The 72,089-nt window shown below is 40.7% G+C and overlaps 2 protein-coding genes across 2 annotated transcripts; both read left to right on the top strand.

The window, feature by feature from the left end:
* Positions 1-18,662: 18,662 nt before the first annotated feature.
* On the top strand, positions 18,663-25,508 carry LOC136868322 (endocuticle structural glycoprotein SgAbd-2). The gene is made up of 3 exons (XM_067144767.2): positions 18,663-18,770; positions 23,413-23,684; positions 25,008-25,508. The coding sequence occupies exons 1-3, from the start codon at positions 18,759-18,761 to the stop codon at positions 25,273-25,275; spliced, it is 552 nt and encodes a 183-aa protein (XP_067000868.2). The 5' UTR covers positions 18,663-18,758; the 3' UTR covers positions 25,276-25,508.
* Positions 25,509-47,600: 22,092 nt separating this feature from the next.
* LOC136868306 (endocuticle structural glycoprotein SgAbd-2-like) lies at positions 47,601-56,590 on the top strand. Its single transcript, XM_067144766.2, has 3 exons — positions 47,601-47,644; positions 53,526-53,797; positions 56,098-56,590. Exons 1-3 carry the CDS (start codon positions 47,633-47,635, stop codon positions 56,363-56,365), a joined length of 552 nt encoding a protein of 183 aa, XP_067000867.1. The 5' UTR covers positions 47,601-47,632; the 3' UTR covers positions 56,366-56,590.
* The last annotated feature ends 15,499 nt before the right edge of the window (positions 56,591-72,089 follow it).

The raw sequence follows: 72,089 nt of genomic DNA, 5'->3' as shown, positions 1-72,089 counted from the left end.
GCACTTGTCATAGCCATTTCATAATAACACTGTCAGCGTAGAAGCAGACAACATGTAAAGCAACCGTCAGGGACAGCGCTATACGACTTGGCTCCTATGCGAAGAAGGCGTGAACACTGCACAAATTCATCAGCGCCTGGTGGCAGTCGGTGGAGAACATGCCCCGTCACGGAAAACATTTTACAACTGGGTGGAAGGTTGGAAAACAGGGCGCACATCGGTGGACAAGAGAACCAGTTCTGGAGGAATGTGACAGTATCAACACCAGCCAACATTGTCCGGTTGAACAGGCCATCCAAAGAAACAAATGCATCACATTTACGGAAACGGAGGCAGCCACGGGAATTAGCCGAATTAGCGGATCGAACACAGCCACTTGCAGTTAGAGAAGGTGTCATCCACGTGGCTGACTAGACTCGTGTCTGCAGACGAAAATCAGAGGCGTATGGAGGTGTGCATAGAACTTTTGCAACGCCATGATCAAGATCCAGCCGACTTCATTGCTAGGCTTGTGACTGGTGATGAGACATGTCTCCATTACCATCAGCCACAAACGAAACAACAGTCGATGCAATGGAAGCATAGAGGCAGTCCACCGCTAAAGAAATGTCGAACAGTGACATCAGTTGGCAAGCGAATGGCGACAGTGTTCTGGGACACAAAGGGTAACGTCCTCATTGACTGGCTGGAATTTGGGGCCACGATTAACAGTGCAGCATATGTGGCAACCCTTAAGCGCTTACGTCGTGCCATTCAAACTAAGCGGCCAGGAAAATGGGCTAAAGGTGCGCTTCTGCAACATGACAATGCCCGGTCCCACACAAGTCGAGAGACCACCGCTGCCACTGACCAAATGTGATTCACGGTGCTGCCACACAGATCATACTCTCCCGACTTGGCACCTGTTCGGGAACATGACGAAACCTCTGCGTGGTCGCCGTTTTGCGGATTTTTTAGAAGTGGACACAGCTGTCAATGCATGGGTACGCATCACTGCGAAATAATGGTTTCAGGAAGGTTTAGAGAGACTGACACATCGATGGCAAAAGTGCATACAGTTACAAGGAGATTATGTTGAGAAGGTCTTGAACAGTTTTATAGAACCAAGACAAACTGCAAAGAATACGGAGCAGTGTTAATGATAATAACGACAGTGTGGCTTCCTGCTTGTTAATTTCTACGTTCCACTTTTCAACCACGAGATAGCAGCGAAATCACAACTCAATTTGGGCGATCTATGGCTGAGTTTTAATTAATTAGATCGGATAAACATAAATTGTGTCACCTGTATTTTTCACATGATGATAAATTAAGACATGGCGTGTCAAAAAAGCTTTCTTCCATCCTTATAAAATCCTATTATCTCTGCTGAGTTTTAATCCGAACTGTTGTAATCCGGCGACCAGCACTCTACCACTGGTCCCCAGAGGGATCTAGGCACGAGTATTTATGTCATAGCGAACCATGCGAACCATGTGACCTTGCCGCGGTGGGGAGGCTTGCGTGTCCCAATGATGCAGATAGCCGAGCCGCAGGTGCAACCATATCGGATGGGTATCTGTTGAGAGACCAGACTAACGAATGGTTCATCGAAAGGGGGGTAGCAGCCTTTCGGTAGTTGCAAGGGCGGCAGTCTAGATGATTGACTGATACGGCCTTGTAATAATACTCAACATGGCTTAGCTGTGTTGATACTGCTACACGGCTGAAAGCAACGGCAAAATACAGCCGTAACCACCTCCCGAGGACATGCAGCTCTCTCTGTATGAATGATGGACTGATGATGGCTTCCTCCCGGGTAAAATATTCCGGAGGTAAACTAGTCCCCCATTCGGATCTCCGGGTGGGGAATACACGAGAGGGGGCGATCATCAGGAAGATGGATACTGACATTCTGCGAGTTGGAGCGTGGAATGTTGGAAGTTTGAATCGTTGTGGTAGGTTAGAGAATCTGAAAAGGGAGATGGATAGGCTAAAGTTAGATGTAGTTGGTATAAGTGAAGTACGTTGGCAGGAAGAACAGGAATTTTGGTCAGGCGGCTACCGAATTATCAACACGAAATCAAACAGGGGTAATGCAGGAGTTGGTTTAATAATGAATAAGAAAATAGGGCAGCGGATAAGCTACTACGACCAGCATAGTGAAAGAATAATTGTCGCCAAGATAGACACCAAACCAATGCCCACCGCAATAGTGCAGGTCTATATGCCTACTAGTTCAGCGGATGATGAAGAAATTGAAAGAATATATGAGGAGATAGAAGATTTAATACAATATGTCAAAGGTGACGAGAATCTAATTGTGATGGGAGACTGGAACGCAGTGGTAGGCCAAGGAAGAGAAGGTAGCACAGTAGGAGAATTTGGATTGGGACAAAGGAACGGAAGAGGAAGTCGGCTGGTTGAATTCTGCACTGACCATAATTTAGTCCTCGCCAATACTTGGTTCAAACACCACAAACGACGGCTGTATACGTGGACGAGACCTGGAGACACTGGAAGGTATCAAATAGACTTCATTATGATTAGGCAGAGATTCAGAAACCAGGTGTTGGATTGCAAAACTTTCCCAGGAGCAGACGTGGACTCTGACCACAACTTGTTGGTCATGAAATGCCGTCTGAAGTTGAAGAAATTGAAGAAAGGAAAGAATGCAAAAAGATGGGATCTAGACAAGTTGAAAGAAAAGAGTGTGATGGATTGTTTCAAGGAACATGTTGCACAAGGACTAAATGAAAAGGCCGAAGGAAACACAGTAGAGGAAGAGTGGAGAATCATGAAAAATGAAGTCAGTAGGGCTGCTGAAGAAATGTTAGGAAGGAAGAAAAGATCAACTAAGAATCAGTGGATAACTCAGGAGATACTAGACCTGATTGATGAACGACGAAATACAAGAATGCTAGAAATGAAGAGGGCAGAAAAGAATACAGGCGATTAAAGAATGAAGTGGATAGAAAGTGCAAGGTAGCTAAGGAAGAATGGCTGAAGGAGAAGTGCAAGGATGTCGAAGGCTGTATGGTCCTGGGAAAGGTAGATGCTGCATACAGGAAAATCAAGGAAACCTTTGGAGAAAGGAAATCTAGGTGCATGAATATTAAGAGCTCAGATGGAAAGCCACTTTTAGGGAAAGAAGAAAAAACAGGAAGATGGCAGGAGCATATCCAACAGTTGTATCAAGGCAACGATGTAGATAATTTCGTTCTGGAACAAGAAGAGGCTGTTGATGCTGATGAAATGGGAGACCCAATTTTGAGGTCAGAGTTTGACAGAGCTGTGAGTGACCTAAATAGGAACAAGGCACCTGGAATTGATGATATTCCCTTTGAATTACTGACTGCCTTAGGAGAAACCAGCATGGTAAGGTTATTTCATTTAGTGTGCAAGATGTATGAGACAGGAGAAGTCCCATCCGATTTTCGGCAGAATGTTGTTATACCTATTCCCAAGAAAGCCGCTGCTGACAGGTGTGAAAACTACCGCACTATTAGTTTATTATCTCATGCCTGCAACATTTTAACACATATTATTTACAGAAGAATGGAAAAACAAGTTGAAGCTGAGTTGGGGGAAGATCAATTTGGCTTCAGAAGAAATGTAGGAACACGTGAAGCAATCCTGACTTTACGTCTGATCTTAGAGGATCGAATCAAGAAGGACAAGCCCACGTACATGGTATTCGTAGATCTAGAAAAGGCATTCGATAATGTTGATTGGACCAGGCTATTTATGATTCTGAAGATGATAAGGATCAGATACCGTGAACGAAGAATTATCTACAACCTGTATAAAAATCAGTCTGCAGTGATAAGAATCGAGGGCTTTGAAAAAGAAACAGCAATCCAGAAAGGAGTGAGGCAAGGCTGCAGTTTGTCTCCTCTCCTTTTCAATGTTTACAAAGAACAGGCAGTAAAGGAAATCAAAGAGAAATTTGGAAAGGGAATCACAGTCCAAGGAGAGGAAATCAAAACCTTGAGATTTGCCGATGATATTGTTATTTTATCTGAGACTGCAGAAGATCTCGAGAAGTTGCTGAATGGTATGGATGAAGTCTTAGGAAAGGAGTACAAGATGAAAATAAATAAGTCCAAAACAAAAGTAATGGAGTGCAGTCGAACGAAGGCAGGTGATGTAGGAAATATTAGATTAGGAAACGAAGTCTTAAAGGAAGTAGATGAATACTGTTACTTGGGTAGTAAAATAACCAACGATGGCAGAAGTAAGGAGGACATAAAATGCAGACTAGCACAAGCAAGGAAGAGCTTTCTTAAGAAAAGAAATTTGCTCATTTCAAACATTGATATCGGAATTAGAAAGATGTTTTTGAAGACTTTTGTGTGGAGCGTGGCATTGTATGGAAGTGAAACATGGACGATAACTAGCTCAGAAAGAAAGAGAATAGAAGCTTTTGAAATGTGGTGTTACAGAAGAATGCTGAAGGTGAGATGGATAGATCGAATCACGAATGAAGAGATACTGATTCGAATCGGTGAGAGGAGATCGATTTGGCTAAATTTGACGAGAAGAAGAGATAGAATGATAGGACACATCTTAAGACACCCAGGACTTGTTCAGTTGGTTTTTGAAGGGAGTGTAGGTGGCAAGAACGGTAGGGGTAGACCAAGGTATGAATATGACAAACAGATTAGAGCAGATGTAGGATGCAATAGTTACGTAGAAATGAAAAGGTTAGCACAGGATAGGGTGGCATGGAGGGCTGCATCAAACCAGTCTATGGACTGATGACTCAAACAACAACAACACAACAGCAATTTGAATGTTGTCTGCTCAGAATGCAGGACGCTCAACTCTGACTGACCGCATGAATACAAGCAACTTACTAGACCATTCATGTGTACATAACCCTGAACTAGGACGTGAATATAGAACAACGTGTATCTTATTAAACCAGTCGGTTGTCCATGGTTAACACTCAGTCAGAAACAACGGCCGTTTTCACATGTCTACTAAAAATAATCCTTGCAGTCGCTTAAGTGCGGCCAGTATCCTGTAATCGGGAGATAGTGGGTTCGAGCCCCACTGTCGGCAGCCCTGAAGATGGTTTTCCGTGGTTTCCCATTTTCACACCAGGCAAATGCCGGGGCTGTAACTTAATTAAGGCCACGGCCGCTTCCCTAGACTTCCTAGGCCTTTCCTCTCCCATCGTCGCCATAAGACATATCTGTGTCGGTGCGACGTAAAACAAAATAGCAAAATAATAATAATACTACTAATAATAATAATAATCCTTATGGAGTTTTCAATTACAGAGGTGACTTTGTTTCATTGAGGACCTAAGATTCTTATTCTGAAGTTCAATTTTACCTACCACTTAAGAATTTACAAAGAATTCAGCAAAGAACCTTCTGAAAACAAACCAGCGAGTTTTCATAAGGAAAAGTGCGACGCTTACGAACCCACAGTTCCACACTATAGGGGGGGGGGGTGTATGAGGTAACAACAGTAGTGGATCTTAAGGTTTGAGAGGCAAAATATCAGCCAGATTTGCGCAGTCCCGCAAGTTGTTCAGATTGGATAAAACATTTATGAACGTGATGACTATAACAGGTTCAATATCACATCTGAGGAACAATTTGTATAACAGATATGAGTGACATACGGAAAAGGCACCGATTGAGTTGGCCGTACGCTTAGCGGAGCGTAGCTGTGAGCTTGCATTCGGGAGATAGTGAGTTCGGACCCGACTGTCAGCAGCCCTGAAACTGTTTCTCGGTGGTATCTCATTTTCACACCGGATAAACGCTGGGGCTGTACCTGATTTAAGGCCACGGCCAGTTCCTTCCCATAAAAATAATATTTGGTATAGGTTCTAGTGAACTGAATTATTAAGATATTTCAAAAGAGTATTTGTTATTGGTCTACCAATAAATTATTGAATTAATCTATGTAAAAACCATTAATTATAATTTGAATATTTAACACAATCTACAACTGTATAAATTAAATAATAATTAAATATATTGTTTTATTAACGTTCACTTAAAAAGCAGCAATTATAAATTAAAAACAAAAGCGACTAAATTCTGATTATTTGCACATTTACAAGAACTCATCATTTCTAACCGTGTCTCTCTCACCAATAAAATCTGAAATTACAGTATTTCTAACACCAAATCCTAGATTAATGGTGGAATCGGGTAAATTATTCCAGAGAAGAGCTTACGAGATATAATATCGAATCTAATGACAATGAGATATGAAATGCTAGAAAGTATTTATCTTTACTACTGTGACCAAAAAAGTTGAAATGAGTTCGTCTTGTTCTGGACGAGGCACGAAGATGATGTGGTCCAGTGCTCTTAAGAACTGTGGGTGACCTTTCGTGGACCAGACATGTAAAATGTCAAGCCCCTCTTCGTGACCTAGGGATAAGACTTTACATGTCATGCGATACCCACCGGTATTTATGGCCTACATGTCCTATGCATGTAAACTACAGGATGCATCAAAGCGTTGTGGAATACCACACCAACCGAAAACTAGTGAATATTAGAGTAAATGGATTTTGAGTGTTTCCAGTACTTTAAAGCGTTGTGTAAAGATTATATAGACCTGCAAGTAAAATTCTTATTTTTCAAAAATAAATGAGGTTTTGTATCACGTGAAACAATGTTAAGCGATCGTTTATTGTATGATACAACTCTGGACACATTGGTCAACAACTAACTAATCATCATGATGATAACGACCATCAAAAGCCTACATGAATGACAAAGCGTACAGAAAATAGCATACGGAATTAAAATTATCACGCTTATAGAAGGATATATTGTACTGCCACCAAAGACATATTAACAAACAGTATTCCAGAACAATGACGATTATATTGACTGTGATCACCATATGAATAATAGCGTAATATTTACTTAACTACTTCTCAGTTGTTACATTTTTATTAGTGGAGTTCAATTTTGCATTTCATATTATATGCCTCTTCAATGGATGAGTGAGTGTTTTCAAGTCTGTGCCATAAATGTTTGCCATAAGACGATCTGAGAAAATATAGAAATAAGCAGCTACAGTTGAACTAACTCATCACTTAAATCATGAATCATATTTTTTCACCGCACCTTTAGTGCTTTCGTTGTTTTGATGATATTTCTTCACCAAATCACTGCTCTTCTAAAACATTTTCCATTAATAGAATATAATTTACTCAGTCATATATACATATATATATATATATATATATATATATATATATATATATATATATATATATAAAGCAGAATGTCTGTCCGTCTATCTGTCTGTCGGACTGTCCGTTCCTTATACAAATCTATACCGCTCCACCAATCTTAACCGAATTGTGCATACTTACCTTTAAGGAACCTGCAGGTAACAATATCTACAAAATTTTTTAACTCATTAACGTAGGCTAATATAGGTGAAATATCGAATTTGTCGAACAAGGACGAGACACAGCTTATTTTAAGCCTCACTACATGAAAAACAACAATTCGGCAAATTCCTACGGGACCGAAAACCATGTTCTAAGGCCCTAAAACCAACCCTTATGGAGGTATTGCCATCACACTAACCCCACTGTAGGAATCGGATGAAGAAATGACCAGCAGGTAACCATGGCAAAGTCAGTCCAAAGAATCTGGTGTTCAAAGTAGGCACGAGCATGTGCGTAGGCAAGGTCAAGGAGAGGTTCTGGTTAAATATTTTAAATTCTTTTAAATTCTTAAATACTTAATGCTTTAAGGAATCACATTTCCATATTCTCATCAGAATAATTGTTGCATCACGGTAATGACTGTGAATAGTACTAAGTGCTTTCGCTATTTAAAAAAAGATACTGTTTTAATATTTTAAATTCATAAATCACTGTGGGGAAAAGCCACTTGGAGTACCCATAGGGGGTCGAGGTGCAGAGGGGTGAGGGTGACATACAATAATCGAAAATAGTGTCGAATCCGTAAATTTCGGGCTCGCTGGGTGATTCTCAGGATGCTCTTTAAGTTTATATTCTGCTCCCATTGGCATGGGAGGAGGGGGGGAAGGGGTGAAAAAAGCCAAAATGGCCGAGATTATGGATGTATGATTTTTATCCAGCATAGCTCTCAACCAAACTTGGTAAACATATGACTTACTGTCTGGAAAAAACCTGTGGGGATAAGACACCCACAGCACCCGTTTGGGCGCGGGTTGGAACAGGGTGTAACATAAGTATAACAGAAAGCGACCTATATTACCAAGGTGAATTGTAATTAATGTTATTTTCTTTACATCCCAATAACTACGTTTACGGTTTTCGGAGACTCCGAGGTGCCAGAATTTTGTCCCACAGGAGTTCTCTTTCGTGGCAGTAAAATCTTCCGACACGAGGCTGGCGTATTTGAGCACCTTCAAATACCACCGGACTGAGCCAGGATCGAACCTGCCAAGTTGGGCTCAGAAGGCCAGCGCCTCAACCATCTGAGCCACTCAGCCCGACAAGATGAACTGTGTCACTCTGGATGCCGTTTAAGTCCATGTTCAGCTTCCATCGGCATGGCGACTGGAAAGAGATGAAAACGTATCCTACTGTACGTCCAAAATGGCCGAGATTACGGATGTACTGTATGGTCCAGTACAGCTCTCAACCAAACTTGGTACACATATGACTTACTATATAGAAACGAAAAGTACTGTGGAGGTAAGACACCATTAGCACCCCTAGGGACGGGTATGGAATATACAAATAATAGAAAACAACCCGCATTTATGTAGAATCCATAGTTTTTGGGGTCGCTGAGCTGAATAGTGACTCCCCGGATGTCGTTTAAGGCCAAGTTCAACCCCCATAGGCATCGGGGGTGGGAAGAGGTGGAGGAAAATCATGTCCAGAACGGCCGAGAGGAGTGTTAATTCCATAGTTTCGGGGGCCGTAGGCTGATTTGTGACAGTCCCAATGAAAGTTGAAATCGTGTACATCATATCCATAGCGCAACGCGTATATATAAGTTATAACTTACTTTTATTATTTACTTGGAAGGATCAACTACTTCCCAGACAATCTGGCGTGCCACAGGGAAATAGTTTAATGCGAAACTAAAAATAATCTCAAATTAAAACTCATAATTATACACAGTACAATATTTCTAAATCCGCAAAAGTCTTCGTAAACTATCAATCAACGTCACAATAAATAAATCTAAAAAACACACTTCAAACAGGTAATGCAAATCCTAAAAGTAAGCATTAAAAAACGTACCTGGGCAGAGGCTGGCACTACAGTGAGTGTTATATAAAACAGACATTATCAGAGAACATGAAATCTTAAATGGTCTTACAAATACTCATAATAATATGTAACTTCAATATATTCAATTTATAACAAATTAATTTAAGAGCACGTATGTAGTGAATAAAACAATAAATGCATGAGTAACCACTTTTAAACTTACAGATAAGTATACTGAATGGCAGTTCTTTAAGAATTGATTGTAGGAGCCGATGACCTTAGATGTTAGGTCCCTTCAAACAACAAGCATCCTCATCACTAAGAATTAATTGCAATTTATTGAACATTTAATTCAACAATGAAATGGCTTGAACCTGTTATTCGTAGTCTACAATGAGGTGCATGGAATTGGTGAACATCTGAGTTTCATTTTATATGTTGCCCCATATTCCTGGAGAATTCACTGTAGGCTGTGTGTTCACAAGAATTATGAGAGTCTGCAGTGGGCAGTCATAGAGGCTTGTGTTAAAATGTGTTCGACTCGTTGGCTGAATAGTTAGCGTACTGACCTTCGGTTCAGAGGGTTCCGGGTTCGATTCCCGGCCGGGTCGGGGATTTTAACCTTATTTGGTTAATTCCACTGGCTCGGGGGCTGGGTGTGTGTGGCGTATTCAACATTAGAAATCATCCTAGGTAGGGCCCTCGTCTTCATCTTCACAGACATGCAGGTCTCCTAATAGGCCGTCTACTAGGAAAAGACCTGCACCAGGCCTCTCCGGAGGCCATACGTCATTAATTAATGTTAAAATGTAATATATGGAGAAGAAAATTTCTAGAAATACGGCAACACTATCCCCTCAACAATATGCCGTTTTGAACAATTCTATGTAAGAGTGATTTTGCATTAAATAGGATGTTGTATATGAGCATTCCGGCTCAGGTTTGGATCTATAATTTGTGTGAAATGGGAAGCTCTTCCGTTGTGGTCGTTTTCATGAGATAAAGATAGTTTGGCCTGGGGCAAGTGATATACAGCGCAGTGCAATTTTCCGCAGGGTGCAACGCACTGAGTAGGTGAAATAACGTGACAGCATAGTAGCAGCTTGGTTGGACAATTCTGAGTAGCCTCTTGAGGAAGAAACGCTTCCCAGTTGACCCAGGCTATAGATACATTCCTAGTTATTTTACTGGTTCATCATCGTGATTTAATGAATACATTTAATTTAAATATGATTGTCTGAATCCTTTTATCATTCACCAAGGGAACAATTCAACTACCTGAGCTCTTCGACTGAATTTGTCTCATTTAAATATGTAGAACCATCTATATACAAAATGGGAGAAGGTTTAGGCCCAACGTTATGAAGTACAACATTTATTTTTAAACAAAGTGTAAAATAACCTGAGACAGAGCTCCGTGGAATTCTAGCTTTGAGTATGAAGCTCGGCCGATCGATTTCTTGTCACTTCTATCGATTACTCAGGAAAAAATCTAGAATGTTAAGCTGTTCATACTTAACTACATACCTGAGGAGCAATTTTCTTATTTTGTAAAGATGAGGTTACTGGTCTAAGGTAGAATGTATTATAACAAAGCCTGTTTTAACTTCGCAATATTCAAATCACTTCTTGCATTTAAAGTCACATCAATCAAAACAAATTACTAGTTTATTAAGAAATTGTGACAAGGAAGGGCCCTGATATTTGTCGCTGAAGTTCATGCTTCAGGATTGAACTTGAGACTTCTGGCAAATTTTTGAGCTCTAATGGTTGTCGATTACGATTTTCGTCAGATATTATTACGATGATCCATCCAATACAATTTTCTGTACATTACATATGGTTTGTTAATATATTATGAAAATAACGTATGCCATATCAGATAGAGACTATTATTTCCATTTTCAACCTTTTTTTTTCAGTTCACGGCAGCAAGTATCGTACAATTGTTCTGTTTTGTTGTCTTGTCATGAATGATCACCGTCCCTTATTCCAAACACTCTTCGACTATTGATTCAAAAGTGAAATAGCAAAGAATGTTTCTGAGAAATTTATGATCAATCTAACTTGTTAAATGTACACAATATGTGAGGAATGTATGTGAAATCACATTTTTATTGCCGACTTGTGTGCGTCACTTACTCAGTAGATAAAAATGTTATAATTATCTGAACTACGGACTTTGTATTTCCACTAGTTTGATCAAATTCCATGTATTCTATTCCTAACCATTGTATTTTCATTTTAACTTGTATGTCCTGAATCTCTTTGAATACAACACATATTCCATTTGAAAGGACGGTACAATTCAATAAACCATCAACTCGGTCGGACCGTGTTGTTCGTCTATTTGCATTATGTATACGCTTAGCGGCGTTCCTAATGCAGTGTGATATTACTTGTACTTATCAAGGTGACCGATGTACAATTATACTCGTACTCAAACTGATTTTGAGATGACCAGACAACTCAGGAAACAGGTCTCGGATATGAAGTTTATCTTTTAAGATCGCCTGGTACTATATTTTTCTCTCATGTTCATACGAACCCCGTGGATGTCTTTGGAATATGTCTCTTGCCCAGCGGTGAGACGGGAATTTTCCGAGACTGTTCCCTTGTGGGTAAGATGGGTCCGGTATTGTGTCTGTGTTTTCTGTCTTGTATATTGGTAACCATCTGTGTAGTAGATTTTAATTGTTTGGGGATAAATACCACCTGGGAGAGTTCTTGTAGTTTTTTGGTATAAGAGACCCGACAACATATTTGTAAGGCATAGGGTTTCTTAATTTTCTCACTCTTTGTGGCCCTTCCCTTTCGTTTGCCGATACCCTCTTTCCTCAAAAGGTTAGAGCTCGTCAAACAAAATTACACACGAAAATAGGTCGATGATAATAATCATTAATTGTTTCCAGTTTAATTTCCTCTTAAATCTATGTCCATTCCTTCTAGTTCAATAGATCGTACACAACGTTAACTAGAAGGCACTATCAGTTTAAATTTTCCACAACTTACAGTGTGTTCTAATGCTCTGTGTTCATAACTCACCGTTCATGGACGTTCTGTAACCTCACTGTTGATCTTTCAACTGGGTTTAAGCGAGGGTGGTGAAAATTTGCACTATAATTCGAGGTACAGTCAACCTCTAAAAGGAGATACAGTACTAAACATAAAAGGAATTTGTCAACAAACAGTACTCCAGCACGTAAAATATAATCCGTAGAGGCAATGATTTTGATATCAAATTACCAAATGATAAAAATTTGCTTTCACTTAAATTCCATGCACATGGAGTGCTGTACTGAACTACAATATTATACTGTATGTAGGATTTTCGAGTGAAGAAATGCCTTTCTCGTTTAATCCTACTTGTCATACGCATTCCCTTATTACGTTATTGCCTTATTTCAATGCATTGACTCCACTCCTTAATTCACTTATTGTTTTCAGAAGTTTAAATGAAACAAGAGGTCCACCTCTGCCTTCCATATACGGAATACAAGCCATAAAACAGTTTATGATGGTAATAAAACCATTAAAGGAGAGACAGCTCCATGTTGCAATTTATGCCCACGGTAAAAATGTAAACTCCTGTCCTCATTCCGAGGTGGTGCAGCTCTTTTCAGGCACACCCCCAATGGATGTGAGCTGCATGTACCATTTAAACCACATACCAGCCCTTCTGCCATTCTTAAATTTCTGGCAGTATCGGGAATCGAACCCGGGCCCCCAAGGACGGAAGCTAATAACACTAAACGTTATGTTACGGAGGCGGACATGCCTACGGTTATTTCATATTTATTTATTTATTTATTTACTTTTTACTTGGTGACGACAAAAATGAATCCGCAAATTCACATTATTTTATTTGTTTCTCCTTATATATTCATCTATATCGCTCAGCAGGTCCGCCTCTGTGGTGTAGTGGTTGATGTGATTAGCTGCCACCCCCGCAGGCCCGGGTTCGATTCACCACTCTGCCACGAAATTTGAAAAGCGGTACGAGGGCTGGAACGGGGTCCACTCAGCCTCGGGAGGTCAACTGTGTAGAGGTGGGTTCTATTCCCACCTCAACCATCCTGGAAGGGGTTTTCTATGGTTTCCCACTCTTCCAGGCAAATGCTGGGATGATACCTAAATTAAGGCCACGGCCGATTCCTTCCCTCTTCCTTGTCTATCCATTCCACTCTTTCCATCCCCCCGCAACGCCCCCGTTCAGCATGGCAGGTGAGGCCGCCTGGGCGAGGTACTGGTCATCCTCTCCTGCTGTATCCCCCGACCCAGAGTCTGAAGCTCCAGGACACTGTCCTTGAGGCGGTAGAGGTGGGGTCCCTTGCTGAGTCCGAGGGATAAACCGACCCTGGAGGGTAAACAGATAAAGAAGAAAAAGGAGAAGAAGAAGATATAGCTCAGCAGACTAGACATTTGTCTCTATGTATTCAGTGTTCCACGACTGAATCTCAACTATAGCCTGTACTTAAATGTAAGAGATCGTGTGAGAACATTAGAAATTTCTTCAGTACCTCTCAGATATATCTGGAGCTATATGAGCTCATTTTGGCATTCAGTTGGGAGTACGGCCGGATACCCTTCCTGGCACCGGGGAATTTTCCAGCTAAAATTGGCACCATAGGATCCACAGAGATTTTAAACTCGGGCGTCTAGAGAAGAAGTTACGGAGCTAACCACACCACTGTATCAGGTCATTAAACCTAGATTTCATGGTGCGTTAAGAATACTTCTTCATGTATAAAAATTTTAATTAATTATGTTACGTCACTGAACATTCAGCGAAGGAGACGGCCTGCTCGAGACCCCCGTTCGATTCCTGGAGATGTCAAAATTTTAGCTGAGTAAATCCCTCTGACTCGGAGACTGGGTGTTCGTTGCCTTAATACACCTCACTTCACATACGCACAATATACTACGCTACGATCCAACACACAAACACGCAATAATGAATACATCCCTAACATAGAACTGGATCAGGAAGTGCAAGCGACTGTAAAACTGCGCCAAATCCGTATCAAGTACCGACCCCAATATATAGGGGAAGTTCCAGGAATAATAATAATAATAATAATGATAATAATAATAATAATTTTACGACGCAATAACACTTACAGCTCTTTAGCGATATATGCCGAGTTCGACAGTTGCAGTCGCTTAAGTGTGGACAGTTTCCAGTATTCGGAAGATAGTGGGTTCGAACCCCTCTGTCGGCAGCCCTGAAAATGGTTTTCCGTGGTTTCCAATTTTCACACCAGGCTGCACCTTAGTTAAGGCCACGGCCGCTTCCTTCCCACTTTTAGCCCTTTCCTGTCCAATCGTCTATATAAGACCTATCTGCATCGATGCGACGTAAAACAAATTGTAAACAAAAATTATCGACATAAGAAAAAGCAAGGACTGTGAAGGAAGCGGTCATTGGCTTAGTTCCGGTATATGCCATTCGGTTAAATGGTGTGAAAATAGATAAGCATGTAAGTCTAACTTCAGTGCTGCCGACGATAAGGTTCGAATCCACTACCTCCCGAAAGTAAACTCAGATCTGAATTATCTTTGAAGCGTGGCCAACCCACTTGATGTCAATTTTAGTATCCAGCTCTATGAAGACCATCAATAGCTGTGTGGACGTTAGAGAAACTCATGTTATTATTATTATTATTATTATTATTATTATTATTATTATTATTATTATTATTATTATTATTATTATTATTAATTTATTCAACGTAATATTTATCACCATCATTAGATTTATACAAGCTCCGACAAACCAATAAACCTCTAACATACATACATTTATGATATGCTGCTGGGTTTACGTCGCACTGAGTACTTCTATGATATTCGGAGACGCCGAGGTGCCGTAGTTTTGTCCCACAGAGGTTCTTTTACATGCTAGTAAATCTAACGATATGAATCTGACGTATTTGAGCAGCTTCAATTATCACCAGATCGAGCTGGGATCGAACTCGTAAACATAGCCATAGTAAGGCAGCACACTATCGCCTCAATCACTCGGCCCGACTATCTGTCTATCTGCGAATAATGAGTATATGATTTTTCGTTACATTTCTCTAACAATTCAAAAGAATATATTTAAAGAACGAACTGTATATTCACTAATCTTTTGGTAAGAAAGCCGTCCACCTATATATTGCGTCAAAAAACGCACAGAGCATGTTTAGTTGCTGTTTAATGTGCCAATGTCTGTCAATATGTACTAATAGATTTTACAAATTAGACTTTCCTTTAAAATTTGCTTTACGTGGCACGGACACAGAAACGTCTTATAGCGACGATGGAATAGTAAAAGGCTGGAAGTAGAAAGACATTTTCCGTGGCCTTGGTTTCCCTGATGTGAAAATGGGAAACTACGGAAAACCATCGTCAGGACTGCCGACAGTGGGGTCCGAACCCACTATCTCCCGAATGCAAGCTGACATATGCGCTCCCCTAATCGCTTGGCGAACTCGCTTGGTTTGACACATTTTGCTGTGTATGAAACTACGTAAGAATTTTTCATTTTATAGTAGGGATTATAAAGAGAAAGAAAAATTATGGTTGTAAAGTGATACAATTAATAAAAGATGAGGAATAACAAAGTAGTCTATATTCAAAGGTGGCAGGAAATCTTATCTGCTAACTCAGAAATCATGTAATTGTTATCATGTTGCTGACTCCGACTGTTTCAAATTAAGTATTCAGCGACGCTTTGACGTTTGTTGCAATAATCATTAACATCTTCATCACCATCATGATCATCATGGGAAAGGGCTACAATTGGGAAGGTAGCGGCCGTGGCCTTAATTAAGGGACAGCCCCGACATTTTCCTGGTATGTCAATTGAAAACCACCTTCAGGGCTGCTGACAGAGCGATTCAATCCTACCATCTCCCGAATGCAAGCACACAGCTAGGCCAACTCACTCTCGGATTGGGTAATCAAAAGTCGAAAGTAAATTTAGTTCACTTTTTGGTCAGTTTGTTTGTTTGTTCGTTTCTTACGTTTTCATGGGGAAACAGGTAAACAGAATTTCTCGAAACTTGGCATTTGAGTTACAGGAATATCCGTGTTGTACAGTAGACTATATAATATTTATTTGATTAGTCTACGGTCGCGTATTTATCCGGCTCCTTAGCTGAATTGTCAGCTTTTCGATCACAGGATTAAAGGACCCTTGGTCGTTTGCAGTCGGGTCAAGAATTTAATTCCTCCTATCTGGAGACTACTGTCCACTACTCATTTACATACAGCACAGCAAATATCAAACCACAACAGAAACACGCTAATGAGAGAACATCCGTCCACATACACTTGGTGTCAGGAAGGGCATCTGGTTGTAAAACTAGGCCATCTCCCTCATACGTAACGATCGCAATAAAATAGGAACAAGATCAGGAAGAAGAAGAAGACCGTATTGTATCAAGGGGGATAAAACAAAAAGGTAATGTAAGATTTCCCCGTCAATATTATCTGCATCGTGATTCTTTATATAATAAAAACTGTGCAAAATATAATTTCCGATATTTTACTGGATATATTGGCGATTATTACATACTCACAAACTAAAAGAAATATCTTAGGAAATATAAAAATATAAATAACAGATTATTATTATTATTATTATTATTATTATTATTATTATTATTATTATTATTATTATTATTATTATTATTATTATCGTCCCACACCTGCGAGGCCGCGGGTGCGAATTGTGCAGCACATGTGGATTCAGTCCTGGTTTACGGCTGGATGCCCTTCCTGACGCCAACACTACATGGAGGGAGGTAATCACCATTGCGTGTTTCTATGGTGGTTGGTGGTGTGGTGTGTTGTCTGAATACGAAGAGGAGCTTGTTGGGACAAACACAAACAGCCAGTCCCCAAGTCAAAAGAATTAATCAAAAGCGATTAGAATCACTGACCCGGCCGGAAATCGAACCCGGGAAACTTTGAATCGAAGGACTTAACCTGACCATTCAACCAAGGAATCGGACTAAAAATATAAATAATAACAATGTGAGAAAATCTAATTTATAATATTTTATGTCTGATAAATGTTTACCATAAAAACTGTAATAATAAAAGCATTCAGGAATTTAGATTATTATTTTGCATTAGTCTATCAATGGCGAACATCGATGACAAGAAAATATTGTTCAACCGTCATGGTAACGAACTGACCAATGATGGTTGTTACTAAAACCAAAACCAAACCCCATGGCACTACAGCCCTTGAAGGGCCTTGGCCTACCAAGCGACCGCTGCTCAGCCCGAAGGCCTGCAGATTACGAGGTGTGGTGTGGTCAGCACGACGAATCCCCTTGGCCGTTATTCTCGGCTTTCTAGACCGGGGATGGTTGTTACTACTAATGATAAAATGTTTTCATTCCTCCCCTGAATGGGGAGGCGAGCCTGGTGACGCCGTCTCTACGGCCGGGAGATTTGTACGGTGAAGATGTTCGGAGAAGGTGAGGGGTTTGGCGGCCGTGGCCTATAGTAGGAACTGTCCCGGTATTCGCCTTAGTGCAGGAGAATGGAAAACCATAGAAAACCATACTCAGGACAGCCGAGGTTTGGGGCCAGCCGTGAGGTCCAGCCCTATCCCGTCTCCCGAATGCAGAGTCGTAGAGACACGGTAAAGCCGTGGCCACGTAAGGGGCGAGACCCACTCTGCATTTACCGACCGATGGTTGTTGTGGGCGTTATGGTTTTCATAAGCTACATGAAGATAATGATGACTATCGCAATGAGAAGAAACGCGCGGAGGAACAGTGACTAGAGGGATGGTAGAAACAGAACCACAAACATGGAGAGTAGAAACGCCTGGAGATCGGATGTATTAATATTGCCGCGCTGGAAGAACACGGAATGTTGTGGCCTCCAAAGTCCCAAGCCTTTAAAACTGATTAATTAAAAAATTAATGTATTTGACTGATGCTGCTATTCCTACTAGCCCTCATTTCTGGTAGATAGCGTTTATGGTGAAATTCCAAAAAAACAAGCCTTTAACGACGACTACACAACAGGTAACTGCACTAAAAATGAAAGAATATTTCTTAAACTAAAGCTCCAGTTGCTACGTACTAATTCCACGATGATCTAATCCAGAATAAGTGAGTGCCACACTCTGGCATTCCTTGAGCATCTTCCCCCCCTCCACTCCGCGCGCATCAAAACATGTCATTTCAAAACAAATAAAAATCAAATGTTAAGGTGTGCGCGGATAGAATTCCCCCACCACTTACTTTTCAAGATCATAACCTTTCTTCCCATTTGCCAACTTGGAGTAACGTGGACAAAGATGATAACAGAAGAAGTGGAATGTCGTACGTACTAAATCATTCCCTCGTCCCTAATTTATTTGCATGCTATCGTTTAAAAAAAAAAAAGCAGCCGTAGATCCATAAACTGGTTGAGAGGTTAAGGTTACTGAGGGGAGGAGTGGTCATCGCGGAGGGTTGATCTGGGGGTATATATATAGCATCTTCTGCAAGGTCCAGACACACTCCAGTTCCACTTGCCTTCTGAGCGTTAGGACTAGTCTTCTCTTCGCTACATCATGAGGATTCTGGTAAGTAGTGGATCTTTGTTACAGATATCTATTGGAAATCAAAGTTTGAATATTAAACAAATGACGATTAACCTTAACGTGAATTACGTTGATATATTCAAAAGTCACTCCTGACGGGCAATAATAACGATCTTCAGGCAACCACGAAGATAGACACAACACAACAAAGTAATTAGTTCTAATAAATACCACTTTCTCCCTCGTGTTTTCCTTAATTTGTGTTAAAAATCAATACACTGTCATGAAAGAAATACATTTATAACTGTTCGAATAGTTAAATTCAAAATAATCTTTCTTTTATATTGAATATTTAGATTAGAACAGCACAGAAATGACAAGCCCTTCAAAATTAAATCGTGAGTCCTTAATGTTATTAACACTTTCCTCCCGCTGAATTTCCTTTACGATTTTAGGCGAGGCTGAGGTGCCGAAGTTTTGCCCCGCACGATTTCTTGTACCTATCTGAAAATCTTCCGACATGAAGCTCACGTATTTGACCACCTTTCCGGACTGAACCGTAATCGACCCCGCCAACTTGGTCTCAAGAGACCAGAGTTTTACCGGCTGAACTATTTATCCAGCGAAAGACTGTGTGCCATTCTCTTATCTACATTAATGTGCCCTCCAATGTAGCGAATTGTTAATCATAGGTCAAATAATATTTCACTGCCATTGAAGTAAATTGCTCAATATAATGACGGTAGATTCGTAATATGTTGTCTCAGAGTGGTTGGTACTGATAAACAATGTGGCGAGATATTTCTAAGGATGGTTTGAAGATTTTTACGAAAATATTTCGTTTTAATTTGTAAAGTTCCATTGCTTAAATAATTTACTATAATTTAGTTGTTATTACGTAGCCAAATTTACCATAAAGGCTACGACACTCTCATAAATACATAAACAGTGGCAAATTACTCGAATTTTTTTTGGCATCAAACTTTCTAAAAAAACATGTTATACAAATTTTATATTGCAATTTTTTACGAAGATACGATTCGATCGCCTTTTACTTCAGTTGTCGGGATTTCATATCACTTAACTGCTCAAACTTAAAACATTCTGTGTGATGGTGTGCTAACAAGAGGCGAATGGAGGAAGATGGTTTACGTAGAAAAACAAGGAACTCTGTCAAGGAGGGTAAGAAAAGGCGAGGGAGATGAAGACGACGATTGTTAGATAAGTGTTATAGACGCCATAGAGTTAGTTGCAAATAGAGGACTGTGTAGGCATGCAGTTGATTAACAGAGATTTGCAGATGAATGCTGAAAGACATGCCAGTCTATAATCAAAATACATAATTCGTCATGGGAATCTTATTCTTAACATACATAGGCCTACGACGAACAATTCTAACCAGATTCTTATTAGTCATAACATTTGAAAAGTTTACATAACAACGGTATTCTCTTTGTTTATATTAATATATTTTTCACCTGGTTTCCAATAACATGAGGCATTTTATTATATTAAATGGATATTGCCGCAAATTCCTTGATCTCCATCTCAGCCAAGAATCTAAAAGCCACCATTGCACTTACACCAGGGTAATAATTATAGGCCTATATATTTTACAGAAACATGCGCTTAAAAACTTATTGTACTATAATCTTTAATGAGGTAGAGAGATAAGGACACACATATTTTTATCTACTATAGGTCTACAGTTGAACGTCGAGCAATTTTAGAGTGGAGTGGGGGAAAACAGCCGACGAATCAACAACGGTGTTATGATATCACGCCTAAGTAGGCCTCACTCAGTAGCACATATTACCGTGATGATACGACATTTGCATGACATTTTTAGCAACCTGTACTCTGACGTATATAAATAGTCTATAAAATTCCCCTTTAAGTATCTTGAGTAATCTTTCAAATTATTCGTGTTAACATGTCACTAAAAGTACATAACTGGTGTATTCTTTCATATCTAAATTAACGCTGATTTCACAATCGATTACAGCTGGTGTCTCCATAAGTGTCTCTCTCTCTCTCTACATATTCCGGTGTCCTAAGGGTTTAGTGCTCAGTTGAAGAATTTGACGACCTTATCTTCATACACAAACGAAAAAAAATAATTAAGAAATGTGATTATGACTAGCAAGTTGGAGAGAATATACGTTGCAATAACATTTTTAAAGTTGTACAATTTACCTCGCACCGACACAGATAGATCTTATGGTGACGATGGGATAGGAAAGGACTACAAGTGGGAAAGAAGCGACCGTGGTCTTCATTAAGGTACAACACCAGCATTATTTGCCTAGCGTCAAAATGAGAAACCACGGAAAATCATCTTCAGGTTTGCCGACGATGGCATTCGAACCAACTCTATCCCGAATGCAAGCTCACAACTGCACGCCACCAACCGTTCGGCTAACTCGCTCGGTGCAAAAACAATTCATAATTTGTGTATCTCATTCTTGATTCAAATCATTTCCTATAATTACTAAAATACAACGAATGATTCCATAAAACTCCGATATTTCCGAAGTTAACACTTGTATTTTTTTGGCATGTATGTGGGAGTTTTGAAATTAGCCATGACCTTGTGGTTGTTATTCCACGTAATACTGAAGGTCCCTTGGCTATGACCACAATACAAAAAAAAAACACGTAAAACTACAAGCGTGCTTGGAATTGTAAAGAACTGTAAATCTGCTTATGCGCTGCCATTCAAAGCAACCTTCACACGTTTCTAAGATATACACGGATCATCGAGACTCAGTTTAAGATTTGGACTGGTGCTTATATCCGGACGATTCTCCTACTACCAAACATTTGTCCCAATGAAAATTCTAGCGGAATTCACGGGAGTTTGAACTGGGACATACCTGACGGGATTCGAAAACGAATAGACCATTGTGCCACGCTTTATTGTTCCTTAAAATGCTTACAAACACAATAACATTGTAGTTTCATCAACTGGTTGGTGTCCGACTCGTTGGCTAAATGGTCAGCGTACTGGCCTTCGGTTCAGAGGGTCCCGGGTTCGATTCCCGGCAGCGTTGGGAATTTTCACCATGATTGGTTAATTTCCCTGGCACTGGGGCTGGGTGTATGTGTTGTCTTCATCATCATTTCATCCTCATCATGACGCGCATGTCGCCTACGGGAGTCAAATAAAAAGACCTGCACATGGAGAGCTGAACCCGTCCTGGGATATCCCGGCACTAAAAGCCATACGACATTTCATTTCAACTGGTTGGTTTTAAGTTGGTCTAAATTCCATTGAAAGGAAAGCGTGAAATTCAGTCAGAAATAATATGGGGAGTGATATTCGACGAGCACCTCATCAAGGTGACCATGTTTGGAGTTCAGGCCAATGGTGAGGAAGTTCTGAAATAATTAAAAATACCAAGTAAAACGCGAGATCCAATGGCTATGATCACGACATCGGCACTCATGTAAAAATACCGGTTTGCTTTCTTCAAGCAATAATAATTAATCAGTTAAGAGTCGGGAAGCCAATTTAAAGAAAATGCAGACCTAAATTATTATTATTATTATTATTATTATTAAACTTAAGTTCTCGCTAAAATTTTATTATTATTATTATTATTATTATTATTATTATTATTATTATTATTATTATTAAACTTAAGTTCTCGCTAAAATTTCGATAACGAGCTTGAAACTCCTGAATGACTCCTTCAAGTTGCTCCAATCACAACTGGTACTGTGGTTGTGTGCTCCTCCCATCGCTGATTCTTAACAGATTATTTGATAAGTTGACTGAATATTTTAATTACAGGATAGTGTAAAATATACCATCCTAATGTGACTGGCATTTTGGCCCCATCTGGTCTATTACGTGATATTTTTCTGTCAGACATCATGCTCCTGTCCTAATTTAGCTTGAATATGTTGTTTCTCATTTCGTTAGCTGCCTTGTACAAGTAGTACGGTTCTACTAAAGTGGTGACCAAATCGTATTTGATGCACAACCTTAACATAACATTTTCCACCCCCTCCCTGAGGGCAAGGGGCGGGCCACCTAGAAGATAACCCCTTCTCTCAGGCCAGGTACGAACTAAAAGTGGTTCTTGAGTTTCACACAAAACACAGAATATGGAACTGCAGGTGCTCAGTATTCATTCGCCTGATTTCAGTGAAATAATTACTAGTTTCGCGAGTTGCTTATCAAGTGGTATTGGGTTTGCCCCTCAACGGTGTAAGGCAGGGCCTCTCAAACGCCCAAAATCTCACGCGTGCAGAGCGAGGCGCAAGAGCTCCGTGCACTGTGCATCGGTGCCGCTCGGTATGGCTCGGATCAACGCTTCGTCTCTGGGCTACTCGGCTATGCTCGGCTCTACTCGGCTATACTCGGCTCAACTCAGCCCGGATTTGGAGCGCTACGGCGCAAGTGGGGGAGAGGGAGACAGGAGGAGCGAGCGAGACAGGCGTGAGGAAAGAGAGAGACAGCGCTATTGCTCCAAATCGAGGAGTGGGAGGTCTGCACTCTGGTCAACCAAGCCAAGTCGTCTTTTGCACCGTGCACAGTGCATGCACCACGCGCATGCACCCTGAGAGGCCCTGGTGTAAGGACATGTGTTCAATTAAAGGGGTAACTGTTTATTTCTCTAGTGTGCTCTTGTTGTTTCAGAAGTTATGCAATATGTGATGATGTGTTTATTTCCAGTTGTTCGCGGCCGCGGTGCTGTTCGTGGTCGAAGCAAGGCCCCAGTTCAAGCCATACAATCCCATCAGTGTACAGCTGCAGCCCCAGGCTCCCAAACTGGTCGCTGTCCAAACTCCTAGACCATCTACCGTATTCTCAGCTGCACCCACACCAGCACCCCTTCCAGTCCCCATCCGCAAAAACCCAGTCCCTGCTGTACCTCGTGAGTCTGAGCGCTGGGTTATCATCAAGCAGACCCAGGATGTGAAGCACGATGGCTCATACCAGTACAGGTAAGTGACTCAGAAAACGCTGAGGAGCATTTTTAACATCATAGAACAATACAAAATGCTGCGAAAGCAATGTTAGGAATAATTAAGTCTGGTAGGCCTGCACTTCAATTACACGAATGAATATCGCGTTAACTAGAAGGGGATGTTATTAGTAGTCTCCATACAACAAGTACCCGGTACTCTCATCATGTACTTACCTGGCTAAATGTTTAGCATGCTGGACTTACGTCAAAGGGGTGCCATGTACTCTTCCCGGTTGGTTAACTGCTCTGTCACGGGGCTGTGTTTTTCTGCCGTATTGAACATTAGAGTTACACGTTACAAATTCCAACGGCAAGGCAACTTAATTTGGTCCATGCATAACTGTAGTTAGAGCTTGTCTGAATTTGATCTCACAGTCTACGGCACAAGGCGCCACACAATCATCCTAACTAAGAAGTTACTTATATAAAATTACCTTTCAATCCCACAGTGTTGTTTACATTAGTGATTGAATATAACACTAATGTAAAGGGGACCATTCCCAAGAAATACAATTTTAGCTGAGTTTGGCTTTCCTTCAAATACTTGTGTCAGTTTCCTCCGTTTTTTCTATCCGACTTATTTCGGTCAAATATTTGTTCTCTTCTGATCTCGCGGGTTATAAAAATGCAGACCTCTTTCTTTCTAGCATACATTAATTCTAAGGATCGGGACTCTCTCACACACCTCCCCCCACCCTCCAGCACTTAAAAGAGAGTCATTCATCATGTTTATATCTTAGAACAATAAAACCCACCCCCGTTATCTCTTTTGATCCAAGTTAATATTTTAAGTTCTCTAACAATGAAACATTAGCCATTGTGGTACACAATCATTGTGTTCTTTCTACACAGGTTTTAATTCTCATTATAATAGTAAAGGGGTTTTCTGTACTTTTAACTACGGTGCTGTACCTGGTGGAATGGGTGGAACGACAGAATTGAAGCCAAGCAATTTCTCACTTACTCAAATAATATAAAGAAAGAATATTGCATTTGTTAGGCGAGGCCATCATTCCTTTTACAGTTCTTTTATAACTGACGAGTGAGTTGGCCGCGCGAAAGAAGTCGTTCTGCTGTAAGCTTGCACTCGGGATATGGCGGGTTCTAGACTTATAATCAGGATTTGTGCAAGTTGTTTTCTGTGGTTTCTTATATTTATACTAGCCAATTGACGAGGCTGCACATCAACTATAGTCAGTTCTGTGCTATTCCTCTTCCAGCGTTCAGTCTGTGACAGTGTGACATTGAATTGCCTGAAATTATTACTGTTATTATTATTATTATCATCTCTTCGTTTCAGCCTGGAGACTGAGAACGGTATCGCTGCTCAAGAGTCAGGAGTCCTGACCAACCCCGGCCAGGAGAACGAGGCTGAGGAAGTCCAGGGTCAATACTCGTACACCGCCCCTGACGGTACCCCCATCACTGTAACCTACACCGCCGGAGTGAACGGATTCCAGCCACAAGGTGTCCACCTTCCCGAGGCCCCACCCATACCCGAACTGATCCTCCGTGGTCTTGAGTACATCCGCACCCATCCTCCCCCACCCGAACCCCAGAGATCTTAAGCGAACCCTGTCCCACTGACAGCACCCGACATTTGGCTCAGTGACAACATCTGCATGGCTGCGGTGGTCGGGCACGACGGAAACCCTCAAGGAAACGACGTTACATTCTTCATCTTCCTACGCTCAAAAACTAATCTAATTTAACTTCATGCCTCTCATAATCTATGTGAGTGTGTGCGCTCGTGTGTATAAATGTAAATGCAAAATAAAGAAAATGTGTGGCTAGTCCTGTATCCAGGTGTTTTACTTTCTCACTCCTCTCCGATGAAGTCCCTTCAATAACATTCCATTTGCAAGTTAAGGGTTTCTGGAAAAAACAATGTTAAAATTATTAAATGTTCAGGAAAAACAATAAACAATAAACTATTTAAATGTGGTCCTGCGTTTCAATGAAACCAGGCAACATTTTTATACATCTGTTCATAAGAAAGAAACAGTTTGTTGAAGTTTTTGAGGTTGAAAATTTAAAAATAAAACCCAACCTGATATTGGTTTGTTTTTGCCTATATTGTCTTCGATAAAACATAATATTCTTTGCTTTCACTTTTAGCGCAGCAGAATTCGCCTACACATGTATATTTACGTCAATGTCAATATTATTATAGTTTTTTCAACAAAACTTGAAGATAGTCTCCGTTAGTGTGATATATTTTTGGTAACTTTTCTACTTTTGTTTTACTTCACATGGTACTGAAAACGGATTAGGGTAATACACAGTAATGCCATAGTTTGCTAGAACGTTTTCACTCGGTGCAAATGTGAGCATATTTAATTCACAAACTTACACACTACGAGGAGCTCGTAAGCTTAGAAAAACTTTACCAGTCTTGTTGAATGCTCATTTTAAGCGGAACAGTTGAAACTTTTGACCGGCAGGTCTCCAGAATTTTACACTTACAGTAAAAACAATAGGGGAGGGGGGAAGGCAAGCCTCAAGACATTCGGGGAAATATGTATCAGTGAAAGAACCCATGGCTTAAAAAAGATTGACAAGTCAAGGATTTCAACCCTGCAGCTCCATTTACATTGATTTTACAAGGTTGCCCTTTTGTGCACCATGAAATTACCCACGTGACCCCCTCAGTCACCATTAAACACTTGAAGCAGTAAAAACACTGCTGTGAAATTTAACTGATCATATATATGTATGTTACCCTCGAAAATAATACAAATTTTCAGAGGCATAAGGCCCACACTACGCGGCCATAACAGGAAAAAATAAAAAGTTACGTTTGCAACCCCGAAAACTAAAATGGAATGGAGACCGAAACACAAGGACTTTCAAAAAAGTTTAGTTACAGAAAATCCCTAAGTGGTGTTAAGGCCCGATGACACAGAGGCTAAGCCTATGATACGGTCTGTCTAAGTAGTCTCATAGAAACATTAAGAGCCGAAAAACGAGTAGTAAACTTAGATTGTTAGGAAAACTTGGACACTCAACAATAATTTAGAGGAGGTTTACGGGGGTACGTGCCTTCTTACGTTTCAATTACTTCAAGAAGTGGCGGGCGACCTAACTGTTACATGCTAAAAGGGACTTATCCCTAATCTTCAAGGTTCACTTTGTTAATACTTTGCCATACCTTGTTTATTTAACACCTCACGATGCCGGGACCCCGCCTCACGTTTCCCGCAGGAAATCTCCTATGTATATTCTCCGTCAAGTCGCATACAAAATCACCGCAGCCAAATCAGACCCTTTATGCTCAACATTTCTCCTCTTATATAAAGTATCGGCAGAATAATCTAGATGATATTGTTACCAACAGTTTGACAGGGCCAAAGGATTTTAATATCAACCAACAATTTGATTGAGCCAAAGGATTTAATATCAAGGGGCATGATAGGTTGATCAATTTAATAACGAGCTTTTCTTTAGGCGGACAGTGTTGATATTTCAGAGAATTTGACAAAAACAACTGAATGTAGGTAAGTTGGGAAACATCTAAACACAAACATTCTCCACAACTAGTGCGTTAATGGGATTTTTACCCCGGATTTCCAGAGAATATCTAGTCTCAGAGGAAAAACGTGTAGGATTTCACAAGTTCTCAGTTTTTCATCAGAGATGTATGCACAGTAGAAGGGAGGCGCTAATTTGAACAGACGGAGAGGCCGTATTGAGGGTGCAATTATCATCATCATCATCATCATCATCATCATAATCCCCTGATGACTATGCGACATTGCCGCTTTTAGGGAGACTCGTGTGTCCCCATTAGACTGATAGTCAAGAAATAGATCCAACCAAATCGGATGGGTATATATCGAGCGAATCGTTCAACAAACCTTGTCACCTATACCTCGAAAGTTTCAAGGGTGGTAGTCTGGAAGTTACATTGACTTAACCTTGTAATATTGCCAAACATGACATATCGATGAGTAAGAACGTTGAGGGTTTGAAGTCTTATTCGTTGTGGTAAGTTAGAGAATCTAAGAAGATAAATAAACAGAGTAGAAACGTATGAAGATAGATGTAACTGGTATAAGGCAAATTAGTTGACAGGAAGAGCAGGTTTCCTGGTCAGATGTTTATGGAATTATTAATACAAAATAAGCATAGGGAAAGTAAGCATTGGCTTAGTAATAAGAAAATGAGGCAATGTGTAAGCTTCTATGACTGTCACGAATGGTATCCGGCCGTGCAACAGGGACGAATCGAGTTGTGCGACACCACAGATGGGGGAAATGTGAAAGAATATGATTTTTTCGCTTGTGGCTTTACGTCGCACCGGCATAGATAGGTCTTATGGCGACGGTAGGATAGGAAAGGCCTAGGAGTTGGAAGGAAGCGGCCGTGGCCTCAATTAAGGTACAGCCCCAGCATTTGCCTGGTGTGAAAATTGGAAACCACGGAAAACCATCTTCAGGGCTGCCGACAGTGGGATTCGAACGCACTATCTCCCGGATGCAAGCTCACAGCTGCATCATTTCAAAATTCTAAGTCCGTATCTCCAAGCCATGCATTAATACAGAACAGTAGTTACCCCATGTTAAACACTCTAATAGCAGATTCAATATGACTATGAAATTCTTTGCGTATGTGTTTACATTTGCACTAATCACGCAACCCAGATATTTATGGATATTCTGTCATGGAAATGCTTATTAATCCCACATTAAGAAAGATTTAAAAAAAAGAACATGTGTTGGAACTTGAAGAAAAATATAGCGAACACATTCTTCAGATATCTCAAATAACTAAAATACTGATTCGTGTGTCCTTCACAAAATATTTAAGCTATGTTTAACTTCTTTGCAGGAAAATGTAAGACAAGGGTAAATTACACAAACACCAAGTAAATTTAAAGACAGTATGTTACACGCGAAGTAATGTCGCATTCACAAAACAATACTAAATCACCGAAAGCACACCATCTGTCAACACACTGCATTCGTACAAGGCCTTTTTACCAGGAGCGACAACTTAAATAAATGGTGACGGGGAATTATTTTACTACTACTACTACTACTACTACTAATAATAATAATAATAATAATAATAATAATAATAATAATAATAATAGTATTTGCTTTATTTCCCACTAAATACTTTTACGGTTTTCGGAGACGCCGAGGTGCCGGAATTTACTCCCGCAGGAGTTCTTTTACGTGCCAGTAAATCTACCGACACGTGGCTGTCGTATTTGAGCATCCTTAAATACCACCGGACTGAGCCAGGATAGAACCTGCCAAGTTGAGGTCAGAAGGCCAGCGCCTCAACCGTCTGAGCTACTCAGCCCGGCAATTATTTTACTAAGAACGAGGAATTGAACGTTAAAATGAACCTTGATCGACAAAAAGTTAAATAATTAATCATAACAGAAAAATAATTAATGGACCTTATTACACTGTATACGTAAATAAGTAAAGGGAAATTTATCAACATCGTGAACATTTCAGAATTTTTTTTTTTTTTTTTTGCTATTTGCTTTACGTTGCACCGACACAGATATGTCTTATGGTGACGATGGGATTGGAAAGGCCTAGGAATTGGATGGAAGCGGTCGTGGCCTTAATTAAGGTACAGCCCCGGCATTTGCCTGGTGTCAAAATGGGAAACCACGGAAAACCATCTTCAGGGCTGCCGACAGTGGGGCTCGAACCGATTACTGGACACTGGCCGCACTTAAGCGACTGCAGCTATCAATCTCGGTGTTTGAGAAAGAAAAAATAGTCTTAGGTATTACCACTGAGATTGGAAACATCAAATTAAATTGAAATCGAGAATTTGTAGCACAAGTACCACATCATAAAAATGAGTTGTCTAACTGGGCAGTCGTATCAAGTTTAAACAGCGCATTTTCACATTTTTTTACGTCAATCGCATGTGAAACATGCGATTTATTATCAAATCTATGTAAAGAAAAATGCTACGGCTAGTAATAAGGGAAGCTGAATATAATGCCCATGATAGAGACAATGACGACTATCCTAATAGCAATATCTGCGTTAGACATTGCCAGTTATGCTCTCTTGATCAGCTAAATACTAGCGAGCCGGAAATCAGAGCTTCGAAAGACGTCAGGTTAGTAATAAATTTTGAAAGAGATGTCAGTTCCATGGCAAGTAAGTACTTCATTGCTGTAGGCAAGTTCAACCAGAAAAACATAGAAATCAAATTGTTTCTTTCTACTTAAAGGGTAATTGCTCCATTGATTGCCCTAAAACATTGCCTGTTAAAGATTCATTTTGTACAAATGTCCCATCAAAACGTACCCCCTATGTAGCTGTGGTACGACAAGATTCAAGATCGTATTATTAATGAAACATCAGAACAACTTGGTAGTTCGTGTCAGATGACTTAAAATTTCTTCGTGAATCTATTCAGAAGCTTGAGAAGGAAAAGGAAGGTTGTTTCTGCACAGGCATTTCCAAATTCAACCAACCCCAGGAAAAGGTTGAAGAAGGATAAGGAGAAAAGGAAAGCAAAGTAAGCATATGAACTCGCGCAATACAATTACTACAGTCAGAGGAAAAGGCAGTCAGGCAGATCAGGAGTGAAGGGCTACAAGTTTCCTGTCCTGTCCCTATCAGTGATATTAAAGAATATTTCAAACACACATTTTATCGGTATAGTAGCAGTGAGTCTGAGAATCCGAACTTAAGTGAACCTTTACTAGTATCATCACAAGAGCTCCTGGCTCTGATTGTCTTGCCGTAAGAGTACTAAAGAACCTCAAAGTTTCCATATGTCTCCTTCTTTTTCGGTACAGCAATGCTCCCCAAAAAGTATGATATATGAATTTTAAAGAGCGAGAACCGCATTAATTCTCAAAGGAGGTAGTACAGATGACTTGAAATACCGGAGGTGGATTACTATTCTCTCCATTGTGCGAAGAATGAGTTCTTGATTTCCATCTTCGAGATGAAATATCACACTCCTACGCACATCGACACTTCCTTGATGAACAGCTGCCTTCAAAGAGCAAAAACATTAAAAGAAAGAGATCTTCGCATTGCTTTTCTGGATGTAAGTAAGGCATTTTACTCCATCAGCCACAATTATATCAAGGAAGTATTATATGAGTGTGATGTTCCTAACAACTTAAACTCATTCATTTATGAGCTATTCTCAGACAAAATTCAAATTGAATTCCAACCTAATAAGACTAACAAAATCACTTTGACCAAAGGAGAGCAACTTTCGCCCACAGTCTTTAATTTAACAATCTATTGGGGTATTGAAAGAACTAACCGATTCCGAAGTGGCGAGTAATTATGGCTTTCCCTTATGCATCGACTTTGAATAACCTGTCTGTCTTCAGTTGCACTTGCTGATGATCTACGCCTAATTGTGGGAGATTAATTTGGTGTAGAGGTCTTATTGCTTTATATATATAAAATAACTTGTCCTGACTGACTGATTCATCATCGCCGAGCCAAAACTACTGGACATAAAGAGATGAAATTTTGGGGATATATTCATATTAAGACGTAGGTGCTCGCTAAGAGAGGATTTTGGGATATTCCTTCGCTAAGGGGGTGAAAACGGGGGTGAAATTTTAAAATGAGTTGCTCTATATCTCAAAACTTTAAAAGTTTACAGATGTAAAAATTGGTATTTAGAATCGTCTTTAAAAATAAGGAAACACGTATTTTTTTGTTTTCAGAAAATCCCAATACGAGGGGTGAAAAAGGGTGAAAATGGGGAAAATGGGTTGAATGCCTTTAATCAGGATACCGGTACCTATATCTCAGAAACTGAAGATATTACAGACCTGAAAATTGGTACGTTTGATCTCTTTTAAAAATAAAGAAACACGTAATTTTTTGTTTTTGGAAAATCCAATTAATGGGAGGGTGAAAAGGGGGTGAATTTTTAAAATGAGTGAATCTATATCTCCAAACATTTAAAGTTTGCAGCTGTAAAAATTGGTATTTAGAACCTTCCTTAAAAATAAAGGAACACGTATATTTTTGTTTTCAGAAAATCGCAATAGGAGGGATGAAAAAGGGTGAAAATGTGGGGAAATGGGTTGAATGCCTTTAATCAGGATACCGGTACTTATATCTCAGAAACTGAAGATGTTACAGACCTGAAACTTGGTACTTTTGATCTCTATTAAAAATAAAGAAACACGTATTTTTTTGTTTTTGGAAAATCCAATTAATGGGAGGGTGAAAAGGGGGCGAATTTTTAAAATGAGTGAATTTATATCTCCAAACTTTTAAAGTTTGCAGATGTAAAAATTGATATTTAGAATCTTCATTAAGAATAAAGAAACACGTATTTTTTTGGTTTTTTGAAAATCGCAATAGGAATCGTAAAAATGGGTGAAAAAGGGGTTGAATGCCTTTAATGAGGCTACTTATATCTCAGAACCTGAAGATATTACAGACCTGAAAATTGATGTTTGGGATCTCTTTAAAAAATAAAGAATCACGTATTTTTTTGTTTTTCGAAAATCCAATTAATGGGGGGGGGGTGAAAAGGGGGTGATTTTTAAAAATGAGTGTATCTATATCTCAAAACTTTTAAAGTGTATGGATGTAAAAATTGGTATTTAGAATCTCCTTTAAAAATAAAGAAACGCGTAATCTTTTGTTCTCGGAAAATCCCAATAGGAAGGGTGTAAAAGGGTGAATAATGGGTTGAATGCCTTTAATGAGGCTTCTTATATTTCAGAACCTGAAGATATTACAGACCTGAAAATTGGTATGTGGTATCTACTTTAAAAGTAAAGAAACACGTATTTTTTCGTTTTTTGAAGATATAAATATTGGGGGTTGAAAGTGGGGGGTGAATTTTTAGAAATGAGTGTGTTTACATCTTAAAACTTAAAAATTTACAGATGTAAAAATTGGTAGTTAGAATCTCCTCTAAAAATAAAGGAACACGTATTTTTTTGTTTCCTGTAAATCCCAATAGGAGGGGTGTAAAAGGGTGAAAAATGGGTTGAATGCCTTTAATGAGGATACTTATATTTCAGAACCTGAAGATATTACAGAACCGAAAATTTGTATATGGGACCTCCTTTAAAAATAAAGAAACACGTATTTTTTAGTTTTTGGAAATCCAATTAATGGCGGTTAAACAGGAGTGACAAATTGGGTGAATTTTTTGAAAGACTATATCTACAGAATATCTTGGAAACGTAAAATGTTACAGACGTAAAAAGTGGGTGTTTGGAATCTCCTGTAAATGTAAAGAAACATAGGTGATTTGTTTTTGGAAATCCACCTAAGGGGAACTCAAAAGTGGTGAAATTTTAAAATGAGAATTTTTACAGTATATCTAAAAAAACTTAACATGTTACAGAAGTGAAAAATGGTATTTTTTATCTCTATTAAACATAACGAATCGTGTATTTTTATTTTTCGGAAATACCACTTGGGTGGTGGGGGGTGGGTAAGAGTGACTGAAAATGGTGTTGAATTCTTTTAATTAGGCTACTGATATCTCAAAAATGAAGATGTTACAGACGTGAAATTCGATATTTGCAATCTGCTTTAAAAGTAAAGAAACACGTATTCTCGGAAAATCCAATGAGGGGGGGGGGGTGAAAGTATTGAAAATTTAATTGACTTAATTGTATGAGAATGCAAACATCTAATAAAAACTAAAGTTGTTACAGACGTGAAAATTCGTATTTAGATCTCCTTTAAAAACAAAGAAAAACGCGTTTCGGTGGGGAAACCATCTTGGAGGGTGGGAGTGTAAAGGAGTTGAATTCCTTTCATGACGACACATAAATCAAAAGCTGAAGAAGTTAGAGTCGTGATAATTGGTATTTAGAAGATCTTTTACTATTAAAGAAGCAAGTATTTTTTGCGGGAAAATTCACTTACGGGTGGGGGGGAGTAGTGTGAGATGAAGTGAAAAAAATAAATTATTTTTATGGGGATACTTATATCTCAAAACTGACGGCAATAGACGTGAACATTGGTGTTTGGAATCTCCTTTAAACATAAAGAAACAAGCCTTCTTTTAATTTTTTTTGGGGGGGGGGTTTGCCGGTAAATAAACTTAACGGCGGTGGGGTGTAGAAGGAGGTGAACCCATTGATTTTACTGTTCTTAATGTACTTATAAGTATCCTCATTTGCTAAGGCGGCAGCGCGCGGGCCTCTCTCACAGCTGGGTTCCGTGGTTCAAATCCCGGTCACTCCATGTGACATTCGTGCTGGAAAAAACGGAGGTGGGACAGGTTTTTCTCCGGATACTCCGGTTTTCCCTGTCATCAGCCTTTCCAGCAACACATAATAGTAATAATAATAATAATAATAATAATAATAATAATAATAATAATAATAATAATAATAATAATAATAATGTTCCGGACCGTCGTCAAATGTGCGGATCGCGCTGGAAACGGCTCCTGGACGGGTAATGACTAAGAATGCAGTCCGGCCGCGGGTTCAGTGCCGCCAAAGCACCCAATATGACACCACGCCGGATCTCCTGAAGGATTTTATACATATTAAAATGATTATAGGAAAAGATGGCAAAGATTTACGGAGCCAACTGACCGGGAGGAATACCTGAGCCTAGCCCGGGAAGTACGAAATCGATTGCTGGAAAGGAAGATTGAAAAATGGGAGGAAACGTGCCGTAATCTAATAGAAAACGAGTCAGATCGGGAATTTTGGTGGATTCTCACAGAAAACGAGTCAGATCGCGAATTTCGGCGGATTATATATCTAAAACAATAAGCATTCAATTATAAATTTCAGTACAATACCGTAGCGAAGCACGGGTATCTTGCTAGTTGCTTTATAAGAAAGTAAACATGCCTTGATAGGCATGAAAGTTAAGTTTAATAGTACAATAATTTATGTGAATAAAGGGAGTCTTCCTTCGCAAAGTCGTAACTTCTGCAAACAATTTGGTATACCATTCTCTCACAGATCATTCAGTACCCATAAAACATCTTGGTGTAAGAATACGTGATGAACTTGTTCTCGATGAAAAATCAGTCTTTTTAAATATTCAGAAGATTGTCCCCCTTTTACATAGTTCTGCATTATTGAAACCTGATCAAAACTTCTCATTAATTAATACATACGGCCTAGTCTGGATTTTACCCTACAATGTGCTCCTCTGTATAAAATCAGGACAGCATTTCCAGACGATGTTGGCAATATACTACAAGGAGGAGTCAAGGAAGTAATTGGCTTACCACACGACTGCCCCAATAGCAGAGTATGTACCTCCAAACAATTTCGTGGAATTCGACTGATAAAAACAGGGTGGGAAGTTTACTTTCAACACTACAACATCTGCAGGAAGTTAGCCTAAATTGACGACAAACACATTAATCAAGTTCGTAATACTGAAGCAGAGAGGGATATTGCAAAAATAAAGGTTTTAGATATTTCGTCCAACGATGGATGGAGACAGTTTAACTGGCCGTCATCTGAGGAATATTCTTGAAAACAGAGAGTTTGAAAATTGGTCCTCGTACAAACTTCGAGATAAAGATGCCGAGGTTTTCCCTGAACATCGAAACTGAATATTTGAGTGAGCACAAGGACAGGACTTTCCTGCTCAGAGTGGTCGAACACTCTACAGATGTCGTGCAACATAGCAGTTGTCCGTGCAGTTCCAGGGAGAAGGCTCAGTACAAACTACTGCTAACATGCAGGTTGTAATGAGATTGAAACCCTTCGTCTAGTACTGGGATTATACTCCGAAGCTGAACTTCAAAAGTATAGCAGGCATAATTTCATACGAGCTGCACTATCATCTTCACTCTGCTCCGGAAAGTAGCAGGTTTTTGAAGAGGTTCACTGCTTCTCATCCTGTGGTTGCAACAGAAAAACAGACATCATGGAAATAAATCAAAAGCTGCAAGTGCTAGACACAACTGCACGGATTAGGGACTCCTTCCAGCAGGCAAAGGAGGTTGATAAAGAGAAAAGAGTGATAGATATATATGCGCCGTGTCTTCCATACCTATGTGATCGTTACAATAATCCACTATCACAATAGAAGGTGCAAGAGGCAATTTAATAAATTTTGTATGTGGTATCCTATCAAAACTGGGTTTTTCTGCAGAATTCCTGTAGGATATCGTCTCCCTGAATATTTTGCATCAGTAGTGTGGAATGCTTCACTTATTTAGAATTTTTGGCGATACTATAATATTAGACATTTTTATTTAAAATTGTAATAATTTTGTAGCTTTTCTGGACTCTTGTGGTGAGCTGTATATACAGTCAGATGAATACAATTATTTTACCTGTTAACAATCTTCAACAGATCATACTACTACAGGTATAACACTTGAACAGTTCTATGGAACCAAGACAAACTTGAAAGAAAGAGCAACAGTGTTAATGATAATCATGACACCATGGTCTCATATACCGCGACGACATTTTGGCATCCTGCGTGTCAGTTTCTACGGACCAGTTTCCCCTACGAGAAGACATCGAAATCAGAACTCACGTCGGGCGATCTATGGCTGAGTTTTAATTAATTGAATCGGATAAATACCTAGTGTATTAGCAGGATATTTTCACATGCCGGTAGCTTAAGACATAAAGCGCGGAACAAGCTTTCCTCCATCCTCCTATAATCCTACTATCTCTGCGGTTTTTAAATCCAAACTGTTGTAATCCGGAGACGGGCACTCTACCACTGATCCCACGAGAGATCTAGGCACGATTATTTATGTTGTAACGATTTGAATGTTATCTGTTCAGAATGCGGAGTACTCAACACTGATGTGACCGCATGAACATAGGCAATTTACTAGACCATTCAGTTGTACAATCGCAATCACAAGAATTCCGTATGGAAAAGGAAACAAGTAACGTTTGGGTGAAGATTTCGGGAAACCCTGAGGATGAAGGAGAAGTAACCAAGCCAACGTCACATGTATTCGTCTTCCAGGAGGTGTGGCTTTCGACGTTGCGCACTCAGAGGCCACTCCCAACTCAGTTTTCTCGGGAACTAATTGAGATGTTTCTATGACTGAACATTCTGCCTGTACTAGCTTTTCCTAGTCAAGGAAAACAACTAATTAACTGTAATTTAATTGCGATGAAGTGTGCACGATGTAATACCACTCCAATATATGGCATTTAATTGTTTGATCAGCGCTGACAATAACTTCATAGGGACGGTTTTCCAAATGCCCTTGCGTCTCTGATAATCATAATTATTTAATGCCAGGTTATTTTTACTTTGGTTTTTGAGGATTAAAATTATTATTATTATTATTATTATTATTATTATTATTATTATTATTATTATTATTATTATTATTAGCAGTCGTAGTGGTATTTAAAAGGACCTAAATTGACGAAAATAAGGGTCATTCTTTCTTACAGTGTTTGAGAGCGCTGCCATTTGATAATGAAGTCATTAGTCGAGACCGCTAACATTTTAGCCAGACTTCACACACAAGGATTACAAATAAACTGGAGAATTTGACCGTCAGTGAGTTGACATACATATTACGTCTGTTGCCCTGAAGGAGCTGTGTGATTCCTCCCTTTACTGCCCTCTCCCTTCATTCTCGAGGCTGTGGGTCGTTTGGGCAGGCGGGGAAGCAAGTATATTCCCCTCCGCGTGTGTTTCGTCCATGCTAGATATCTTCGTACTTCGTTTTCTCCACCTCCCCTCACTCCTCACTCTTCAGATGTGTGCATGTGTTAACGCGTCTAATGGATGTGACCAATGAGAGAGAGAGAGTGTGTAAGCAGGTACTGGATGGTTCTGAAGGCTGTACTGATTTCTTGCCTGAAATGAATATTTCTGGCCACGAGATTCTAAAGATTTCGAGTGTACACGTTCCTGAACTAGGACGTGAATATAAGAAAACATTTCTTATTATACCAACCAGTTGTCCATGCTTAACATTCATTCAGAAACAATTACCGTTTTCACATGTCTACTAAAATAATCTTTGTGGATGTTTCAATTAATTATTCCATTTAATACCAACGTTCTTAATCTAAAGTACAATTTTACCTATCAGTTAAAAAATTTTCAAATTATTCAGCAAAGAACCTTTTAAAGGCAATCCGCGAATTATCATAAAGAAAAGCGCAACGCTCACGAACCCACAATTCGACACAATAAGAGAGTTTATAAGGTAACGTCCATAGTGAATCTTAAGGTTTGAGCTAGAGGAAAAATATCAGCCAGATCTGTGCAGACCCATAAATTGTTCAGTCTGGATAACACATTTATGAACGTGTGGCTATAACGGGTTCAATTTCACTTCTGAGAAACAATTTGTATAACAGTTATGAGTGACATACGGAACAGGTAATCTGTCTACTGCACCCCTTCCTATTATTAGAAGTGCATCAGGCCTATTACAAGCAACAAAAAATCAACGTTTACAGATTAAGAGCAGCTGATTACTGATGTATAAAATCAGAATTTGTTAGTTTAAATTATGAAGTGAATTGTTAAAAATATATTTTATCGAGCAAGTGGCTGTGCTCTTTGCGTCACGTAGCAATCAGATTATATTCGGAAGATGAGGGTTCGAACCCCATTGTCGGCAGCCCTGAAGATGGTTTTCGGTAGTTTCCCATTTTAACACCAGAAAAACGCTGGATCTGTACCTCATTTAACGCCACGTTCTCTTCCTTTCTCCTCCTAGCCCTTTCCTATCCCATCGTCGTCATAAGCCCTATCTGTGTGTGTCCCTGGAACGTAAAACAAATTTTAAAAAGAAATGAATATTTGATATATGTTCAGTGAACTAAATTGTTAAACATATATTAAAAAAAGTGTATTTGGTATTAGTCTAGCAAAAAATTATTGCATTAATCTACGTAAAATCATTGATTACAATTTGAAATATTTAAGTAAAACAATGAATTTCAATTGAAGTTGATATAAAAATGTTCGTTTATAGAGCATCAATTACAAATTATATAATTTTGACAAACTTCGAGCCGCTCAAAAACAAAACAAAATAAGTTGTGATTAGTTGCACATTTTCAAGAACTCATCATTTCTAACCTATCTCATTCACCAATGAAATATGAACTTATTCCTGTTATTAAATCTAAATCCTCGATTAATATTGGAATGTGGTAAATTATGCCAGGGAATGCGAAGATCATAGGAGATATATCGAATCTAATATTAAAGAGGTATGGAAATCTAGAAAGTAATTATCTTTATTAATATGAACAAAAATGTACAAATGAGTTCGTCTTGCTCTGAACGAGGTATGCAGAAAATCTGGTCCAGTGTTCTTAAGAATTGTGGGTGACCTTTCGTGGACCAGACACGTAAATGTCAAGCTCCTCCTCGTGACCTAGGGATGCGATACTCACCGGTATTTATGACCTACATGTCCTATGCGTATAAAGTACAGGATGCACCAAAGCGTTCTGGAATAACACAACAACCGAAAAGTAGTGAATAAGAAAATAAATGGATTTTGAGTTTATGCAGCATCACTTTAAATCACTTCATAAAGATATTACTGGTATAAAGATTATATAGATCGCAACTACAATTCACATTTTGCAAAAACATATGAGGTTTTGTATCACTTGAGACAAGCCTCCGTGGCTTATACGGCAGCGGGCCGGCTTCTCGCCGTGGTTCAAATCCCGGTTATTCCATTTGAGATTTGTGATGGACAAAGCGGATGCGGGACATGTTTTTCTCCGGATACTCCGACTTTCCCTGTCATCTTTAATTCCAGCAACACTATCCATTAACATTTCATTTCATCTGTTATCCATTTATCATTGCCCCAGAGGAGTACGACAAGCTTCCGCAACCTATCCTCTCCGCTAGATGGGGGCTTCATTCATTCCATTCCTGACATGGTCGAATGACTAGAAACAGGCTGTGGATTTTCATTTATTTCATCACTTGAGAAAATATTAAACAATATTGTATGATACAACTATGGACACATTGGTGTAAAACTAACTTACAATCAGAATGATAACGACCATCAAAAGCCTACAAGAATGACAAAGCGTACAGTAAATAGAATATGGAATTACTACTACTGAAACGTTTTCATTCCACCCCTGAAGGGGGAGGCGGGCCTCTTAGATGGTGACGCTGTCTCTCAGACCATGAGATTTCATTTTTACTTCAATCATAGTGGTTTTCTTGATAGTCACAAACAAAGTGTGTTTCAGCACACCTTATGTGCTTTCGTTGTTTTGCTGAGATTTCTTCGACCAATAGCCGTCCTTCTAAAACACTTTTCCTTAACAACATATAGTGTACTTATACCACCAGAGACATATTAAAACACTTTTTTCAGAACAACTACAATTTTTATATTGACTGTGATCGTCATGTTAATAAATAATATTTACTTCTTCTCATTTAATTACAATTTTAGTAGTGGGCTGCTCTATTGCGTACCATAATACACTGACTGACAGAGCAAATGCAACACCAAGAAGGAGTGGTCAGAACTTTATGCCAATTGCAGGGTAGACTGACGTCACTGAGGTATGCTCATGATGTGAAATGCGCCGCTGTGCTGCGCACGTAGCGAACGATAAATGGGACACGGCGTTGGCGAATGGCCCACTTCGTACCGTGATTTCTCAGCCGACAGTCATTGTAGAACGTGTTGTCATGTGCCACAGGACACGTGTATAGTTAAGAATGTCAGGCCGCCGTCAACGGAGGCATTTCCAGCAGACAGACGACTTTACGAGGGGTATGGTGATCGGGCTGAGAAGGGCAGGTTGGTCGCTTCGTCAAATCGCAGCCGATACCCATAGGGATGTGTCCACGGTGCAGCGCCTGTGGCGAAGATGGTTGGCGCAGGGACATGTGGCACGTGCGAGGGGTCCAGGCGCAGCCCGAGTGACGTCAGCACGCGAGGATCGGCGCATCCGCCGCCAAGCAGTGGCAGCCCCGCACGCCACGTCAACCGCCATTCTTCAGCATGTGCAAGACACCCTGGCTGTTCCAGTATCGACCAGAACAATTACAATTTCCCGTCGATTGGTTGAAGGAGGCCTGCACTCCCGGCGTCCGCTCAGAAGACTACCATTGACTCCACAGCATAGACGTGCACGCCTGGCATGGTGCCGGGCTAGAGCGACTTGGATGAGGGAATGGCGGAACGTCGTGTTCTCCGATGAGTCACGCTTCTGTTCTGTCAGTGATAGTCACAGCAGACGAGTGTGGCGTCGGCGTGGAGAAAGGTCAAATCCGGCAGTAACTGTGGAGCGCCCTACCGCTAGACAACGCGGCATCATGGTTTGGGGCGCTATTGCGTATGATTCCACGTCACCTCTAGTGCGTATTCAAGGCACGTTAAATGCCCACCGCTACGTGCAGCATGTGCTGCGGCCGGTGGCACTCCCGTACCTTCAGGGGCTGCCCAATGCTCAGTTTCAGCAGGATAATGCCCGCCCACACACTGCTCGCATCTCCCAACAGGCTCTACGAGGTGTACAGATGCTTCCGTGGCCAGCGTACTCTCCGGATCTCTCACCAATCGAACACGTGTGGGATCTCATTGGACGCCGTTTGCAAACTCTGCCCCAGCCTCGTACGGACGACCAACTGTGGCAAATGGTTGACAGAGATTGGAGAACCATCCCTCAGGACACCATCCGCACTCTTATTGACTCTGTACCTCGACGTGTTTCTGCGTGCATCGCCGCTCGCGGTGGTCCTACATCCTACTGAGTCGATGCCGTGCGCATTGTGTAACCTGCATATCGGTTTGAAATAAACATCAATTATTCTTCCGTGCCGTCTCTGTTTTTTCCCCAACTTTCATCTCTTTCGAACCACTCCTCCTTGGTGTTGCATTGTCACTGTCAGTCGGTGTATATGCCTCTTCATTGGATGAGCAATTGTTTTCAGATCTGTATCATAAATGTCTGCCATCAGACGATCCAAGAAAAAACAGTTTACAGATTTTATGCGCAGTAGATTCAGAAATGTATTGCAGTACTTTCTTTACACAGAAATAAACAGCTAAAATTCAGTTAGCTCATCACTTCAATCATGTCCGGATCCATGGCTAAATGGTTAGCGTGCTGGCCTTTGGTCACAGGGGTCCCGGGGAATTTTAACCTTAATTGGTTAATTTCACTGGCACGGGCTGTCTGTATGTTGCCTTTATCATCATTTCATTCTCATCACGCCGCGCAGGTCACCCACGGGAGTCAAATCAATAGACCTGCATCTGACGAGCCGAACTTGTCCTCCGACACTCCCGGCACTAAAAGCCATACGCCATTTCATGTTTACTTCAATCATAGCGGTTTTCTTGGTAGTCACAAACAAAGTGTGTTTAAGCACACCTTATTTGCTTTCGTTGTTTCGCTGAGATTTCTTCGACCAATCGCCGTCCTTATAAAACACTATTCCTTAACAACTTCTTTTGCTAGTTGATTTACGTCGCACTGACACAAATAGGTCTTATGTCTGAGATAGGATAGGGAAGGGCTAGTACTGGAAAGGAATCGGCCCCACTGTCGAACCCACTCTCCCGGATGCAAGCTCACAGCTGCGCGCTCCTAACCGCACGGCCAACTTGCCCGGTTTTACTTACCAAAATATAATTTATTCAGTCATTAAATATGTTATATAAAATATATATCGTCCCAGAATATAAAACCGTAAATGATCATCTTCTTCTTCTTCTTTTCTAGCCTATTTCAATCCACTGCTGGATATAGGCCTCTTCCATGTGCTTCCATCGTCTTCGGTCTTGAGCCACTTGGAACCAGCGTGTTCCAGCCAACAGCTTTATGTCGTCGAGCCATCTCTTCAGGGGTCTTCCAATGCCTCTCTTGTGTCCCCATGGTCTCCAGTGAACAATCCTAGAGGTCCACCTGTTGTAGTCTTGTCGAGCTACGTGTCCTACCCATTTCCATTTTATACAAATACAAAATTGTATATTGTTATACAATTTCAATATATTCAATTTATAAATTAATTTAAGAGAATGCATGCACTGAGTAAGAAAATGCATGGGTAACCACTTTTAGGCTTAGGGCTGAATATATTGAATTTCTTTAAGAATTGATTGAATGTTGTTCGTAGTCTGTAAGGAGGTACACTGAACTGGTGAATATGTTTGATTTTATCAGTTGGTCCATATTCCTTAAGAATACACTGTATATGTTGACAATAGTCACGACGTTATGACAGTTTAACAGTAAGACGTCTGCAGTGGGCAGTCATAGGGAATTATACTGTATTAAAATGTAATGTATTTCTATGGAGAAGAAAAATTCCGGAAATACGGCGTTTTCCCACAACAAGATTTCATATTAAAAAATTCCGTGCAAGGGAGATAGTTTGCATAAAATAAGATTAGAGGGTTATTCAGCTAAATTGTCCACCTCAAATGCGTTAACGATATAGGCATTCTGTTTTCAGATTCTTAAAATGTATTAAGGCCTTGGTCAAAAAGTAGATGGGGTATGTATGTTCATCAGCAAGCCGTGAGTCACGCAGCATCATAGCGAGTGGAGGATCACTTTCTGCGTAATACCTGCACATATGAAACCCTGTAATATCTCCAAACGTACACGTTGTATTTGTAAAATAATCGCACCACTGAATCTTTCGCTCGATTCTTAGTTGCTCAATGGGGTGAAATTAGTATAGTCCCATTAAAAAAAAATCTGCCGGTTTCTGGGTAATTTCGTACGTGATTGAGACGAATTGAACAGTGCTTTATGAGCCTCTTAATACATTTTAAGAATTATATAACAGAATGCCTGTGCTTAAATGAAAGATATATATATTTTTTTTTTTTGCTGTTTGCTTTACGTCACACCGGCACAGATAGGTCTTATGGCGACGATGGAGAGGAAAGGCCTAGGAGTTGGCAGGAAGCGGCCGTGGCCTTAATTAAGGTACAGCCCCATTTGCCTGGTGTGAAAATGGGAAACCACGGAAAACCATCTTCAGGGCTGCCGACATTCGGATTCGAACCCACTATCTCCCGGATGCAAGCTCACAGCCGCGTGCCCCTGACCGCACGGCCAACTCGCCCGGTATTGAATGCATGAGATCAGGTGAGAAGATCGGAACATTCATCTGTACATATAGCACCTTAGGATACATAGATTCAAATCTTGGGCGTCTAGAGGAAAGCTACGGAGCTAACCACACAACTATAAGAGGTCATTAAACCTATATTTCATGGTGCGTTAAGAATACTTTCTTCCTGTGTAAAAGCTGTCTTTAAATAATTACGTTACGTCACTGATTATTCATTTAAGGAGCCAGCCTGCCCTAGCCTCCAGTTCGATTCCTGGACGGGTTAAAATTTTTAACTGCGTATCTTTAATTCCTCTCACTCGGAGACTGGGTATTTGTTTGTCTTAATACACTTCATTCATATAGACACAATTCACAATGCTATGAACCACCAAGGAAACACACAATAATTAATACATCCCTCCACCTATGTCGGGATCAGGAAATGCAAATGGCTGCAAAACTGCTCCAAATCCGTATCAACTACCGACCCCAATAAATAGGGGAAATTTCAGGAATAATAATAATGAGTGACGTCGCACTAACGTATAAAGCTCTTTAGCATCGTAGAAAAAAGCAAGGACTGAGAAGGACGTGGTCATTGGCTCAATTGCGTCATATGCCCTTTAATTACATGGTGTGAAAATAGGGAAGCGTGTAAAACTAAATTCAGGGCTGCCTACGAGAAGGTTCGTATCCACTACCTCCCGAAAGTAAACTCAGATCTGAATTACATTTGGCACGTGGTCAATCCACTTGAGGTGAATTTTAGTAACCAGCTCTATTAAGACCATCAATAATTATAGGGACGGTAGACAAACTCATTACTACTTTTTTTTTTTTTTTTTTTGCTATTTTGCTTTACGTCGCACCGACACAGATAGGTCTTATGACGACGATGGGACGGGAAAGACCTAGGAATGGGGAGGAAGCGGCCGTGGCCTTAATTAAGGTACAGCCCCAGCATTTGCCTGGTGTGAAAATGGGAAATCACAGAAAACCATCTTCAGGGTTGCTGAAAGTGGGATTCGAACCCACTATCTCCCGGATGCGAGCTCAACGCTGCGCGCTCCTAACCGCACGGCCAACTCGCCCGGTGCTCGTGATTTTATGACTATGATTATTATTATTATTATTATTATTATTATTATTATTAATTTGTTCGACATTGTCACCATTATTTTTTTTTTGCTACGGGCTTTACGTCGCACCGACACAGATAGGTCTTATGGCGACGATGGGATAGGAAAGGCCTAGGAGTTGGAAGGAAGTGGCCGTGGCTTTAATTAAGGTACAGCCCCAGAATTTGCCTGGTGTGAAAATGGGAAACCACGGAAAACCATCTTCAGGGCTGCCGACAGTGGGATTCGAACCCACGATCTCCCGGATGCAAGCTCACAGCCTCACGCCTCTACGCGCACGGCCAACTCGCCCGGTAATCACCATTATCAACATCATTAACTTTACTTAAGGCCCGACAAATCAATAAACCTCTAACATCAATACATTTATGATATGTTACCGGGATTTAAATCCCACTGGGTACTTCTATGGTAGGCCCTACTTGGAGACGCCTCGCTACCGGAATTTTGTCCCACAGAAGTTATTCTTCGTGCAAGTAAATCCACCGACATGAAGCTAACTTATTTCAGAGCTTCAAATGTCGCCAGACCGAGCTGGGATCGAACCCATAAACTTGGCCATAGTAATTCAGCGCTCTATCGCCATAATCACTCAGCTCGAATACCTATATATATATGAGAACACAAACTAATGCATTTAAAGAATACACTGTCTATTCTTTTGGTAAATAATCTCACCACAGACATAGTGCAAGTGATAAGACAATAATTTTGCGTCAAAAATACATAGAACATGTTTAATTGCCGTTTAACGTGGCAATGTCTGTCAAAATACACTAACCGACTTCACAAAATATAATTTTTTTTTTCAATTTGCACACGTGGCAACGACAAAGATTGGTCTTATGGCGACTATGAAATAGGAAAAGTCTAGGAGTTGGAAGGAAGCGTCCGTGATCTTGATTAAGGTACAGCTCCAGCAATTCTCTGGTGTGAAAATGGGAAACTACTGAAAACCAACATTTGGGCTGCCGACAGTGGGGTTCGAACCCACTATCTCCTGAATGAAAGCTCACAGTTGCGCGCCCCTAACCGCATGGTGAACTTGTTCGATTTGACAAATTATTCGGTATGTAAAAATATAGAGGTATTTTCATTTTATAGTATGGCCTATAATGAGAAAGGAAGAAAGTTGGTTGTATGATTCAATTAATACAAAATGAGGAATAACAAAGTATATTCTCACGTGGAGGGGTATCTTATCTGCTTACTCAGGAAATATGTAATGGTTATCAAACTTCGACTGTTTGAAATTAAGTAATCAGCGACGGTCTGACGTTTGCTTCAATAATCATCGTCATGATGATGATGATAATGATTGTTGTTTAAAGGGACCTAACAGCTAGTTATCGTCCCCTATCAACATCATCATCTTCTTCTTCTTCTTCTTCTTCTTCATGGGAAAGGACTGGAATTGGGAAAGTAGCGGCCGTGGTCTTAAAAAAAGATAATATTTAACCACGAATTGTGCGACGTAATTATTATTACTATTATTATTATTTTATTATAATTGTACTGTGATTTCTGTTGAGCAGAGAGGGGGAGTTAAGGTTCCGCCTTGGCATTTGCCGGGTATGTAAACAGAAACCTACCTTCAGGGTTGCCGACAGTGGGATTCAAACCTACCATCTCCCGAATGCAAGCTCACAGCTAGGCCAACTCACTCATTATATCTCGGATTAGGTAAACAAAAGTCGAAAGTCAGTTTAGTTCATTTTTTGTCAGTCAGTTTGTTTGTTCGTTTGTTATGGTATCATGCGAAAACGGCTAAACAGAATTTCTCGAAACATGGAGTTCAACTGCAGGAATAGCCGTGTTGAACAGTGGGCTATACGGTCGCTTATTTATCTGGCTCCTCCTTAGTTGAATGGTCATCTTATTGGTCTTAGGAACAGAGGACCCGTGGTTCGTTTGCGGTCCGGTCGAGAATTTAATTCCTCCTATTCGGAGACTACTACTATCGATCTACTACTCCTCATTTAATTACAGCACAGAAAACTAACAACCACCACAGTAACACGCAATAGTGAGAACATCCGTCCACATAGGCTTGGTGTCAGGAAGGTCATCTGGTTGTAAAAGGACTAATATCGCCACGATGGAAGAAAACGAAATGTAGTGGCCTCCAATGTCCCTAGCCTCCAAAATTTATTAAGAATAAAATTGATCTAAATGACTAATTTTACTACTCATACTAACAATTATCCCTGGTAGATGCCGTTAATGATAGAATTACAAAAGACTAACCCCTCAACGACGACCACACAACAGATAATACCATTGAAATTCAAAGAATATTTCTTAAATTACAGTTCCAGTTGTTACGTACTAATTCTAAGATGACCTAATCCAGAATATGTGAGTGCCACTTTCTGCATTCCTTCAGCATATTCCCCCCTCCACTCCGCGCGCGTCAAAACAAGACATTTCAAAACAAATAAAAATCAAATGTTAAGGTGTGCGCGGACAGAATTCTCCCACGACTTCATTTTCAAGATCATAACCTTTCTTCCCATTTGCCAACTTGGAGTGGCATGGACAAATATGACAACAGAACCAGTGGAATGTCGTACTTACTAAATCATTCCCTCGTCTCTAATTTATTTGCATGCTATCATTTGAAAGAAAAAAGCAGCCATAGATCCATAAACTGGTTGTGAGATTAAGGTTACTGATGGGAGGAGTGGTCATCGCGGAGGGTTGATCTGGGGGTATATATAGCACATCTTCTGCAAGATCGAGACACACTTCACCTCCACTTGCCTTCTGAGCATAAGGACTAGTCTTCTCTTCGCTACATCATGAGGATTCTGGTAAGTAGTGGATCTTTGCTACAGATATCTATTGGAAATCACAGTTTGAATATTAAACAAATGACAATTAACCTTAACGTGAATTACGTTAATATATACAAAAGTCACCTCTTGACAGGCAATATTCCGGATCTTCAGCCACCTAGTTGTTTTACGTCGCACGGATACAGATAGGTCTTATGGCGACGATGTGACAGGGAAGGCTTAGGAATGGGAAGGAAGCGGCCGTGGCCTTTATTAAGGTACATCCCTCAGCATTTGCCTGGTGTAAAAATGGGTAACCACGGAAAACCATCTTCAGGGCTGCTGACAGTGGGGTTCGAACCCACTATCTCCCGGATGCGAGTTCACAGCTGCGCGCTCCTAACCGCACGGCCAACTCACCCGGTGTAGTTGATTCTAGTAAATACAATTTCGCTCTGGTGTCCATCTAAATTTGATTTAAAAATCAATACATTGCTATAAAAGTATTACATTTAATAAATGTTCAAATACCGGGCGAGTTGGCCGTGCGCGTAGAGGCGCGCGGCTGTGAGCTTGCATCCGGGAGATAGTAGGTTCGAATCCCACTATCGGCAGCCCTGAAAATGGTTTTCCGTGGTTTCCCATTTTCACACCAGGCAAATGCTGGAGCTGTACCTTAATTAAGGCCACGGCCGCTTCCTTCCAACTCCTAGGCCTTTCCTATCCCATCGTCGCCATAAGACCTATCTGTGTCGGTGCGACGTAAAGCCCATAGCAAAAAAAAAAAATGTTCAAATAGTTAAGTGCAAATTAATATTTCTTGTTATATTGAACATTTAGATTAGATTTTTTTTTTTTTTTTTTTTTTGCTAGTTGCTTTACGTCGCACCGACACAGTTAGGTTTTATGGCGACGATGGGACAGGGAAGGGCTAGGAGTGGGAAGGAAGCGACCGTGGCCTTAATTAAGGTACAGCCCCAGCATTTGCCTGCTGTGAAAATGGGAAACCACGGAAAACCATTTTCAGGGCTGTCGACAGTGGGGTTCGAACCTACTATCTCCAGAATACTGGATATTGGCCGCACTTAAGCGACTGCAGCTATCGAGCGTGGTATTTAGATTAGAGCAGAACTCGAGCATAGAAATGGCAAGCCCTTCAATATCATACCGTGAGTCCTTTAATCCTATTAGGTCTTAAGTGCCACTAAACAAAATTATTTTACGGTATTCGGAGAGGCCAGGGTGCCGGACGATTGCCCTGCACGACTTATTGCACCTGCCGGTAAATCTACCGACATAAAGCACACGTTTTTGAGCACCTTTCCGGACTGAAACGGGATTGAACAACTTAGTCTCAGGAGGACAGCGTTTTACCGGCTTAACCACTTAGCCAGGGGAAGACTCTGTGCCATTCTCTTATCTACATTTATGTGCTTTTCAATAAAAGTATAATAATATTCCCTGCTACTGATGGAAGTTGCGCAGTATAATGACGCTACGTTCATAATATGTTGTCTTGGAGTGGCTGGAATTGATAAATAAAGTGCAGAGATATGATTTCCGAGGATGATGTTCACACTTCCATGATAACATTTCGCTGTAATTTGTAAATGACAATAAATTTAATTGCTTATTATTGCGTATTAAATGATTTAGTTGTTACTGCGTAGCCGGTTGTACAATAAAGACTACGACACTCTCATAGGTTCATGAATACTAAACAGTGAGCAATAATTACATATTATTTTGTTGGCATCGAACTTATAACAACCACAATGACCACGTTATAATAATCTTATTAGCTAAATAATGTTTTACGAAGGTACGATTAGCTCGCCTTTTACTTCAGTTGTCGGGTTTCAAATTTATATCAATTGATTTCTCAAGCGCCAACGGCCGTAGCCGTGTTGAAACACCGGGTCCCGTGAGATCTCCGAAGTTAAGCAAAGCAACATTGGGCGTGGTCAGGAGTTGGATGGGTTGCCACGCGCTGTTGGTGGGGGGTAAGGGAATGGAGGAGCGGAAAGGAACTGGCCACCCTACCGCACGTAAACTCCGGCTCAGGAACACCTCTGCGGAGGTCCGGACCTGCCTTCGGGCAGAATAACCCTTACCTTTACCTTAATTGCTCAAGCTTAAAAAAATCTGAGAGATGGTGTGGTCATGTGAGGGAAATGGAGGAGCGTAGGTTACGTTGGAAAACAAGGAACACTATCAAGGAGGGTGAGAGGAGGCGAGGAAGATCAAGACGACGATCGTTAGATAAATGCTATAGACGCTATAGAACTAGTTGCAGTCCGACTCGTTGGCTGAATGGACAGTGTACTGGCCTTCGGTTCAGAGGATCCTAGGTTCGATTCCCGGCCGGGTCGGGGATTTTAACCTTCATTGGTTAATTCGATTGGCTCGGGGGCTGGGTGTTTGCGCTGTCCCCAACATCCCTGCAACTCATACACCACACATAACACTATCCTACACCACAATAACACGCAGTTACCTACACATGGCAGATGCCGCCCACACTCATGGGAGGGTCTGCCTTACAAGGGCTGCACTCGACTAGAAATAGCCACACGAAATTATTATTATTATTATTATTATTATTATTATTATTATTATTATTATTATTATTATTATTATTATTATTATTATTATAGCTAGTTGTAAATAGAGGACTGTGTAGGCACATAGTTACTTAACAGAGATTTTCAGATGAATGCTGAATAGAAGGAGGTTCTATAATCAAAATATGTAATTTGTCATGGAAATTTTATTCTTAATTTCGCATGCGACATACAATTCTAAACAGTTTCTTAGACATCCGATGATTTTAAAAGTTTACTTTTCACCCAATTTCCAATAAAACATGAGACAATTCATTAGTTTAAAAGCGTATTGACACTAACTCCTTGATCTCCATCTCATCATAGTGTCTAGATTCCCACCATTGCATTTACATCAGTGGAATAATTATAGGCCTATATATTTTACAGATACATGCGCTTAGAAAACAGGTATTCTGACTTATTATAATCTTAGTGAGATAGAGTGAGACATAAGGACACATATATTTTCACTTACCATGGTTCTACAGTCAGATGTCAGGGAATTTTAGAGTGGAGTGGGGAGGTACAGTTGACGAATCAACAGCGGTGTTATGATACCACGCCTTAGTGGGCCTAAGTAGCATATATTTCCGTGGAGATACGACATTTGCATGACATTATAAGCAGCTTGTACTCTGACATGTATAAATAGTCCATAAATTTCCACTTCAAATGTCTTGTGAGTAATGTTTCAAGTTATTCGTGTTGACACGCCACATAAAAATGCTCAACAAGTATATTCTTTCATATCTAAATCATCGCTGATTTCATCATCGATCACGGTTGGTATCTCTATAATGAAATGGCGTATGGCTTTTAGTGCCGGGAGTGTCGGAGGACAAGTTCGGCTCGCCAGATGCAGGTCTTTTTTGATTTGATGCCCGTAGGCGACCTGCGCGTCATGATGAGGATGAAATGATGATGAAGACGCCACAAACAACCAGCCCCCGTGCCGGTGAAATTAACCAATTAAGGTTAAAATTCCCGACCCTGCCGGGAATCGAACCCGGGACCCCTGTGGCCAAAGGCCAGCACGCTAACCATTTAGCCATGGAGCCGGACGTCTCTATAATATGTGTGTGTCTCTACATAGGCCGGTGTCCAAAGGATGTAATGGCCAGTTGAAGAATTTTATAACCATGCCGTCATGTACAAACGAGAGAAAATTATTGGTAAATTTCAAAATTACTTGCAAGTTAGAGAGAAAGTACGATGTAGTAACAATTCATAAGTTGTGCATCTCTTTCTGTGTTGAAATTATTTCCTAAAACTGGATATATTAAAGCAAATGAAATGAATGATTTCTGAAAAATCCGTTATTTCCGAAGTTATAACCTGTAATTTTGTAATCTTGTTGCCATTGTTCCCAATTTAGTGATTTTTCTCACAAAGGTAACTGCGATTCGAATCCTAAATAAGGTATGTGGGAGTTTCAAAATTAGCAATGTACTTTTGGTTCCTATTCTATGTAATACTGGAGGTCCCTTTGCTACGATCACAATATCAACAATCACATAAAAATTGTAAAGAACTGTAAATCTGTATATGGGCTACCATTATGGAAAGATCGCACGATTTTTCCATTCAAAGCCGCCTTCACACGTTTGTATGATATCGGCGGATCATCGAGACTCAATTCAAGATTTGGACTGGGATTTAAATCCGGGTGATTCTCTTACTACCGAACATTAGTTCGAAAGAAAATCCCAGTCGAATTCACTGGGTTTCGAACAGGGACGCTCATCATGGGAGTGGAATACGAATACACCATTGTGCCACGCCTTATTGTTCCATAAAAGGCTTACAAGCATAATAATATAGTAGTTTCATCAAGTGGTTGGTTTGAAGTTGAAGATCTAAATTTCCATGAGAGGAAAGATTACAGTGCGTGTTAGCCGAGGATCGGGCTTCTCATCATGGTGGTCACGGTTCGAATTCAGGCAAACTGTGAGGGAGTTTTGAAATAATTAAAATTTCGTCACTGTGGTTCGTATTCCAAGTAAAACGGGGGCTCCCGTGGCTATGATCACAACATTGGCACTCATGTAAAATAGCGGTTTGCATTCTACAAGTAAATAATAATCAATCAGTTAAGAGTCAGGACGTCTATTTAAAGAAAATACGGAAATATATTCCGTTATTATTATTATTAGCATAACTGCACAGATAAATTCTCATCAAACACAGTCATACTTAAATGAAACAATAGACTATTTTCTGAATTCTCGTTAAACGTCAGTAAGGAACTTGCACTACTCTCACTAATTAGATGAGGTGACGAAGTTTCTTCAAGCTCTTCTTCAGATTGTGATGCACTAGTCCTGTTGCTCCAATCACAACTGGTCCTGTGGTTGCTTGCCCCTTTCACCACTGATCCTGAACATATTATTTGAGCAGTTGACTGAGTATTTCAGCTACAGGATACTGTAAAATATGTCAGCCTAACGTAACTGGCATTGTGGTCCAATAGAATGATATCTCTTGTTGCTTGTTGTTTTAAGGGGCCTAACATCGAAGGTCATCGGCCCAATAGAACGATATCTGGTCTGTTATGTGATACTTTTCTGTCAGTCAGTCAACATTCTCCTGTCCTATTTTAGCTTGTATATGTTGTTTCTTAATTCGTTAGCACTCTTGTAGAGTAGGTATTAAACATTATGAATTTGATTATATTTCTACTTCTCTGATTGTCTGAAAAAATCCGCCTTTCATATCACTTTCGAAAATACTCTAAACTTATAAAATTACCCCAAATCAGATAATTACAAGTCAAAGGGAAGCCCTGAGAGAAATAGATCCTTTGAATCTTAGAGTGCTAAAGTTACACTGATGTAGAGCAAGTATTGCCATTTAGAGATACACGAACCATCACCATAATCTAAAAGTTTTCATTTCCCTACCTGTGGGCAAGGGGCGGGCCACTTAGAAAGCAACGCCTTCTCTCTGGCCAGGTACGAATTACAATTGGTTCTTGAGTTTCACGTAAAAAAAAAAAAAAAAAAAAAAAAAAACAAGATATGAAAGTGCAGGCGCTCCGTATTCAATCACCTGATTACAGAAAAATATTACCAAAGTAAAAGAAATTTAATTAGGAGTGAAATGTTGTCAATTATATTGTAGATATAAACCTCAATCAATAAAAATCAATAACCTCCAGGGCAATTATGGTCCGTTTGTTATTAAGTGGTATCGGATTTTCCCCTACATGGTGTAAAGTGATGTGTTCAGTTAAAGGCTTATATGTTCATTTTTCCAGCGTGCTCTTGTAGTCTCAGAAGATATGCGGCATGTAATGATGTGTTTATTTCCAGTTGTTGGCGGCCGCCGCGCTGTTCGTGGTCGAAGCAAGGCCCCAGTTCAAGCCATACAATCCAATCAGCGTACAGCTGCAGCCCCAGGCTCCCAAACTGGTCGCTGTCCAAACTCCTAGACCATCCGCCATATTCTCAGCTGCACCCACACCAGCACCCCTTCCAGTCCCCATCCGCAAAAACCCAGTCCCTGCTGTACCTCGTGAGTCTGAGCGCTGGGTTATCATCAAGCAGACCCAGGATGTGAAGCACGATGGCTCATACCAGTACAGGTAAGTGACTCAGAAAACGCTGAGGAGCATTTTTAACACCATAGAACAATGCAAAATGCTGCGAAAGCAATGTAAGGAATAAGCCTGGCAGGCCTGCACTTATACCTCATTCATACGAACGAGTATCCCGTTAACTAGAAGGCGATGTTATTAGAAGTCTCCATACCCAGTACTTTAATTATACACTTCTTCCTCTTTATTTGTTTACCCTCCAGGGTCGGTTTTTCACACGGTCTCAGCGTGGGATCCCATACCTACCGTCTCAAGGGGAGTGTCCTAGAGCTTCAGACCCAGGATCGGGGGATACAACTGGGGGAATGACAAGTACCTCGCCCAGGCGGCCTCACCTGCTATGCTGAACAGGGGTCTTGCGGGGGAGATGGGAAGATTGGAAGGGACAGACAAGGAAGAGGGAAGGAAGTGGCCGTGGTATTAGTTAGGTACCATCCCCGCATTTGCCTGGAGGAGAAGTGGGAAACAACGGAAAACCGCTTCCGGGATGGCTGGGGTGAAAATTGAACCCACCTCTACTCAGTTGACCTTCCGAGGCTGAGTGAATCCCGTTCCAGCCCTCGTACCACTTTTCAAATTAGAGTTACGTTTATTCTCTTTTCCTTTCTTCCAAATATCTTCATAACAAAGCATGTTTCATTATTACATTCTTTACAAGTTCATTTTCCTTTAATATAATTGTCACAAGCCACACAATCACCAGCTTTTGAACGCCCTCAGTGCCTTGACAACAATGTTCAAAACGAATTCCTACGGCAAGTCAATTTTGTCCATGCACGATTGTAGTTAGACCTAGTCTGAATTTGATCCCACGATCTACGGTACAAGAGGCCACATAGTTATCCTAACTTGAGTGTTTTTTCTCACCTCCGTAAAGGCCATGAAGGCGCTTGGAGGAGTGGAAGGTAAAGGCTTCCACCATTGTTAACCTCGGCACGTGATGGGGTAGAGTGGTTAGCTCTACGCCCGGCCGCCTTTGCCCCCAGGAATTAACCTGGTACTCATTTTTGGTGTAGGCTGAGTAAACCTCAGGGTCATATGCACCTCCCGAAGTGGAAATCTCATTTCTTAAATGTTACGACTTCCTGACGGGGATTCGAACCCACGTCCTTCCGGGCGGACCGAGCACGCCTTTACTGCCTCGGCCAGGCAGCCCCTAACTTCTGTATTACTTATATTAAATTAACTTTCAATCCCTCAGTGTTATCATTATTAACTGAATATAAAACGTAATGGAAAATCAAATAGAATTTTAGCGGAGTTTGACTTTCCTTAAACTAGTTGTGTTAGTTTCCTCATTTTTAGTTTTTCTATCCAACCTATTTCGCTCAAGTCCTAGTTCTGTTCTGATTTCGAGAGTTGTAGAATCACGAGGACTAGACCGTCTCTTTCCTTCATCGATACATTAATTTCTCTATGGATCGGGCCTCTTACCATTCCCCTCTCTCTCTCTCACACTCCCGCCAAAACACCAAAAAATGACGGGATATTCATCTTCTTGTGTATATCATAGAACAATACAATCCACCCCCTTTACCTCCTTTGCTCCAAGTTAATATTTTAAGTTCTCTAACAATGAAACATTAGCCAATGTGGTACACAATCCTTGTGTTATTTCTACATAGGTTTTAATTCTCATTATAATAGTAAAGGGGTTTTCTGTACTTTTAACTACGGTGCTGGCCGCCTCCGTAGCGTAACGGTTAGTGTTATTAGACGCCGTCCTCGGGGGCCCGAGTTCGATTCGCGGTACTGCCAGAAATTTAAGAATGGCAGGAGGGCTGGTATGTGGTTGAAATGGCACATGCAGCTCACCTCCAATGGGGGTGTGCCTGACAAGAGCTGCACCACCTCGGGATGAGGACACGAGTTTACTTTTTTTTTTACTACGGTGCTGTACCTGGTGGACTGGATGGAACGACAGAATTGAAGCCAAGCAATTTCTCACTTACTCAAATAATACAAAGACAGAATATTGTACTTGGTAGGTGAGGCCATCATTCTTTTTACACTTCTTTTATTACTAACGAGTGAGTTGGCCACGCGAAATAAGTCGTTTGGCTGTAAGCTTGGTCTCGAGAGATGGCGAGTTCTAGCCTTATCATCATGATTTCTGCAAGTTGTTTACTGTGGTTTCTTATATTTATACTAGCCAATTGACGAGGCTGCACATCAACTATAGTCAGTTCTGTGCTATTCCTCTTCCAGCGTTCAGTCTGTGACAGTGTGACATTGAATTGCCTGAAATTATTACTGTTATTATTATTATTATCATCTCTTCGTTTCAGCCTGGAGACTGAGAACGGTATCGCTGCTCAAGAGTCAGGAGTCCTGACCAACCCCGGCCAGGAGAACGAGGCTGAGGAAGTCCAGGGTCAATACTCGTACACCGCCCCTGACGGTACCCCCATCACTGTAACCTACACCGCCGGAGTGAACGGATTCCAGCCACAAGGTGTCCACCTTCCCGAGGCCCCACCCATACCCGAACTGATCCTCCGTGGTCTTGAGTACATCCGCACCCATCCTCCCCCACCCGAACCCCAGAGATCTTAAGCGAACCCTGCCCCACTGACAGCACCCGATATTTGGCTCAGTGACAACATCTGCATGGCTGCGGTGGTCGGGCACGACGGAAACCCTCAAGGAAACGACGTTACATTCTTCATCTTCCTACGCTCAAAAACTAATCTAATTTAACTTCATGCCTCTCATAATCTATGTGAGTGTGTGCGCTCGTGTGTATAAATGTAAATACTAAATAAATAAAATGTGTGGCTAGTCCTGTATCCAGGCGTTTTACTTTCTCACTCCCCTCCAATGAAGTGTAAAGTCCTTGCAATAACATTACATTTGCAAGGTAAGGGTTTCTGGTAAAAACAACCAGTGTTAAGAATATTAAATATTCAGGAGAAACAATAAAATATCTAAATGTGGTTCTGCGTTGCAATGAAACCAGGCAACATTGTCGTACATCTGTTCATACGAAAGAAACAGGTCGTTGAAGTTTTTGATGTTGAACCTTAAAAATTGTCCTCTTAAAAATTAAAAATAAACATTCTGATATTGCTTGTTTTTGCCTTGAATTGTCACACATGAAACATAAATACTTCTTGCGTTCACTTTTAGCACAGCAGGATTTGTCCTGGTACATATATATTTAAATGAATGTCAATATCATCATAGTTTATTCAACAAAACTTGATGATAGGTTATGTTTGTGTGATAGACTTCTGGTAGTTTTTCTTACTTCATTTACATCGCATGGTATTGAAAACGGATTAATAACACACTAATATCGCAGTTAACTGGAATGTATTCACTCGGTGCATCCATCACTGTCATCTTCATCTACATTAGTATCACCATGAGCAATACATTCTGGTCTCTTTTGCAGGCGTGTAGAGTGGTCTACCTTTTGACTTCTGCAGGAATGTATGTAATCTCTTTAAGGAGCTACTGGAAGTTCTAAATCATAAAGCATGTCCTGGGTCACAACTGTGACATCAAATGGAGATGGTCTGCTGCGGCCAAAAATTTAATTAATTCCAGTCATTTGGCACTTCTGGTGAGTTCAGTTTCTTTCCTCAATCAATACAAAGGTAGGGACGACTGATAGCCCCAACACAAGATGCCGGAAGATATTATGGCTTGCATGCAAAAACAACTAATATCATTAGAATATAGTTATTAATACTGGAAACCCAACTGACATTGGTCGCTTTTACGGAAGTACTTTCTATCCATGCCCCTTTAATTCGGTGACTGTGGCTGATTTTGAATAATATGTGATGTGCGTAGATAGATGAGCATCCTGCTATGCCATTTATACTAATGTATCATTTTTGGTATACTTTCACAATCGTGGTTTTTGCCAGAAACGCTTCAATTGAGCTGAAGATACTGGGTACTCTTGCGACTTGAAATACGTATTTTCAATATACCTACTTATGTCGTAAATTCTGCCCTTCATACAAAGGCGACGAATGTACAGAAATGTGAGAACTTCAACAAGTGTATGGACGTCCTTAATTCACTGCTGACTTTAAACAGCATACCATTCACAAATTACTCAATATATTCACACTTTGTTGTGACTTCTTCGAGCGTTCCAGTCACGTATAATAGGCCTATACCGGGTGGTACGCCTGTCCCATAAAATTTAGTTTTATGAAATCAAACCATCATTATATTTCTCCTTAAGGTTTATATTTCTCTGCACGCTGTCTGCGTGTCAACAATGTACTGTAAGTGAGCCATAGAAATAGCAAGGAAGAAACGTCTAAACACAATTTCCCCGTCAAACTTCAAAAACTAGAACAACCATGCAGGAACAAGCGTTCGAATAAATACATCATGGGCATCCTAAGTAGTATATTCCAAGCTAAGGAAAACTGAAAAGAAGTTCATCTTATGTGGATCAAAGGCCACACTGGAATTATACCCAATGAGACAGTAGAACAACCGGCGAAGCAGAGCATTACAGAAGGCCAATTCCAAGCACCACCTCTACCATATACGGACTTCCAAAGCCACATCAAGGAACAGGCTTACAAAAAATGGTCAAATTACTGGGCAACAAGTCAACTCATCAGAGGCAAGCATTACGCCGCTATCCAGAGACACATCCCACAGAAACCATGGTTCAATCTCCTATCTCTAACTCGGCGCCATATCACATCAATTATCAGAATGAGACTTCGACATGCATCTTACCATAGTCCACTGTTCAGACTCTAAGTTATAGACTCCCTAAATTGTCCCTCTGACCCCAATCAAGATGCAGACCTCAACCATACAATTTTATGATGCACTAGATACAAACCACAAGCAAGCAATTTATATCAAACGCTTATACAACTCAAAGTTCTACTTCTCACTTCCGTTTCGCCGTTGTTCAGCAGCTATGATATCCGAATATATCAAGCAATAGCCAAATTTTTAAGTGAAACCAATTTAACATTGTGATACGTTTGTTCTATAGTCTGTAGTTAAACTATTCTCATCCAACCCAAGTTCCTGTGCCGTGGGTTTCTATCATCAATTAGTCATAATGCCATGAAAGGTCCCATGTTGATAAGATGTTGCTCTTTGACCTTCCTCTTTTCTAAATGTAGAGAGCTGGCAGCATAGTCTTACGGACCAAATGCCAAAATGTTTAAAAAATCCCCGCCAAATCCTACGGTCCATTGCACAAGTATGCAATTTATTGCTCCCTGAAATAACACACGTACCCGTAATACAATCGAACTAACAGGTTATGCCACGTGATCTGTAATAGTATAAAATTAAATGAACGCCGTAAACTCTGCCACGGATATTAACTTTCTAGGTGTAAGTTTTGTACGACACTTCTAGCGAGTATTATATACGTTGTCTCTGTGGCTGATTCAATAATGTATCGTGCCCAATTTTACGGTGGCGGTGATTACTGTTAAGAGGAAGTATGACCAGGCAACCATCCACCAGGTAACACTAAACAGAGAGAAAAAAATGGAAGGGAACTGACACTTCGAAGAATGAAGACATCGACCAAAGGAAGACAAGGGCCACGAAGGGCGTGAAAATGATAGCCCCCCCCCCCCCTAACGTTTGAATGCTCTAATAGCGTCGGGATCGAAATAGAACAAGAGTTGACCAAAGGTGGTCGGACAGTATAAGTTAAATTGAGGAGCCTGGCACGATTAAGTGGAAGGAATGGCAAGACTCAGCTAAGGGCCCCGTGGTCGGCAACGCACGCTGCCAAGTTGAGAGCCCCTAGAGCCCCTCATAGCCGCCTCTTACGACAGGCAGGGCATACCGTCGGTGTTATTCGAGCGCTCCCACCCACAGGGGATCTCGTTGTAAGAGGGACACAATGCTATCCACACCTACCAGGTCATATCACAGCACTCGCGATGTGTTCCAGGGACGATTACGTTCATTTCTTGCTAATTTTTGGAGAAACAAGGCACAACGCATTCGAGTCACACCGTGTATATCAAGAGCGGTTTCCTGACAGAAGACTGTAGACTAGCAATACGTTCCGAAACTTTGATGATGATTGCGGTCAACTGGGTCACTTGGAAGGGTACTTCCTGTTGGATATGCTCCTATAACGTCTGGTCCAAACGGAGAAGCTGGTTTGGATTCTGTTCGAAACAATCCACATATTAGTGCACGGACACATGCACGACAGACCAACATCAACCTGTCGTCTGTTATGCGAATATTGCATATCAATACACCAGCAGCTCTGCGGTCGCGATTTTGATGCAACATTTTGTCAATGTACATGACGCAGTGTGACCAATGATGCAACCTTTTTGTCAAGAATTCTGGTTTCTATTGAATCATGATTTCACAACAATCGGCACAATATGCATTATTGGAGCGCGGAGAATCCTCATTGGGTAGACGGGATGCATTTCGAGTGCAGTGGGGAGTAATGTGTGGTGTAGGATCTGGGCGACTACCTAATCCGACCATATTTCTTCGATGGTCATTTGAGGGGAGCTCGCTACCATGAACTCTTAGAGTTACCGGAGGACGTGCCATTGCTCGATTGATTACGAGTGTTGTTTCAACAGAACGGGGAAGCATCTCACGGGTCAGTAATCGTCCGGAATCATCTTCATGTTTCATATTCTAATAAATGTATAGGAGGGGACGACCCGCCCGTGGTCCACCAGATCACCCGATCTTACGACCCTAGACTTCTTCCTATGGGGTTAGTTAAAGCAGGTAGTGTATGCACAAGAACCTGAAAATCCTGTTCACCTTCAGCAACCGATCACCGAGGCATGTCAAGCTGTTACACGTCACATATTACAATGAGCAAGAATGTCTTTAGAACGTCGTGCTGAAATCTGTATAAACCAAGGTGGTCAACATTTCGAGCACTTGCTGCATTGACTATGCAGGGCACCCGGTTTCCCACGTACAGACCATCATATGTAGTCCAACCTGCCTACGCAACATGCGATAAAACGGTCCTTTTCAGGACCAACTAAAAATTCACCATTGGAACAAGTAGGTGCGAAGCCAAATCATATCCGCTATAAACCTGTTTCCTGGCAGTTTGTATCCTGTGCAGTAGCGATGCGTGATTCAGCAAACTTAGCTACGGAAAACCGTGGCGTATGACTGGCACGGATAGAATCTGTTCGTAATCGTAACAGATACTTCCTGTCCAAACGAAGGGCAATGTTATTCGCAGCAGTGATCATTTTCAACATTCAGTAACTGTCATTAGTTGTACTCCTGCCAGATAACAATGTGTTTAGGTTTGAGATGGTATACGAGTTCGTTGGACAGTGTCTCTCAACAAAATAAATAAATAAATAAATAAATAAATAAATAAATAAATAAATAAATAAATAAATAAAACGGGGTGGGCAGGCCACCCAGTATGCCACCGTATGCACCAATTCAATCAATACTGAGGCTCCTGTCTTCAGAAATGTATTTTAAAAGCTCGATACTTTGATGAGCATATAGCCGGCCTTCTCCTGCAAAATATTCTACAAGCGATAGTCCAGGGGACTGAACGTCGGGACCGAGCAAGTGGTTACGCGGTTTGAGTCAAGTAGCCGTCAGCTTGCATTCGGAAAATAGTTGATACGATCCCTACTGCCGGCAGCCCTAAAGATAGATCTCCACGGTTCCCCATTTTCACACCAGGCAAATGCTGGAGCAATACTTTGGTTAAGACCACGCTCACTTCCTTCCATCTCCTAGCCCTTTCCTATCCCATCGTTGCCATAAAAGCTATCTGTGTCCGTGCGACGTAGAGCGAAAAAAACGTTGACGTCGGAGTTTTGAAAAGTGGTATTGAATTCACGCATATTGCGCTACAGTCAACGTTATGTCTACATGTCAGCTGGTACTGAGCTCTTACGGAATATCCACTGCATTCTTATGAATACAGTAGGTCTTAAGAGCTTCACAGCCCTTTGCAAAATGTTATATTAGTTGGAGACAAGCCTTTTACGCCCGGCGCCATGGCTAAATGCTTACTGTGCTGGCCATGGGTCACAGGGGTCCCGGGTTTGATTCCTGGCAGGCTCGGGATTTTCGACCTTCATTGGTTAATTTCGCTGGCACTTGGGCTAGGTGTTATGTGTCGTCTTCATAATTCCATCCTCATCATGACGCGCGAACGCCTACGGGAGTCAAATCGGACATGTCCTGGGACATGTTCTCAGGCGGTTGCGGTGGTGGCTTTCTGACCCCAGCTCAGTCCGGTGGTATTTGAATGTCTTCAAATACGTCAGCCTCTTGTCGGTAGATTTACTGGCACGTAAAAGAACTCCTGCGGACTAAATTTCGGCACCTTGGCGTCTGTGAAACCCGTTAAAGTAGTTAGTGAAACGTAAAACAAATAACTTTACTATTAGAAATGAATGATAACACAAGAGTCAGCACGTCTTTACGGTAGTAAAGTAAATAATAATAATAATAATAATAATAATAATAATAATAATAATAATAATAATAATAATAATAATAATAATAATAATAATTCGACTTCGAATCCCGAGAATGGTCACGCTTTTGGTTCTTTTGTCTTAAAATAACCAACACTTTCTTTTTTACAATCCGATTTAAGTCGCACCGACACATATAACAGGTCCCATGGCGACAATAGGACACGAAAAGGATAGGAGTGGGAAGGAAGCGACCGTGCCACTTGCCACGTGTGAAAGTGGGAAACCATTGAAAACCATCTTCAGGGGTGCCAACAGTTGGATTTCGAACTAACTATCTCTCAAATACAAGCTGGTAGCTACGAGATCCAAACCGCGCAGCCACTTGCTCTGTACGGCCGCTTTAAGAACTGCTATCCTCTAAAATAATTTCTATGCTCGTCTACAGTTGTTTCATAGGTGCAAAGGAGTGGAATCATCAATGCTTCACAAAAATGAACGATAACACAAGAGTCACCACGCCTTTACGGTAGTAAATTAAATAATAATAATAATAATAATAATAATAATAATAATAATAATAATACTGGGGTACACTTTCTCCGTCGCGATGAACTGCGCGCCTTCTAGAAGGCCATCTTGCTATGAATCTCGAACTAATGTAACTCAAGATACTTGGACCTTTAACGATTAGATGTCTCTACCATCGGCCTATTTGCCCCCTCTGGCGGGAGTAAGGACAATTAATTCTGAAGGGAATTTCAATTTTTTGAAGGTGGCAAACCTTAAGTTTTTGTAGATTGTTTCCTAATACATCAAGGTTGCCAACACTCCTACGGCTTCCTTCTTCTTTCAGTAATCAACCAATCAAAAATGTGTGTATTTTTCTCTTGCCAATTAAAATTGGGGATGTGTACAGGCATTTTGCCTACCTCAAGAGGGTTCTGGATTCTTCCCCTCTCAGATGTTATAACGCTTGACGCTTTAGGGCCATATTGTCATGTTCATCGCTCCGGTCTGTCCGACTCGTTGGCTGAGTGGTCAGCGTACTGGCTTTCGGTTCAGAGGGTCCCGGGGTCGATTCCCGACCGAGTCGGGGATTTTAACCTTCATTGGTCAATTCCAATGGCCCGGGGGCTGGGTGTTTGTGCTGTCCCCAACATCCCTGCAACTCACACACCACACATAACATTATCCTCCACCACAATAACACGCAGTTACCTACACATGGCAGATGCCGCCCACCCACATTGGAGGGTCTGCCTTACAATGGCTGCACTCGGCTAGAAATAGCCACACGAAATTAATTAATAATAAATCGCTCTGGTCTAGTGTGTGTGTGCCTGGGTTGCCTGCCGTCGTTCGGAAAGCCCAACTATTCAAGGTAATGGCTGAAATTTCGTAACATGTGATGGCTCCAGGCAGATAACTTGAGGGGAAGGTTTCAAACTTATTTTCTTAATGCAAACTTCTAAAGTCATTGTTTAAATGTAAATTTTCTGCAAGTCTGAGGACTCTGCTCAAATCTCTGCTGGGAAACATGCAAATTAAGGGAACAAAGAGTGTTCACTCTCTGTTGATTCCCATTCAACTCGGTATGGGGTGACTAAAATTTTCTAAACCTCTCAGTTCTACACTCGCCTTCGGCAATTAATATTTAATATTTTTCGTTTAGTGCCCCCTCTGTGCTATAGACTTAGCCTCTGCAACTTCGGTTCATAAGCCCATGTAGGATTTTAAGTGTTTTACTAAAAGGAGTGCAAGTGTTTCGGCTCCTAGCCTTTTGTTCATGGCCGATCGTCTGAGACCTTTTAATTTTATATTAAGGCCATTTACTATGGGTACTCATTCCCCTGGTTTAAAGTGTAATTATGGATCAATGCGTCTGTAACAGACTGTTGAGCGGATGTGACAGCAAACACAGTTTTTGAAAGTTGTAAGACATAATTTTGCAAGAAGCTTGTGCCTCTGGAGGCTGGACTACAGTAAACTTTTGGAGCTAAGTCCCCTAGAATATAAGTGGAGTTAATATGCTCTTGTAAACCAGTGTACCTTCGGAGCTGCAATGCTTTCCCCTTAAATATTATCTTGTTGATAATTCTATCCAGTTCTTGTACCTGATTTTAGACTTATATTCCGCTGTTGTTATCAGAACTGGCGAGCTGATTGATATTCTTATTTGTTGTTGCTTATTCAGATTACCTATCACATGTTAAATCAGAAGAAGGAAAGAAATAAAATTTAAAAATGTATTACTTTAACTCACGCTCTGGTCATTTCCCTGTCCACGCATTCACACCAGCACCTTCTAACCCGTCTGCATTCCACGAAGTCCCCGGAAAAAAATAATAGTATCAGCTTCTGTGGTGTAGTGGTTGGTGTGATTAGCTGCCACACCTGGAGGCCGGGTTCGATTCCCGCCCCTGCCACGAAATTTAAAAATTGGTACGTGGGCTGGAACGGGGTCCACTCAGCCTCGTAAGGTCAACTGAGTAGAGGTGGGTTCGATTCCCATCTCAGCCACCCTGGAAGTGGTTTTCCGTGGTTCCCACTTCTCCCCAGGAAAATGCCGATATGGACCTAACTTATGGCCATGGAATCTTCCTTCCCTCTTCCTTGTCTATTCTCTCCAATCTTCCCCTCCCCCCAACAAGGGCCCTGTTCAGCATAGCAGGTGAGGCTGCCTGGTTGAGGTACTGGTCCTCCTTCACAGTTGTATACCCGACCCAATGTCTTACGGTCCAGGGCACTGCCCTTGAGGCGGTAGAGGTGGGATTACTCGCTGAGTTCTAGGGAAAACCAACCCTTGAGTGTAAACAGATTAAGAAAGGAATAATAATAACAATAATAATAATCGTTTGGCCTAAGCTACCGTAGGCAGGCACTGTTCAGATTGACCCCCTCTGGCTGCCTGTCTTCGGGTCAATTACGACGTTCCTTTCTACCCTACGCCTACTAGATGTCAAGAGTATACCGAATCCCACTTTGGCGTCTATGGCTGAGTTTTAATTAATTGTATCGGGTAAATACCAAACGTGTCACCAGAGATATTTTACATGACGACGTCGTGCGACATGAAGTTTTGAATGGTTTTTTCCTTCAATAATCCGACTAACTCTGCCGGGTTTGAACCCATGACCTTGCGATTCAGAGGCCGACGCCGACACTCCACCACTGATCCACAGATGCAGCTTAGTAAAAGAAGGACAGAGGGTCATGGAGGACGTAGCAGTGAAGTACAACCTGGACTTCCCACAAGACTTAAGAAGTAGTAGTATTGGTCAAGTGAAGTGGGAGAGAAAAGGTGAAGGAGAGGTAGCTGGCACGGGCAAGAGGAAGTAATTCCATTAACGGTTTTCAATGTACCTTTGGCGCGTTCATATGACATCATTTAAATTTTAAAAAATAATTGTTATGTTGTATCCTCATTACTTCACTATGTTTTAACATTGGACTACCAATCGATGAGTTCATTACTAGCACTGAAATCGAAAGGTTCCATCTCAGGCATCCTCCACTTAAAACAGCCAGCAACGTGGTAGAATAGAATTTCAAATTTCATAAGGTATTATTGGAACAACAGTGTAACAGAATCTTACCACATCATTATATTTTTATCTGTGTCAGTAACAACCTTGTGAACTTCATCTAGTGCGTAGGGCATGATCGACACTCTGTAGCATCCGGACACACCATGCACTATGTGCTGTCTTACTTCAGAAATGGGGAAAGTTGGTTTTCTGTGGTGATGAATGGGGGAATTTAACTGGGTCCGCTTTCTTTCTCTCACTCATGGACTGGGTGCTTGCGTTTGTCTCAGTATATACCTCTTCACACACACAACGCATCACGGAAACAGGAAATAGGGAATACATTTCTCCATATAGCTTTAGCGTCAGGAAGGGCATCCGACCGCAGAACTGTATGAAATTCACACCAAGTGCACACTCCCAAGAATTTGAGGAAAAGGCCAGGAATAAGTGATCTAAAATATCATACACCAGGCAAATGCTGGGGCTGTACCTTAATTAAGGCGACGATCGCTTCCTTCCCACTTCTAGCACTTTTCTTTCCACTGTCTCCTAAAACCTACGGTATCTGTGTCGATGCGTCGTAAAGCAAAATGAAAAAATTAATTCTAAGACACGGAAGAGTGTCTACATTTCATACTCTTCGCGTTATTAATCTTAATAAAACATTTTGTGTTGTGAAAATACTTAGCATTATTTACAACAACTTACGCTCTCCCAAATACAGTACGTTCACATTTGATTGGTCAGCGTCCTCCTTCCTACTACGAACGCACTGGAAATCAACTTCCAACCTAGTACAAACTGCTTATTTTTAGAATATATTAGTGGTTCCATTTCAGTACTGTTTTGTGACAGTTCATAGCCATGATTTGTATTGTATAACGTAATACTGAATCGCATCTTACCTCGAGTAATACCAGTTCAGAACAATATGGCTTCATAGTTGGAGGAACCACAACCCAGGCATAAGAAAGTACTCACCATTACTTGGGATACTACAGCCATAATTGGAGTCCACAAATATGTATTCTAGTTTTCACAGACTACAATAAGGCTTCTGATGGAGTCAACGGGACCATTCTAATGGAAAAGCATTTTAGGTCGAAGGAACCCTTTTGACAAATTCATAAGAACATACTTAGTTACAAAATGCTGACTGTCAGTGAAGGTGTGATCCATTCTGAACACATGATTCCAACGAATGGTGCCCTCCAAGGAGATCCTCTCAGACCCTTGCTGTTCAGTCTTCTGACTCATGATATCATCACGGAGGTAATATCCAGTGAAACTACAATGTTTACCTACGCGGATACATGATACTGATGTTAAAAAAGAAATTAGGATCAGTAGAATGGACTGTACAGGGTACAAAGATGGTTGGAAAAGATCGGATTGGATATAAACACCAGTAAAACCAAGGATATAAAGTTTATAAAAGATGAAAGAGTGTCAAGAATGAAATGTCTTCACATGTGGCATCGTACAATTAGAATTAGAAGTATCTGGGACTGAATCTGAAAATTACAGGAGGAACGTTCACGATACGCGTAAAAAAATAATATGCATAACAGCCATCAAGGCTATACTGGACATAAAAATTCTTGGAACAGCACTGCGGCTCTTTCCCGTAAAGATTGGTCCCGTAGCCTGCTATGCTCTAATTGAAATATGGGCACATCCCATCTCTGCAAATTTGAAAGGACTGGAATCATTGAAAGCTACCTAAATTAACAGAACAGTCCGGTTATCCAAAACTATCCAAACCAGGCTAGCGTATTGCTAGCAGACACTGATTTATTTATTAAGGATCTGGCATTGGGTTTCAGTTTGGAATTCAGGACAGGGAACAAAAAGCCTTAATGGTAGACGCAGACTACTTTAAGACGCCAGACCTGAATATTCACGACTGGAAACAGTAAGACTTTGCTCTTCTACGCCAACATTAAGAAAACCGACTACCCTGAATGTGATCTACAAGCGGATGACACCATGAAGGTTAACGGTCAAGATCTCGTTACAAGCACCCAGTTTATGTACATCGGCTCCTATATCAACTCGGATGGCGAAAGGTTTCTTGATGCCAAGCACGAGTAAACGCAGCGTGTTTGAAACGGTGATAAATCACCGGAGTTCTCTGTGGCCTTAATTAAGTTACAGCTTCAGCTTTTTGCCTGGTGAAAAACTGTTTTGTAATTATTTTGTAATTACTTTGTAATTATTTTTATTATTTTGTTACTAACAAATGCACTCGTGCTTCGCTACGGTATTCTACATTGTATCCGGATTCCTCCGTAAATTACTGCAAAGGCAGTGAGTAAGATTAAATTAAACTGCACGCCTCTTGGCGCTATCCCAGAAACAAAGCAGGAAGGGCAGAATACGTTGTTTCTAATGTAAGGTGGTCATTGAGGAAGTTTTGAAGGTAATAGAAGACCACATTTCCTACTGCAAAACACAATCGAGTTCGAAAGATTTGGTTATAATTCAGAAATGAAGGGCTATCTAACGTATCAAAAATGGAGACAGGACAATAAGTCATAAGACCAAAGTAGTTGATCTCTCCAAGTTGAACGAAAATTGTGCTATCTGTTCTGTAATACGACTTACCGTTTAGCCACCAATTATTCCGAAACGAAGGTCTGCGCCGTCATTAAAATTGCATCCGCATTTCTATATTTTCCGGGGCCGAAAATTACATATTTGTGTAGTTTGGAATTTGTCCTCAAATAAAAGGGTATCCAGGTTTCAGGATTAACACTCGTATCCATACGGAGTAATCAAGGAAGAAAGTAACACAGTTAAGAAAGTTGAATTTGATATAAAATAGGATTATATCTGATGACAGTTGGATAGGAAAAATATGTAAATACCAAGTGTATGTATTGGAAAATCAAATGTCCCTCAATAAATTATGAAGGTATGAGTTACGGATATAAGGAAACGGTAACGGGGGAGGAATTTAGGAGCAGGGATTTTTAGGTAAACAGATAAGAAAATGACTTACGATGTTATTACTTAAGCTATTCGAGGACGGTTATAACCTCCAACGATATTCCGCCAATATCTCGCAGAATGGCCGATTGGCGTCTCTTGATTTCTGCGCAAGGAACAACCACGAGGTTACAGGAATGATGACGAAAATGGCAACAAGTTACCTCCCTGCTGGCAAGCAGTCAGAGACGTTGCCATGGTAATCTGTAGGGTCGTTGTAGGTTTGGTGGTGGTGGTGGTGGTGGTGGTGGTGATTATTGTTTAAAGAGGAAGTACAACTAGGCAACCCTCCTCTATATAACACTAATCAGAAGGTAATAATGGAAAGGATCCGACACTTCGAAAATGAAGATATCGGCCAAAGGAAGACAAGGGCCGCGAACGGCATGAAAATGAAAGACTCCCTAGGTCTCCATACGTAATACAGTCGGGGTTGGAAAAGAACAAGAGTTTTCCAAGGGAGGTCGGATCGGATAGATGAAAGTGAGGAGCCTAGCACAAGTAAGTGGAAGCAATGCCAGGATTCAGTTGAGGGGCCCCATGGTCGTCAACCAACGCTCCAAAGTTCAGAGCCCCTGAGGCCCCCTTTTAGTCGCCTCATACGACAGGCAGTGTTTACCATGGGTGTTATTCTACCACCCCCACCCACAGGGGGTCGTTGTAGGTTTGCCCGTCACTCAATGCAGAGCATGATACCAGAAGAAAATAGTAATTTACTCCGTCATTTGAAGAGTAAGCTAAATTATGAGCAAAGATTTTTTTAATAATGAAGAGACGTTTCACATTCAGTCCACAAATTTTACAGAAACTCCATAGTATAAGAGAAAATGGAGGAAAACTGTTCTGGTTTTCCTATAAACCCCCGTCTATTCAAAGATGTTTAAATCATATGCATATCAAAACCTTCTCCGGTATGAGAATACTCTAAATGTGACGTTTGGTCGAGATCTATTCAGCCATTTCGCCGTGTTGGTGGAACAGACAAACATACCGACACGAAGAAAAACAACAGATTCGGTCTTGAATTGACCTAAAACAGATAAATATCTGAACAATTGGCAAAAACAAACGAAATTACAGACAGCGGACCCCTACAATTTGTATGTATATATGATTTTGTAATTATTTATTCCATAATTATTTTGTTATTGTTATGTTACAATTATTTGGAATTATTTTGTTTTTTATTGTTAATAAATGAACGATATTTATGACATTATTTGAAGAATTATTCCTCATGTTTCCTATTTGAGGCTGATCTCTGGGCGCAGTTAATTAGTAATTGTCCTGTTTTCCATAACAGCGAGCTCGATCCTAGTTGAGATAGCTTTTGAGAGTGTTAAAATGTGCTAATTCGCCGTCGTTGGTACGATACCTGCTAAATCTCTGATAATTTTGACTGTATGTTACACCATTTTTTGCAAAAATCACTACACAAGAGAACTGCACGTATAAAATTGTTCTTAAGGTAATATACTTAGTTCGGACGATATGGATCGTCACCAAATAGGAGGAACAATGTGCACTTTAGTTAAAATAAATATATGTTTAATCCTCATAGTTTTAGCGTTATTATGAGCTTAACGGAAAGTCATTTCTATCGATTTTGATCAATGTTTCTCAAGGAAATGGAATTACCAATTCTTCATAGGAAGACTTAGTACGCCTCGATGAATATTGAGTCCACACCCCGAAAGCTGGTTGGATCCTCGACAGCTCCACCGTCAGTTGTCATAGATAGCCCACGTATCACTGAAGAGTGCTACTAGGGAATGAGAAGTGACGCAGTTTCCCGTGTCTTTCCTAACAGGTCTTGATGGTGTTAATAGAATCTACCGAACCCATAGAAATGTCCACACCAACCGACCCTATTGAATGACATTTTCATACCATCCTCCACAGGGACTATCTGCAGAAGGTGTTCCATTGCTACCATCGCTCATACCACAGTCACCTCCATATTTATAAAAAAGGATGTGCGAAGATAATTTTTTTACAACCTTCCTTACGTCGCACCGACACACATAGGTCTTATAGCGAAGATGGGATAGGAAAGGGTTAGAGTAGGAAGCAAGCAGCCGTGACTTTAATTATTGAACAGCACCAGCATTTACCTGGTGTGAAAATGGGAAACCACAGAAAACAAACTTCAGGACTGCCGACAGTCGGGTTCGAATCCACTGTCTCCCGAATTCAAACTCACAGATGGCGCGACCCTAACCGCAACGGGGGAGGAATTTAGGAGCAGGGATTTTTAGGTAAACAGATAAGAAAATGACTTACGATGTTATTACTTAAGCTATTCGAGGACGGTTATAACCTCCAACGATATTCCGCCAATATCTCGCAGAATGGCCGATTGGCGTCTCTTGATTTCTGCGCAAGGAACAACCACGAGGTTACAGGTAAATTCGTTCTAATTCACACCAAAGACATAGCGCACTCTAATTTCTAGTTCTCACCTGAAATGTACTGTATATGAACTTGAAATATAAATAACTGTATCGATTTATGTCAATAACAGAATGTCCGTTTTGAGCACAAATTATTTTAATCATGAAACAATTTCCGTGATAAGTGAAAAGAGAAAGAATACATCAGAACATTTTTTTCAATTTATTTTACGTCGCACCGACACAGATAGGTCTTTTGTCGACGATGGAATAGGAAATGGTTAGGAGTGGGAAGGAAGTGATCGTGGCCTTGGGCCCAGCTTTTTGCTTAGAGTGAAAATGGGAATCCAAGGAAAACCATGTTCTTAGCTGCCGACAGTGGGGTTCAAACCCACTATCCTCCGGATGCAAGCTCACAGCTGCGCGTACATAACCGCACGGCCAACTCGCCCGGTACGTGAAAACAACAATTGATTGTGATCTGATAAAAGTTTGGAAGATGTAGCAGAATATTTTAAAGTCTAGTTCCTTCACGGAATGGTCAACGTCGTGGACTTCGTTTCAGAGTGTCACGTATTCGATTTCCGGACAGGTTGAGGATTATAACCAAATCTGGTTGATTCTTCTGTCTCGGGAACTGATTGATTGTGCTCGTCTTAACACTCACATCTTCATATGAACACAACACACCAGCCTACCAGCTACCACGGAAACCGCAATAGTGAATATATCCCCTCCATATACGATTAGTACCGGGAAAGGCAAGAGAAGTACACATATGACTAGTTATCACGAGACAGTGATAAGGATTAAAACATTGCTCTTTTTCTTTTGCGTCTCTGAAAGATAATTAATTATTGCATGTACTGTTCAGTGATCTATTGTAGACAGTGTTCAGCTGTACAAAACGACAGTTGTATAGTTTGACATGTGTAAATATAAAGGTTTCGTTTCA

This window comes from Anabrus simplex, chromosome 1, assembly GCF_040414725.1.
Source record: "Anabrus simplex isolate iqAnaSimp1 chromosome 1, ASM4041472v1, whole genome shotgun sequence".
NCBI lineage: Eukaryota > Metazoa > Arthropoda > Insecta > Orthoptera > Tettigoniidae > Anabrus > Anabrus simplex.
This window is presented reverse-complemented; position numbering and strand designations above follow the sequence as displayed.

Coding starts and splice junctions, on each gene's coding strand:
- LOC136868322 (XM_067144767.2), top strand. Junction 23,685..25,007: donor GATGGCTCATACCAGTACAG/GTAAGTGACTCA, acceptor TCTTCGTTTCAG/CCTGGAGACTGAGAACGGTA.
- LOC136868306 (XM_067144766.2), top strand. Junction 53,798..56,097: donor GATGGCTCATACCAGTACAG/GTAAGTGACTCA, acceptor TCTTCGTTTCAG/CCTGGAGACTGAGAACGGTA.